Source organism: Panicum hallii, chromosome 4, assembly GCF_002211085.1.
Source record: "Panicum hallii strain FIL2 chromosome 4, PHallii_v3.1, whole genome shotgun sequence".
NCBI lineage: Eukaryota > Viridiplantae > Streptophyta > Magnoliopsida > Poales > Poaceae > Panicum > Panicum hallii.
Window position 1 is genome coordinate 50,924,176 of NC_038045.1, and position 69,824 is coordinate 50,993,999.

At 47.8% G+C, this 69,824-nt stretch overlaps 6 protein-coding genes and 3 pseudogenes across 6 annotated transcripts; 6 read left to right on the forward strand and 3 right to left on the reverse strand.

Annotated features, from left to right (window-relative positions):
- Positions 1-2,412: 2,412 nt before the first annotated feature.
- On the reverse strand, positions 2,413-3,372 carry LOC112890642 (annotated as a pseudogene).
- A 2,082-nt stretch (positions 3,373-5,454) lies between these two features.
- LOC112889694 lies at positions 5,455-9,639 on the reverse strand (annotated as a pseudogene).
- Positions 9,640-9,850: 211 nt separating this feature from the next.
- LOC112890643 (putative wall-associated receptor kinase-like 16) lies at positions 9,851-12,914 on the reverse strand. Its single transcript, XM_025957495.1, has 4 exons — positions 12,900-12,914; positions 12,175-12,459; positions 11,455-12,093; positions 9,851-9,910 (listed from the first exon to the last, which is right to left on the reverse strand). Exons 1-4 carry the CDS (start codon positions 12,912-12,914, stop codon positions 9,851-9,853), a joined length of 999 nt encoding a protein of 332 aa, XP_025813280.1.
- A 2,277-nt stretch (positions 12,915-15,191) lies between these two features.
- LOC112888462 (early nodulin-93-like) lies at positions 15,192-16,043 on the forward strand. The gene is made up of 3 exons (XM_025954682.1): positions 15,192-15,369; positions 15,482-15,543; positions 15,621-16,043. Exons 1-3 carry the CDS (start codon positions 15,306-15,308, stop codon positions 15,840-15,842), a joined length of 348 nt encoding a protein of 115 aa, XP_025810467.1. The 5' UTR covers positions 15,192-15,305; the 3' UTR covers positions 15,843-16,043.
- A 4,055-nt stretch (positions 16,044-20,098) lies between these two features.
- LOC112888459 (early nodulin-93-like) lies at positions 20,099-21,120 on the forward strand. Its single transcript, XM_025954680.1, has 4 exons — positions 20,099-20,256; positions 20,396-20,457; positions 20,566-20,641; positions 20,740-21,120. The coding sequence occupies exons 1-4, from the start codon at positions 20,193-20,195 to the stop codon at positions 20,883-20,885; spliced, it is 348 nt and encodes a 115-aa protein (XP_025810465.1). The 5' UTR covers positions 20,099-20,192; the 3' UTR covers positions 20,886-21,120.
- A 1,879-nt stretch (positions 21,121-22,999) lies between these two features.
- LOC112888460 (early nodulin-93-like) lies at positions 23,000-24,026 on the forward strand. The gene is made up of 4 exons (XM_025954681.1): positions 23,000-23,189; positions 23,319-23,380; positions 23,496-23,571; positions 23,684-24,026. The coding sequence occupies exons 1-4, from the start codon at positions 23,126-23,128 to the stop codon at positions 23,827-23,829; spliced, it is 348 nt and encodes a 115-aa protein (XP_025810466.1). The 5' UTR covers positions 23,000-23,125; the 3' UTR covers positions 23,830-24,026.
- Positions 24,027-26,026: 2,000 nt separating this feature from the next.
- LOC112890131 (early nodulin-93-like) lies at positions 26,027-27,139 on the forward strand. Its single transcript, XM_025956993.1, has 4 exons — positions 26,027-26,355; positions 26,483-26,544; positions 26,659-26,734; positions 26,818-27,139. The coding sequence occupies exons 1-4, from the start codon at positions 26,292-26,294 to the stop codon at positions 26,961-26,963; spliced, it is 348 nt and encodes a 115-aa protein (XP_025812778.1). The 5' UTR covers positions 26,027-26,291; the 3' UTR covers positions 26,964-27,139.
- An 8,171-nt stretch (positions 27,140-35,310) lies between these two features.
- LOC112890736 (early nodulin-93-like) lies at positions 35,311-36,305 on the forward strand. Its single transcript, XM_025957586.1, has 4 exons — positions 35,311-35,466; positions 35,597-35,658; positions 35,742-35,817; positions 35,941-36,305. The coding sequence occupies exons 1-4, from the start codon at positions 35,400-35,402 to the stop codon at positions 36,087-36,089; spliced, it is 354 nt and encodes a 117-aa protein (XP_025813371.1). The 5' UTR covers positions 35,311-35,399; the 3' UTR covers positions 36,090-36,305.
- Positions 36,306-52,342: 16,037 nt separating this feature from the next.
- Positions 52,343-53,225, forward strand: LOC112890121 (annotated as a pseudogene).
- The last annotated feature ends 16,599 nt before the right edge of the window (positions 53,226-69,824 follow it).

The window sequence follows — 69,824 nt, forward strand, 5'->3', positions numbered from 1 at the left end:
TTTTAGTGGGTTGATGTATCGTACTATCGTAACATTTGGATTCTACGTTGCAAAACGTTATCGTTTAACCATCTTCATACAAGTTTTAGATACAGTAATTTTCTTCGTAAAATTAAATTAAAATTTTATATATATATACAAAAGAGTATGGTGAATAAATCTTGTATTTGAAAAAAGTATGAATTTTAAATAGTTTGTAAAATATAAATTCGAACAAAAAATAAAAGAATGGGAACGTCCCGCCCGTTGGGCGGGTGGGATGCCCCTCGGGGGACCTCCCGCCCGTTGGACGGGCGGGATGCCGCCGCGGCCGCGTCAGGGGTCTCTTCGCGAATAAGAAAAATTTCTTATTCGCGAAGAGGCCCTCGAGAGGGGCCTAGAAAAAATTTTGCGACCTCCCGCCCAGTCTCCGGCCCCACGCCTCCCGCCCGTTCAACAGACGGGGGGCACCTATTCTTCGAAAGTTTCCAAAACAGCACGCCTTTTTCGAATTTAATTTTTTTAATCCTTTTTTGAAAAAAATTCCTACATGTGGCCTTTGTGCACCGAAGAAAATGGGCCGCAAGCCCACGTTCTTGTGGAAGTGGAACAAAGTAGCCCAGATTGTGCCGATGCTCCCCAACGCATCTGCGACCCATTTGCCGCATGAACAGCGATGAACTACTGGAGAGATCGGAAGCACTTCATTTGTTTATCTCTCAGTCTTGACTGTTATATTTTTTTTATGACAACTTTGGAGCAATATTATTTTATCATGGGTACTTATTAGGGACTCCTATTGTCTCACTCCAAATAATACATCATGTGGTTGTATTGAGAGGATGTCTAGAGTAAACAGGAATTTCAATGTATTGGTGCCGTGTTCTTTAGTACATTTTCCGTATTAAAGAGATGATGTCTTAAATTAAAACATCCATCTTAATTATTGATGTAAGAAACACAAAAATTGAAACATACAAGGATGATGAAGGTGAAACATCCATCTTCTAAGACAGACTGTAGTTTCTATTGAAATTTATTTTACTAAAAAAAGATAAAATTGTATTAGATATCTTTTGGACATTCGTAAGTGTCCTTCACTTCATATCACTAGACTAGGGAGCATGGGCTAATTATAATTAATATAAACATAAGACTTATAACTACTAATTATAATTATCATCCCCACGCCCTCTTTCATCTATTAAATATTCTAACACATACTCTAAAATATATATTTATTATTATGTAGTTGCAACAGATTTTATTTTGCATCACACCTCCATGTGTGTTTGATATATATTTAATTGAACCATTTGTTTGTGAATTGGTATTCTTATCTCTTCCATCATACGTGAATACATGGTGACACATATTGTGGGTATTATTTTTATATAAATAATAGCATAAATAATATATTAATAATAATATAAATAGTAATTTAGAATTTTATATTGGTGCACTTAATATTTTGTTATAATTATATAATTTAGATTCAGAGTTAGAGGTTACTTTAACTTTAATAATGATATAATTGGATAATTTATATGCAAATTTAGGAGGTTATTTGCATTATTTTTTATAATGGCATAGACAGGTAATTTATATGAAGATTAGAGGGTTACTTTATATTTTTTTATAATGGTAGAGATGGTAATTTAGATACATATTTAGGGGGTTACTTTAGTCTATTTTTATAACGACAGAAGTGGGTAATTTATTACGAAAGATAATAGATCTAATGACTATTGTGATTAGAGTTGTCAGATTGATGGCCCGATGTTTCTTATTTTTGTGAGAATTTTTAGGATTTCTTTATTTTTTTATTTTTTAAGTGTCCACCTAGGATCTTAGGTGGCTTCACGTGGAGGCTTCAAAAAGAGCCTCTAATTAGTACTAGTAGGATTTGTGAGTTTATTACAACAACTATAATTAGGGTTTATAAGCCATATGCAGTAGTAGTCTACTCACATTCGTTAAGAGCTCTTGTTACAAACTATGCTATTTACTTGATTCCAGACTTCTGATATGACCTTCATTAGCTACCAATATACTGTCCTCCACAAACTTCTCAGATGACAGAATGCCTTCAAGTGAACATCCACTTGTCTCATCGTAGGCCGGTCCTCGTCTCTTAATTTTATACTCACTCCATTCCAAATTATATTACGTATCTAGACATAGTGTACATCTAGATACGTAGCAAAATATATGTATCTAGAAAAATCAAAATAAATTATAATTTGGGATGGAGGGAGTACATGCTGCTGCAAGTTGAGCGAGCGCTCGGACTTCATTACCCCCCTCTTCTATAACTTGAGGATCTAGTATTTGGATCAGATTGCCCGCACCATGTAGCTGGCAAAATCGCCAATAAGGCCTTCACCTTCAGAGGAAAGATATGGAAAAAAATTTTCCTGGTTAGCAATTCCACTAGGACAGCACGAAAGCTATAAACATCACTTTTATCATTGAGACGACCTGTGTACTTCAGAAGTACACAGGATCCAAGTATCCTATAGTACCTTGAACCATTGTTGTTAACCTTAATTTCTCAATTGGGATGTACCTTGAAGCTCCAAAGTCTGATACCTTGGATGTGAGATTATCATCAAGAAGTATGTTACTAGGCTTGATATCTCTATGGATTATTGGGATTAAAACTGATGAGTGAAGATAGGAAAGAGCATTTGCAATTTTGGCTGTGATCTTCAACCTATTGCTCCATGATAATGACCTTGGAACATCAACATGAAGACGGTGATAGAGGGTTTCATTGGAAATAAATTCATAAACCAACAACGGGACCTCGGTCTCTAGGCAACATCCAATTAGTTTTACTATGTTCTTATGGTGATTTGCGAGAGGATGGGCAACCTCATTTATGAACTCATTTATTTCCTTTTGGACTGCTATATTTGACTTCTTGATGGCTACAACATGTAAATCTGATAGAATACCTTTATACACAGTACCATGACCTCCTCCTTTTAATATCCAAGCTCACGAGCTTTATCAAAATTGTTTGTTGCCTTATCAAGCTCATCCAATGTTATGATCATCCTTTCTCCAATATCTGCCCTTTGGGATACCAATTGTTTCAGTAGTTGCCCACGATTCAGTTTGGAAAACTTTTGTTTTAACTTTCTTGCCCTCCTACGCTTGAACCTTTTGGTAAGAAATATTACGATGAGAACCAAACTTATAAAGACTGTTGCGCTATCAACTCCTATGCCAATGGTTAAACCTGAAAGTTTATAGATGTTTTTGTTACCACTCTTGTCAATAACAAAAAATTCATGTAAGTACACACAAAATATTTTAAAAAATAATAAATGGGAAAGTTTAATTTTTGCCTACAATATTTTTTTTACTTTTAGAGTTGGAAGACATGTTCCTGAGAGTTATTGCTGGCTAAATATATAAAGTTGTCATAACGAAACAAAAATATGCATTATATTCGATACCTATAAACATTGGTAAAAGTTGGATTGAGTAGTATACCCTAAGATGCCATTTATTTTAACTGAACCACTTTTTATCGACAAAGCTATTTTAACACTTGCATGTCCCTTCCCCTTGAAAATTTTTTTAAAAAAGAAAATTATACACAACTTCTCTGCAAACAAAGATCCAAAAAAACTATAATGTGCAAAAAATATATACCTATGGTTGTAGTGCAGGGTATGTTCTTAGGATGTTTGCTCTGAGTTCCTGATGGGCATGAACAGGTGTAGCTTCCAATCGTGTTACGACAGTGGCCACCTTTGCAAGGATATGCAGCAACCTATCGCCGCACTCATCGATGTCTGTTGTCCATCAAACAAGGTAGGGGAATAGAAATTAAAAGAAGTGATTGGAATTTGTAAATTTTAAGTTGAATTCTCCAAGAGCTGAAATGAGACTAAAAGTGGATGGTAAAAGTTTAGTCCCATAAAACCAAACAGACCCTAAGCTAGGAAACAAAGACTCTCCGGCAGAAACGTGCGTAAAGAGTTAAGACGAAGCATTGGTCGATGACATTCTATTGTTGACCATCGTGCATGCATTATTGTCTCACAGGCGAATTTTTTTCCAGCTGCATCGATCGCCGTATTTGGCGGGGCGAGGTGAGGCGAGTGAGACCGCCTGCGAGACAGTAACGCGCCTTGCTTGACCCTCGAGTGAGTCTGCTTGGTCTCTTGGACTGATGCTAGTCTAACGCGCGGTAGTACTTGTGCTTTCTCGTCACTATCGGTTGCTCGCGTGTCGCGTCGCCCTAAGGCCGGGTGACGTGCGTGGTTGCTCACTTGATTGGACGAGCAACCTATAAACAGCTAGCTGATACGTTGACGCTGGCACTAGGGATGGGGATCGTGGGGAGGGGAAGCGCTAGGGATCCATGGAGCTTAAAGCAACTCCAGCAGACGCTCTAAATAAGTTCCATCTTAAATTTGAAGGGTGGATAAAAAATTCATACTCCAACAGATTCTCTACTAAACTCCCCTATTTTGGAAAGGACTTCAAATCTCTTCCTCCACGCTCTGTTCCTGAAGGGCCTCTAGTGAGCCTCCTATCTACTAAAAAAATGAATTCCACCCTCTAAATTAAAAGAAGAGAGTGACTGCTGGAGCTGAGATTAAAAAACTAGCCTTCAAAAAGTAGAGGGAGCCCTTACTAAAAATGGTAGAGAGTCTGATTTGAGAACCATTGCTGGAGATGCTTTTAGGCAAGAGGAGGTACTAAAATTTTGGCCATGAAAAGGGTTTGCCGCCGCATTTTGCTTGGGTTTAATTTGCTGCCTAATTTTGGTGATGAAGCCGTGAAAGAAAACCCTGATATTTTTGTTTTCTTTTCTCTAGAAGCGCAGAAGAGATATAGATGAAAGCGTTGCAGCCGGAAGCTGCCAGTAGTGCAGCGCGTGTTGGAGAATGATTTTTTTTCAAGGAATACATCGCATTCGATCGAGCTAGGAGCCTATATATGGTACCACCATACCTCAAGTTGCAGTGAACGATGAGTTGTTCGTTTGCATATATATATATATATATACTTATCTTTGTTACCATTTCTCACCATATATAAACTTACCGGCTACCACCTGATCAAGGTGCTTTGTCTTCGATCATGGTGCTGGCCTCGGCGGCGCGTACGTCTCCTGTGGTTTCGCTTGCGAAAATTCAGAGCGAAAAAGTAAAAAAGAAACTCTTCCACTTTAACTAAGAAGAAAAAGCACAGCTACATTATTAAACATCTGAACAACAATATACATTGAGTAATATAATATATAATCTCCGCAGCTTTAACTTACACCACCGATGAGCTACAGAAATTAAACGTGATTTTATATATATATATATATATATATATATATATATATATATATATATGACGCCTGCATGCTAATACTTGGTGCGATGAAAAAAAACATTGTTTGGCAGATTCACTACTACATCTACGGCGACTCTTAATTAACTAGTATATGTACCATGCACATTATCGAGACCAATCATCCAATACGGCTTGTTGCAATAGTACCGGCATGATCTACATGTGGTGTCTCGATATCCACCCCCAGCATTCCTGCCGTCCAGTACATGCTAGGCGATAGGTCACAAACTGAATCCGCGCCCAACCTCTCAGCCAGACGCTGAGACTCTTCGTGCTTCTGCAACAGTATGTCCCTCCAGGTACTCCGTACAGCCTTCAGCTTGTCGGCCACTTGGATCATGGACGGCCTCTCGTCCCCTTTCAAGCACAAGCACCAGCTAGCCAGCTCAACAACTTCTTGGAACAGTTCCTCCATTCCAACGCTCATTATGCTACTGTCCAACATACACATCAACTCTATTACCTTTCATGGCTTCCAAGAAGGAGGATGCAAGATTTTTCCCTTCCTCGGGCCTCTCAAAGTATATTGCTGTCTTCCTTGCGATGAGCTCTAGAAGCACGACTCCGAAGCTGTAAACATCGCTTTTCTCCGTTAGTTTCCGCTCTTGCAAGTACTCAGGGTCTAGGTAGCCTAGAGTCCCCTGTACCATCGTCATGAACTGAACTGCATCCCTGGGAAGCATCCTTGATGCCCCAAAGTCGATCACTTTTGCCTTGTAGTTGTTGTCTAAAAGGATATTAAGAGACTTCACATCTCCATGAACGATTGGCTGGTTGATGGAAAGATGTAGATACTCCAACGCTTCAGCAGATTCTTGAGCAATCCTGAGACGGTCTTCTAATGAGACAGGCGGTCCGCCGTTGTTTTCATGGATCAATTGAAAGAGAGTTCCATTTGGGATGAACTCATACACTAATATGGGTACTTCAACTTCCAGGCAGCAGCCTAGAAGCCTGATTACATTATTCTTGTGGTTGATCTGTGAAAGTATAATAATCTCCTGCACAAATTCTTCGGTTTGGGTCAGATTCATAATTTTTGAACGCTTCACTGCTACTACCTTGTTATCCCCCAGAACACCCTTGTAGACAGTGCCTCGGCCTCCTGTACCTAGTTCTTTGCTTCTATCGAAATTGTCTGTTGCCTTTTTCAAATCTTCTATTGTGAATATTATCACCGTATCGATTTTTCTAGAGAGGATTTTTTGGTATAGTATATGACCACCATTTTGTCTGAAGAACTTCTCCTTCTCTTTCGCCAGTTTCCTTTTCTGATACTCGATCAGCAGAGAAAAGATACAAACAATCAGGAAGAGGAAGCAGATAGAAATACCTGAAAATAGATAGTTATCAGTTCATCAACTCGCTGCATGGCCATTGGACACGTTTTGCAAAATAAATAAATAAATAAATACATAAATAAAGGGACCAGCCATGTAACAATTTCCACATTTTCTTACAAGAAAGAAAGTCCGATGCCGAATTTCAGGTTGTTTATTAGTAGTGACATCAATTTCTATAAGTAGATTATACAGCTACCTTTTCTAGTTTGGAAATATGATAGTCGAAGCCGTCAGCATATCATCTACACCATAGCATGCATGCATGGTAGAAGTGGAGAGTGTGAAAAGATTTAGGAGGTTACATTACACTACTTTTGTAATGTCATGTATGGGTAATTTTTAATGAAAAAACGATACATCTAATAATAATTATTATCGATGATGATCGATTAGAGTCATATGTTTGTGATTTTGTGACATTTTTTAGGATTATCTCTTTTTTTCTAGCGATTATGTGAGGATTAATCATTTAATATGAATGTTCCAAATAAAAGAAGATTCAATTAATAATGGTAAGATATATTATGCAGAATGTACCTATGACCACCTTCACTTGAGGCTGCTTGTTGGTGTCAGGAATTGGAGTGCATGGTGAGCTCTTTGGATCCTTGCTCTGAGTTCCCGCTGGGCAAGTACAATTGTAGCTCCCAATAGTGTTGGTGCAGGTACCATTAGTTCAAGGATACATGGGTGGGTAATCACACTCATTCATGTCTGTCGAAATATAGGTGAGTGGAATCAATAATAATCTTCGGCAAATAATAAAGCGCAAATAAATAGCAAACAAGTGATCGATTATGGAGACGGGTGCATGCTGACCTCTGCATCCTCCGGCCAGGTAGGGATTTCCCTCGTAACCTGTGGAGCAGTTGCAGCGATACCCTGGGCCGCTGGGCACATCGACGCACTCACTGTTTGCATCAGCGCAAGGATACGATGGTCCCGTCTTCCAGCTGGCGGCTTCACAGGATCCGTTCCCAACAACCCAATCGAGAACCAAGGGAGGCCCGAACCCAAACTGATTTTGAAGGTTTTGCGATGTGACATAGGATGGATCAAAACTAAACCAGCCTGTCTCCGCGATGAACGCATAGCTGCAGGGGCTGAAATTCTGAGCTCTAATGAGGCTGTTATTCAAGAACACGGGGAAGAACGATTTCAGGTTTCTTGGAATTGCAGTCTGACAACAGCCTCTGCCAGAACAATCCGTACTAGTACTATCGATGGTGTCCTCTGCGCAGAATGACCCACATGCGCTGATTGTGTAGAAACTAAACCCTCCATTCTCCCCAATGGGTGTCTCGATATCCCCCGCGATGAGTGCAACGGTAGAACAGCCAACTGCTGTGAATATGTTCCTGGTTCTGGACACCATGAAGAATCGTTGAACTGGAACTGGTGCACCCATAAGCATGTCGAGCTTGGTGATGTTGCAGGCCTGTGGTATGTTATTCTGAATGCGAGCCTCGCCAAAGGTCAGGTTGATTTCCAGTAGAGGTGTGCCGGAAGTGTTTAATATAGGGACATTATCTGGGGGGCAGGAAAGCAGTCTTTCCCGATGCCGAATGGGTAGGGGATGCTGACGCTTCCACATTTGTATGGGCAGCCAGGCTTCGCAATGCTGCTGTTCCCAGCTCCAGCCCCATCAGCTGCAGCAGGACTACTGTGCTGCAGTATCAGTGAGGCTGCCATGAGCAGAAGCAATTTCTTCTTACCTGTAAAATATATATATATAGCAGTTATTTCTGTTTTATTTTATTGATACCAGGTCTAATTTAATTGCCGGTACGCGATGACGCTTTACTATTTCCTGTATTCATACTTCATCATCGTATTTTCTTTCTTGTTCAGTTGTTCTTACAAAATAGAAAAATGTCACCAATGTAGCTCTAAGTTCTAACAGCGTGAAACTACCACTATCATATATCCTCTTGCGATCAAACAAAATTGAAATACCTTATATTCCCTGCTCTCCACAACTTACATTACTACTACTACGACTGCTGCTGCTGCTGCTACTCCTACTCCTGCTCCTGCTGCTGCTCCTACTCCTACTGTTCTGTAGCACACTAGCACCAGGGTCGCTTGTCTTTACTTATTAACAGACTTGCTAAAATAATGGCTAAAAGTTAATCTTGACATGCAAATCAAACTTGACCACTTAATTTTTTTGGTAGTTGCAGGGAATGTGATAGCGTGGGTCCCACGTGGTCCAAATTTAGGATTATACTCTTTTATGGGATTTTTTTTCAAATACCAGAATATTACTTTTCATTGGAGGAAGGCAATAGGTGAAAATAATTGTGGTTATTTAGCATCACCTCTCAACTTTCAACTTTATCACTAAACGGCTGTTAGTAGGTGCTATGGAGATTTAAATATTTAATTTGTTAGCACTACTTGTAGCAAATCTTAGAATTAAATTGATACCATGAATTCTTTGTATTGCACCATGCTTAATTACATCCATTGCGATTACTGCTAACGCATCACTCCCGTGGCTTCTCCTTAGCATCAACCAAACTACACAAGCTCCTGATTTTTCTTTATCAGATGGTAAAATTATTAATCCCTCGTTTACACACTTGGGCAAAAGCCTAAATTCAAGTTCTAGGGAACAATGGATTTTTTTTTCTAAAGACACAAATAGAAAACTTCACGCTTGTGGTAATAATTAGATCAATTAAGAAACAAAAAGCAAATACTAATTCAACTTGTGAACTTGTTATTTACTGATGGAGGTTGAGTAGCAAGAAACCTCTTACCAGCACACAACGGTGACGCCATGCTGTATGCGTTGCTTAATTGCTTTACCTACACCTGCGTATTTTGGCTGACGGTATCCACACCTGTGTTCGAGAAGACAGAGAGCTCCTAGCTAGAGTCTCTGGCTCTTCTTCTTCTTTTCTTTTCTTTTTTTTTTGGAAAAACTGAGTCTCTGGTTCTAGCCGTTGTTCGCCTTCGCCTAGGCGAGCCGGCCTTCTACCCATTTATAAAGGCGCAGAGGCACAGAGTGGAGACTTAACCTTAACTTCGAGGCAACGTCAAGTCGTCGGGAGACTCAGAATCCGGATAGTTATGCGACTGGTACAGTATGAGAGTAGTCGTCGGGAGCTACTATTTTCTCGTTGCAAGGGTTTTGCTTCACGGCAAGAGACTCAGTCAAATGCATCAACAGGCTTTTCCTTGTCATTGTCATTATCAAGAGGGGTGTCAGACTGTCCGTTTATGCGAAATAAAACAGCGAGAGATGGAGAAGAGAGTCTCTCAGATGTCGACTTCTTTTTGGACAGATCGACATGGCAAAAGAATGCTTCAAACTTTTGAACAGTACAGGAAAGCAGGTTGAGATTTCAGCCCAAAAAGATTCCAATGCTGTAGACCGGAACAACGGTCGAAATAATGCATGTATGGTTAAAACGTAAGGACGATTGTACACCACTATACTAACTCCAGTCAAAAAAAGACCTGTCTACTCCTAACTCCAGCTGGGAAAAAATACCATGTAAAAATGAAGTTTTTGGCTATTTTTAAACTAGCTTTATTTGCCCCTTAATTATAACCCCCGAGGTAGGTCCGTCCTTTTGCATTCGACGTATACACGTAGTCAAAGCTTTTACGACATAGCTTTGAGTGCACATATATATGCTCCCAAAGCGTTGGAGCTATCGCTGTCGCTAGGAGACACTATATTCCAGAAGCATTCGCATCGTCCTCTTCAGCATGAGCCATGAGCACGTCGGTTCGAGTCGCCGACCTGGCACTGTGGCACAGCGGTCTGGGAAGGGGCTCGACTTCCGGAAGATGCATTCCAGCCCACCAAAGATCCACTGTTCATCTTCTTCCCATCGCCTCTGCCCCGTCCCATCGTGCCGCCTCCGTCGCAGCCACAGGCGCCTCACTGGTGCCGCGGCTGCCCCACCGCGCCCTCCCTTCCTCTTCCTGCACCTGCGGTCGGCGGCTCCTACCATCTTACCGCCCCGCCTAGTCACTACCGCCGCCTCCTGGGTCCGTCCGCCCCGCCGCCACCGCCTCCTGGGTCCGTCCACCTCATCGGCGCCGCGGCTGCCCCGCCGCCGACCCCGCCCATCCGGTTGTCCCCTGCCGCCGTCCCGCCCACCACCACCGCCGGACCAACTGGTCACCCCGGATCTTCTTCTAAGTCGGCGGGCACCGGAGAACCCCCAACCCCGAACCCTAACCCTAGCACCTCAGCGGCGGCGGACGTGCACCTCAGGAGCAGTCGGCGCTCGGCGGAGGAAGGAGCCGGATCGCAGAGCTCGCCCGGCGTGAGCGAGAGGAGAGGAGGAAGTCTCGAATAGTGGAAGATGGATAGAAAAAAAAATTCGGAAGATATATAGGATTCACCGTCTGGGAAAGTTTCGCTGTCGGAGCCGGAAGCCGCAATGCGACACGCAAACCCGGCCCACTCCTCGGGAACCAGGCCGGGAATAGACAGTCAGCCAGGCCCAGCCCAGTCTACAACTACTTCGCACTAACGGGCCCGCAGCCCGGCGCCTTTTGGCATCCGCGCCCTTTGGTATTCCCTTTTTTTTTTCCTTATCTTGTTTCTAGACTTGAAGTTTATCCTATCGATCGTAAAGTCATAAGCACTTAAGCAGAGCATTTCTGGTATCTGTAAACACTTTTGGAACCCTCACTTTAACCCAGAAATAATACACAAGCATGTCTAAACAACAATACAGAGAAAGTAATTACGGTACTCTATATAACGTGATTACAAGCCAAGACATGAAATGACCTGGGTCATGGAAGGCCCGTCCTCCCCTTTGGAACTCAGGCACCAGCTAGCCAGCTCAACAACTTCCTGCAGCGGTGCCTCCAATCCCACGCCCACTATGCTGGTGTCCAACAAGCAATTCACTCTGTTCTCCCTCCGTGCTTGCAGGAAGGAGGATGCGAGACCTTTTTCCTCCTCGGGTCCCTCGAACGATATCGAAGACTTCCTTGTGATCAGCTCCAGAAGCACAACTCCAAAGCTGTACACGTCGCTCTTCTCCGTGAGTTTACGCTCTTGCAGGTACTCAGGGTCAAGGTAGCCCAGAGTCCCTTGCACCATCGTCATGAGCTGAACCGCCTCCTTGGGGAGAATCCTGGATGCCCCGAAGTCAGTAACTTTCGCCATGTAGTCCTCATCTAGGAGAATGTTCAGAGACTTCACGTCCCCATGGACTATGGGGCGGTTGGTTGAGAGGTGCAGATACGACAGTGCTTCAGCAGATTCCTGGGCAATTTTCAGACGGGCCTCCAACGAGATGGGTGCCCTGCTGCCATGGATCAGCTGAAAGAGAGTGCCGTTCGGGATGTACTCGTACACCAAAATCGGCACTTCCACTTGCAAGCAGCAGCCTAAAAGCCTGACCACGTTCCTGTGGTTGATCTGTGAGAGTATGATGATCTCCTGCACGAACTCTTAGGCTCTGTCCACATTGCCAACCCTCGAGCGCTTCACAGCGACTACCCTGTTGTCCTCCAAAATGGCCTTGTACACGGTGCCGTTGCCCCCTACGCCCAGCTCCCTGCTCTTGTCGAAATTGTCCGTCGCCTTCTTGAGGTCTTCTATGCCGAATAGTTCCACTGTTTGGACTTGTCTAGAGAGGATCTGCTGCAACAGTATCTGACCGCCATTCTGCTCGAAGAACCTTTCCTTCTCTTTTGCCAGCTTCCTCTTTTGATCCCGGCCGTTTTCCGCGAAGGCACGGTAGGTGTCTCGGCGCTTGCCGCGAAGGTCCGGCTGCTGCTGGTGCTGATGTGATTGGGACACACGATTTCAGATTTCAGAAATTCAGAGCACGACTGCTCGCCTGGTAGGAAACCCAACCAGGCTCGAGAGTTTTTCTGTTTTGAAGGTCACCGGGAGGGGAGAGAATCCCCCACCTGAATTTCAAAGGAACGTCCATGCCTTGTTCCAAAGACACAGCAGCATGCTACAGCAGAAGAAGGCGCCACGCCACTGCAAACTGCATGCCCATGAGACGCACGCGGCCAGTTCTTCGTTCAATTGTTCTATGCCTATGGCCTATGGCTATGGGCTATGTCCAGTCATGAGATGCAAGTGATCCCATTTTTTTTTCTTAACTAGCGCTCTTTTTGGCACCCTTCTCCAAAAAAAACAAAAAAAACTAGCTCTCTTTTTTGCTCCAATCTTTCTCCTCTCGTTGCTGAACTGATCCGAGGGAACCAAACTTGAGAGGCGGCCATGGCCGGAGCCAAAGCGGCGGCCGTCGCCCCTGTCGCAGCCGCAATCCCCACCGCAAGCTAGCTACCGGGTGACAGTTGCTTCACATATAAGAACATTACCCAAGTTCTGTTCTGTCCTGCTACAGTGCTACATGTGTTTTACGGCCACCGTTGGCGAGCGTGATGATGCTGCATTGGACGGACCAAGGCCAACCTGAACCCACCGGACAAGCCCTCGTCACCTCCACCGGTGTACGCTCTTTCCAGGGGGAAGAAGCAGACTCCAAACAGGAAAGACCGAAAGAGAGAAGTGCTAGTGCCGGCGGCTCTACGCCGCCGCCGCCGCCGCCGTCTTGGGCTCTTGGCTAATGGCCAGGGATCAAACCCGTCGTCACCTCGACGCTGCCTCGCCCGATTGACATTGTCCGGCCCGGCCCGAGAGTATCATCCTCTGACAGTACTGTGGGCCCCACACCTGCAACAGAACCGCAGGACTGAGTGCCCTACTACTGTCCTAGCGACTTCGCTTTCGTCCGTACGTTCCGGTGGACCAGCCAAAAGATGGCTCACGCTCGCGGTATGGAGGAGATAGGTGGAGGAGTGACGTCGGTGACTGTGCCGGTTTCGCCGGAAAACTAGCAGCGCCGGCCAAGCCGGCTGCGCCCGCCAACTTCTCGAGCACAACCCAGGGGCAAGCGCAGGCAAGCAGCCACCACGCGGCACTTGTGGATCGGCCGCCGGGTTCCTTTCCGGGCAAAGCTGAGGCCAGGATTAAACTACGACCTCGTCGGTCCGTCACACTAACTCAGCACGTGACAGATTGGTTGACAAACAGGTTCGTCTTGCCCAATTCAGACCTACTAGCAGTAGCTAGCTGATGGGCAATGGATCTATGAAATGTTCCGAGGCACACTAAAAGCTGTCTGAATTCTGTGCTTGCACTTACAGGGTCGTAAAAAGGTGGTCGCCGGCGCTGAATAACCGGATATTGTGCTGATGCGCCGTACACGCGTCACCCGATTTTGCGTCCGTTCGTTTCCCATCTAAAAGCCAAAAACATCTAAATTTTAGACAGCCAGCACCGAACGCATATCTAACGGGGCGACTGTTTTTCGTTTAGAGGCCTCTATTTTTTAGAGGGAACGACCTCTCTAATGCCACTCGCGGCTCGCGATTCCCCACGCCGCCGCCCCTGCTCCTCCCCCCACCCCCGCGCCGCCGGCCCCCTGCTCCTCCCCGCACCGCCGCCCGCTCTCTCCCCCCACCCCCCGCGCCGCCGGCCCCCTGCTCCTCCCCCCGCCGCGCCGCCGCCCGCTCTCTCCGCCCCACCCCCCGCGCCGCCGCCCCTGCTCCTCCGCCCCACCCCCCGCGCCGCCGGCCCCCTGCTCCTCCCCTCGCCGCGCCGCCGCCCCGCCGTCCCCTCTCTCCCCCCCACCGCGCCGCTGCCCCTGCTCCTCCGCCCCACCCCCCGCGCCGCCGGCCCCCTGCTCCTCCCCTCGCCGCGCCGCCGCCCCGCCGTCCCCTCTCTCCCCCCACCGCGCCGCCGTCCCCTCTCTCCCCCCACCGCGCCGCGCCGCCTCTCTCCCCCCCCCAGCCCCCGCGCCGCCGGCCCCTGCTCCTCCCCGCGCCGCGCCGCTGCCCCCTGGTCCTCCCGTGCGCCGCGGCGGAGGCCGCCGAGGCCGCGGCCGCCGCCCCCTGTCGAGCGCCACCGAGAAGCAGAGGAGTCGGATCAAAGCTTTATTAGAGGGCTGTTCGTAAATATTAGAGCTCTTGATGTTTAGACCTCTAATCTATGGGGCTATTTTTTAGACCCCTCTAAAGGGAAACGAACACACCCTTTGAGGGGAAAAAACCTAATTTTCAGAGATGCTTTCCAACTTACCATTACTTTTTCGGATTCTGGTGACGATGCCACCAAACTCCCTCGATGACAACAGTATCTTCTTCGGTCACCGGTCGAATGGGGAACCACGAATCCTGTGGCTCTCTAACCACAGTTTGCGAGGACAATCCACCAGCGCACCCTTCTCTCCCGGCCTAGCCAGCAGCACGCACACGCCTACCTACACCCCCTGCACGACGCGGGTCCGCCACCAACTTTCACCACCGGAACTCGATCCGGAGGGTAGCGGAGGCGCCCGGCATCAGCCCGCCCGGCGCGTTGGTTCCGACCAAAACCATGGCCGCTCCCTCCGGCGCCCCTTTTCCTCTCTTCTTTGATCCTCTGCTACTACTCCACCGATGCCTGCCTATAAATAGTACACGGCCTCGCTGCAACCACATCTCATCTCACTCGCTCTCACTTTCCACCAGTACAAGCCGAGTAGTCCGACAGGTCCTCACCAGCGATCTGCTGCTGGTCTTTGATTTCTCGCAAGCCTGCACGTCTTAATCCCCAGAAAAGACTCCACAATGTCGACCGTGACCCGTGCCTCCCTGGACCAGAGGCTCGCCATGGCCAAGCGCTGCTCCAGAGGTAAGCGTTTTTCGCAAGCTTCACTCCACCGCCAGTTTGATGAGTTATGTGTAGTAGACAGTAGTACATCGGGTTCCTATTTCTCACTCTGCTGCTGATGGCGAAATTGCAGAGGCGACGCTCGCCGGAGCCAAGGCGGCGGCCGTCGCCACCGTCGCGTCCGCAGTCCCAACGGTGAGTCACCACCTGCATCATCTTTGCTGCAGCTACAGACAGATGAAACTGAACCTACCGTTACCTCTGTCCTTCAGCTGGTGAGCGTGCGGATGCTGCCGTGGGCCAAGGCGAACCTGAACCCGACGGGCCAGGCGCTCATCATCTGCACGGCGGCCGGGATGGCCTACTTCGTCGCCGCCGACAAGAAGATCCTCTCTCTGGCGCAGCGCCACTCGTTCGAGCGGGCGCCCGAGCACCTCAGGAACACGTCCTACCAGGGCGCCGCCCGCCCGCACCCGGCCTTCTTCAGGCCCTGATCGTCGTCGTTCGGTCCAACTTCGAGCAACCTCGTGGTCGCTACTGCTGTGCCCTCGAAGACCAGGCTCAGTGTTCTCAGGGAAACTGTAATAGTGCTTGGGTCACTGTGATGTAACTACCTTGTATCATTGATGCTACCTCCAAATAACAAGCATACTGAACTACTGAAGTATTGCATTTCGTCTGTTCAGAACCCTGAACTTGGCATGTCGGTACCACAGATCTGTAAGCACGCAGCACAAACGCCAGCTTTGGTCAGTCAAAGATTGCAGCAAAAACAGTGTGTGGAGTTGTGGACGATGCTTTGGCACCTTGCCAGCAGTATAGGTATAGATAGCGTATCAATTTTCAGAATTCTTTGAAACGTACGCTCAAATCTAGCTCAACAGGTTCACTAATTCACTCTTCGGAAAATACCCTATGCGCATATGGGCAGATGCCACCCACTTAACGGTGTTAACCTCCGTTTGTCAGAGCACTTATCTTCTTTAGTCTTCTTCTTCCTGGTGCATTAGCTAGTTTCTCCATCCACGCTTACATGTTTCTCATTTCTTTTCTCTCATTCATTCTTATATAAAGCTACTGTGGTTCCACTTCTATTAGTGAAATAGCTCCTGACAACATTGATTTCTAGCATTTGTCTAGAAAAATAGCTCCTAACAACATTGATTTCTATAATGATTTTGGTCCAATCTAGATTTAAAAATCAAGTCTGACACAATCTAAGTCTAAACTCTTGGTGCACATATGAAACCCGAATGATTTCTAGCTTAATTTCTAGCAAAATAACTTCTAACATGAAGGCATGAATGCTCTCTTGTATTTTTCAGACATGGTGGTGGGACCTGAATGATTTCTAGCATCCTTTTTTCCCTAGTAAATGGCTTGTAGGCCGATGAAAAATCTGACATGGAACAAACTGACAGAAAGATGTGGTTTGGGATTTGACTTTTTTTATTAAAGAAATAGATTTGAACTTGGAATATTTTCTTGCTTTTTTAACATGAAAATAGCGACTAGAGATGATCCTAACTCCGGTGCTCTGCTGAATTTTATGAAAATATTGTTCCATATTAACACAGCTTATGGCCTCAGTGGCTGAAAGCATTTTTTTTTCTATAAATTATGTACAGACGAATTTCTTTTTTTCTTTTTTGAAAAATTAGAGACAACGTGTGTGAAAAGCTAGCCACTGATTTTACCATGAATAAGTCTCGGACCATGACTCTTGCAAGTTTGCTTCTCTACAGCCTGAAGGGTATGTGTACGTACACCACTAGATTGGACATGATCAGACCCAGTTCAATCTGTATGGCGTAAAAACCACACAAAGACGAAGTGTCACGTAGGCAATGCACGTTGTAGCACGTCGGTTTGCTTTGACCTCGAATTCAATCAGAAGTAGAACCAACGAGCACATACTACCGTTGAAATACAGTGGAAGCATAAAATGAATTAGTAGGGACCACGAATTCAGAAGCAGCGAAACCAAAGTTGAAAAAAGTTTAATTAGGTTTAGCTATGCTGTCAATCAGAGTCAGTTGTCTCGATGAAGGCTTGAATGTATAGCACAAGTACATGAGCAGGTGTTATTGCTAAGATTGGATCGGAAAAATGACAGCAGACAGCCGCAGGAGATAAGCCATCCTTTCCTACTCTGAGTGTGGGGCAAACGCACGGAGGCAGCAGGATACCCCACGGACCGAGACGCCATGACGTCCGGCGTCGCCGCTGCAGGACAGAGCCAAGCCGAAAACTGGGAGCGCCACAAAAAACTGAGGGCACAGCCGCTCCATGCCAGGCCGCAATCATCAGAAAAGCAAAAGCCATCGTGTCGGCTACTACTTGCTTGCCTCTCTTTTGTGCACACGCCACACCTGTGTCCAGTTTACAGTTTCACCGCGTACTAGTTGCCTTGGTGGATTACTGGTTTTATTCAGTGTGGCCTGCAGCTGCAGTCAGCCAGCAGTGACATTGCAACTCTGTGAACTGGCGGCTGCTGACACGTTCGTCAAACTCTCACTGGTTGGTGAGACTCTTTTGACCCTCCAGTAGCACTAGCACACAGAGACGAGAGATGCCCGAGCCAGCCTACAGCACGATTCCACGCATGGTTTTCTCCGGGTTGGGTTCCTGCAGTAAACAACAGCACACGTGACAGATTACCCTTGTAAGGCTATCTCCAGCGATGTCCTCTAAATTCCATCCTCTATTTTCATCCTCCATATCAACTTTCTTCTCTAAACCAATTTTTACTCCAACAACATCCTCTATCAACATCCTCTATACCCCACAATCTCAATTTTCTATCAATTCTTCCAACCAACTGCTCTTTCCCCAACCCCCAACCGCCGTCCCTCCCGCGCCCCTCCGCCCCGCCCTCCGCGCCCCCCCCTCCGCCGCCCGCCGCCCCCTCCCCCTCCGCGCCCCTCCTCCTCCGCGCCTCCCCTGCCGCCCCTCCCCCTCCGCCGCCCGGCGCCCCCTCCCCCTCCGCGCCTCCCCTGCCGCCCCTCCCCCTCCGCGCCTCCCCTGCCCGCCGCCGCGCGCCTCCCCTGCCCGCCGCCGCGCGCCTCCCCTGCCGCCCCTCCCCCTCCGCGCCCGCCGCCCCTCCCCCTCCGCCGCCCGGCGGCCCCTCCCCCTCCGCGCCCCGCGCCTCCCCTGCCGCCCCCCTTCTCCTCCGCCCGCGCCGCCTCCTCCTCCGCCCGCCCGCGCCCCTCCTCCTCCTCCTCCGCCCGGCCCCCCTTCTCCTCCGCCCGCGCCGCCTCCTCCTCCGCCCGCCCGCGCCCCTCCTCCTCCTCCGCCCGGCCCCCCTTCTCCTCCGCCCGCGCCTCCTCCTCCGCGCCGCCCGCGCCCCTCCTCCTCCACCGCCCGCCCTCCACGCCCCCGCCTCCACTGCCCGCCCGCCGCCGCGCGCCTCCCCTGCCCCCCGCCGCCGCGCGCCTCCCCCGCCCCCCGCCGCCGCGCGTCCGCCTCCACCGCCCGCCCGCCGCCGCCCCGCGCCTCGCCCGCCCGCCGCGCGCCTCCTCCCGCCCGCCACCGCCCCGCGCCTCCTCCCCGGCCCGCCGCGCCTCCCCCGCCCCCCGCCGCCGCGCGTCCTCCTCCACCGCCCGCCCTCCGCGCCCCCGCCTCCACCGCCCGCCCGCCGCCGCCCCGCGCCTCCTCCCGCCCGCCGCCCCTTCGCGTCCGCCCGCGCCGCCGTCCCGCCCGCGCCGCCGTCCCGCGCCGCCGCCCCGAGCAGCTCCGCCCCGCCGCCCCGAGCAGCCCCGCCCCGCGGCCCGCCGCCCCGCGCGCCGCCGTCCCGAGCCGTCCCGAGCCGCCCCGAGCCGCCGTCCCTGCTCCGCCCCTCCGCTCCGCTCCGCCCCGCCGCGCTGCTCCCCACCGCGCCGCCCCGCCCCTCCGCTCCGCCGCCCCGCCGCGCTCCTCCGCTCCGCTCCGCCGTCCCTGCTCCCGCCGCCCGTCCGCCCCTCCCGCGCGGAAACCGGTGAAGATGCGGGCGTCAACTAACGGGATGGAGGAGGCTTCATCTGTGCGGGACGGAGAGGTGGCGCTCCATTTTACCGGACGGTATAGGGGATACCGATGGAGCCCTACCGGATGCTACAGTGTCCGCTAAAATAGGGAACAGGCCGTTTTAGCGCATGCCGCTGGAGTCAGCCTAATTGGGCACCTAACATCCTACCAGTAATATAGCTAGTTTGGTGAGGACCGGCAGCACTTCACCAATTAAAAATTGAATTAGAGTTAATTCCTTCCGTACCAAAAAAAACTCTAGCGTATTCCTTCACTACTATAAGATTTTAGAAATTTCCCTCGGTGCTATAAAAATTTTGGTTTATACCTTCAGTGCCATTCCATCCTCTTTCCATGCATATGCTGTTAACATCGTACCAGTAATCTAGCTAGTTTGGTGAGGATCGGCAGTCACCAATCAAATTACTGTCTCTGCCTCGTGCATGGGTTTCTTTGTTAACTTTTTTTTCACTCCTCTTGGCCGGTGCCAAGTGCTCGTACTGGTAGTAGTAAAGTAGTAGCCGGATCGGGACGCGGAGTCCCATCTTGTCCCATGCCATGCCATGCCATGATGCAGGCGCACCAGGCTCTGTCTTTCTGCAAGCCGCGCGAGTGGATAGGAAACAGGCACACCGCACACACGGTTTCGCCCAAAACCAGGTCCCCCCGCGCCCGCCGATCCTCTGATGCTCCGCCCTATAAATTCCCGGCCTCCCCTGCATCTCCTTGCAACAGCAACCCTTCATCCTCGCTACTAGCTAGCTACCCAGTGCCACTCGCTACTCGCGCATCATCGATCAGCTTCCTTCTTCTTCCCTAGCGAAAGAACGAGATCGAACATGTCGACTGTGAGCCGTGCATCCCTCGACCAGAAGCTTGCCCTCGCCAAGCGGTGCTCGCGAGGTACACGTTCATGCACCTGCACTGCCTCACAGTCTTAATTCTGATGTTGTTCTCTGAGCTGCTCTTATGAATTCAGAACTCACTATTGATTCTTTCTAAGCTGACGCTTGTACTCATCATCATGGGTGTTTGTGCGCAGAGGCGACACTCGCAGGGGCTAAGGCTGCAGCTGTAGCGACCATCGCCTCTGCAATTCCCACGGTGGGTTCCATTCCGTCTCCCTCTTTGATCTGATCATCGTGCCATCCTGATAGCATAACGACCCTGTATCTTACCAAATACCAACCAATTCGCTATCCTCTCCTTCAGCTGGCGAGCGTGCGGATGCTGCCATGGGCGAAGGCCAACATCAACCCCACCGGCCAGGCCCTCATCATCTCCACAGGTCTGTTCTGCTGATCCATACATAAATCCAGCACGCCTGTCTTCAACCGAGCACGTTTTACTGAACATGTTCTGCTCACCAACGATGGAACCTTGCAGTCGCCGGGATGGCCTACTTCATCGCCGCCGACAAGAAGATCCTCTCGCTGGCGCGGCGGCACTCGTTCGAGGACGCACCGGAGCACCTCAAGAACACCTCCTTCCAGGGCGCCGGCAGGCCGCACCCCGCTTTCTTCAGGCCATGATCGAGCTGCACCGCTACTGTGGGAGTTGATGAATAAACTACTTACTAGTCAACAACGGCAAATCAATCGACGATGTGCTCAGAGACTCGGAGGAGCAAGCTTGGGCCATTTAGTTTGTATTAGCTGCACTCCAAAAATATTACTGCACAAGCAGTATATTGTAAAAAGTATTGTACTTTGTGTTTCTTGATCCTGAACTTCGTTTATCCGTATAACAGATTTGCGTCTTCACAAATCTATGGATACGATTATAAAAATAGCTACCCGCAAGAAAAAGATTATAAAAATAGCTTGCAAGGTTGGATAATTGATAAATAGTTTGGAAGGGTGACCAATTGACGCGGAGGGACCCGGGAGTTGAAAAGTGAAGGTACCTCTCCCATGAACTCGAGTTTTTCGGTTGAACCAGTTGTGCATACAACCTAAATATTTATAGATGCGATTAGATAAAATAAGTATAGTCCATTCCTAATTTTATGTTCAAGGTTTGAGAGAGGCTGCGCTTAAAAATTATTCTCTTTGTGAACAAAGACTTAATGTATACGATGATTCCTGATTTATGCTCCCCCCCCCCTATATATACCTGCTAGATACGTATCTGATCATCAACCCCATTTGGTCATTTCACGTATAGCACCATGCTGTACATATTTGCAATATTAGTCCAACTAAAGACATGCTAGTTCTATTAAGTAGCACTATCACAGGGAGAAAATGTGCTTGGGCTATGGGACGTGCCGCGGTCTTGAGCTGTCTCATTAAACATTCCCTAAATAATGTGTCTTTTTAGAAAAAAAATATAGTATCCAAATCGAGCATTCAAATTAAATTCTGATTATACAATATTGCTTCGTGCAACAGAATATCTAAAACAGGGTCCTATGTAAAACGAATATTGTCAGATGACATTTTGTCTAAAGACCATTTTCTACAAAGCTAGAATATTAATTTGATTGTGTGGAACATTATTTTCTTATAGTTTGAAATATTCAAACACAGTTGATATTCCGGATGAGAAAAGAGAGATTAGAGGAAGTCTATGTACTGATAGTATTGTTATAAAAAGATTATATTTTGAGCGATACAAAGTACTTCTGGCGTATCCTTTTTTTTTAAAAAAACTTCTGGCGTAGGAAGACAATATCTGAAAATCAGAGCAGAGATAAGCTGCCCCGTATTTCTGTTTGTGGGGGCTGCACGGCGCTGCAGATCTGCAGCCCACGGAGCCAGTGCAAGGCGCCGCGACGTCCGCGGTTTGTGTGGTGTGGCTGACTAGCCGAAAACTGGGAGCGCCACCTTGGGATTCCATTCCGCCCCCAAAACTGAAAAGCGCCTTTTCGTGCTGGGAAACGCTTGCTTGCTTGGTTGCTTCGCTCCTTCTCTTTTGCGCGTACTACCTCTCCGTGCATGCTCTGAACGTGTCCAATTTACCGCGTAGTAACCGCTCTGCCAAATTTACAGTCACCTTGCGTCCGTGCCAAACATTTTACCTAGCTACTCCAGTGACTTGAGTGTCGGTCTGCACATGCAGCAGTGGTCGTGGTTGGTACTCGTTTGACTCCTGAGTAGCACACAGATGCTGCCGGAACCTGGCACCCGCAGGCCACGCCACAGTCACAGCCATGGTCACCGATCTCTGGGTTCCTGTAAACTGACCTGCACATGAGCGCATCATCACACGCAGGGTTAGGCTTAACCAAGAGCCACCACTAATCCAGTTTCTCGAGGATCGGATCGAACACTCCCAAGTCCAAGGCCGTTCATCTGAGTCGACAAGGACCAGTACCCGTGAAGCTAGCGAGGTGATCGAGTACCCTGCGCCCCGTGCACATGCTGGCAGGCACCGTCGTCTGTCTCTTTCTCCAAAGCTACGGGTGGATATAGGATAGGAACATCTCGATGCAATGCAACGAGGAGGTGAGGTGAACTGCATCTGCCCGGAGGAATCATCTGCGCCGGCCACACCGACTCAGACTGATACGGGGTTCCGTTGCGCCCAAAACCATGTCCGCCCCCGCCCGCCGCTTCTCCCCGTCCGCCGACCGTTTCGCGTCGCCGGAGCTGCCTATAAAGTCCCGGCCTCCGTCCCCTGCGTCTCTGCAACCCATCCATCGTCCTCACCTCGCTCCTTCTAGTTTCGGTGCCACTCGTCACCAGCACCAGAGCTGCTTCGTTTCCTAGCGCTTTTATTACTAGCCAATCTTGCCCTTCTCTGCTGCTCCTACTACACAAGATCAACGATGTCGACTGTGAGCCGTGCGTCCCTTGACCAGAAGCTCGCCCTCGCCAAACGCTGCTCGCGAGGTACCTACTGGCTGCATGCACTACTGCACTGCACTGTGTCCAGGCACATACACTTCAGAAATGGATCTTAAACACAAGCCTGTCTCTAGTTGAGCTGTGTGCACTGACGCTTTGCATCTCTGCGCGCAGAGGCGACCCTTGCAGGAGCTAAGGCGGCAGCCGTGGCCACCATCGCCTCCGGGATCCCCACCGTGAGTTTCCATCAACACCTCGATCTGTTCTCCTCAAGATGGAACCGTAGGCAACAGCATCATATCATAGCCTCATCCCTAACCTACCATTTTGTTCTGGTTATCAATTGTTCAGCTTGCGAGCGTGCGGATGCTGCCGTGGGCGAAGGCCAACATCAACCCCACCGGCCAGGCACTCATCATCTCCACCGGTGTGTGATCTGCATCTTTCTCGCCAGCTCGCTTCTTGACATGGCCGGCTTGGCCATCAGCGTGTGCAGAATCTGATGACCGATTCGTTTGTTGCTGATGGCTGCTTTTCAGTTGCTGGGATGGCCTACTTCATCGCCGCCGACAAGAAGATCCTGTCGCTGGCGAGAAGGCACTCGTTCGAGGAAGCCCCCGACCACCTCAAGAACACCTCCTACCAGGGCGTCGGTCGCCCACACCCGGCTTTCTTCAGGCCATGATGAGGCATCTGGCCCTCTTGGAAGTTGCTGTACTCTGTGCCGTCGATGTCCGAATAAGATACTACTATTAGTATTAGGTCGCCAATATCATCGATGTAATGGTATAGTACTTCAACGGGTCCATGTAATTAGTTTGTACTGCTGCTCCAATTGAAAAGGAATGCAAGTTGGTCTTACAGTACTGATCAACACTGAAATTCTGTTTTCTTTTATTACATTATTAGTAATTTTTTGTTCGTTAAAAAGAGGCGTAATACGAATGCCCCATCTCTTCATGCACCAACCGTGGAGAAGATAACGAAGTCATATTTTTTCAATTTTTTTTTTTACAAAATGCTTTCCAAGAATACGGAAATGTTTCTCAAACCATTTAGGAAAAATTTCATAAAAAGTTTTTGAACCTAAAGTGCTAATGAATCATACGGAAATGCTTTTCGGGTACTATCAATATGTATTAGAACCTCTTACTTTTGTTAGACAACATTATCGATATCCTAAATTCTTAAGAAAGGTTTGAAATTTGCCTTACAACCTCTCTTCACATTTGATGTTGCCATCTTCCAACACATGTGTGGCTTGCTATGAGGGACACATAGACTCATGTCATTCGGTCATTCCTCCAAAATCTCCCACTTTTACTTTGTTTCGGAGCGAAACACATGCTATTGCCACTACATGTACCACACAATTAACAGGACGCTTGCCTATCATGTGGAGTCTTCTTCAGCTACAAGATATGCGTGTTTGTAACAAGCCTAGCAAAATCTCCATACTCATAGCTAGCTAGGTACCTTCACCGAGCTTTAAAAACACAAAGTCCTTTATCCGCGCAACCGAATCGTGCATAGCTTTACCCCTAGCAGGGGTGTGCAAATTTAAAAATGAAGGGGAACAGATAAATAAATCACATACCATATCGTTCTCTGTCACTGTCATTGCAGTAATGGATATCTTTATTTGTAAACCTTACGACGGGCCTTTTTACAGTCTATCAAAAGCAAGAAGAGATACCATAGTATGGAACTCCAGATTTTGATAACTAAAGTACCATTTTTCAAAAACATCGGCATCTATCGAAATCCAAGTTATAATATACTTATCTTGCTAGCTACCTTTTGATGAACCGTAAAAAACACGTATTTAGAAACAGTGGATGAAGCCCACACTTCTGGTGGTACTACGTAGGAAAACCAGATCTGAAAAACCAGAAAACCACAGCAGAGAAAAGCTACTGGTACAGCTTTTCTGGGGGCCATACCGACGTCTGCGGTTTCTGTTGCTGCCTAGCCGAAAACTGGGAGCGCCACCCACCCCCAAAACTGAGGGCACGCCCACCCCAGACCGCCATCTTCGGAGAGATCACTTTTGGTGTTTCTACCTGCTTGCTTCCTTCTCTTTCGCAGCGTAGTTACACCACTGTTAAAACTTAAAAAGTACAGCTTCACACTAGTTACATCACGTCACAAAACTTAAAACTGCAGGCGCTTGCCATATGTTCAACTGGAGACCAGTGACTTAGCGTTGGTACGCACATGCATGGCAGCGGCCGGCAGTAGAGCCAAAGGCTGGACCCTGCTGCTGCTCGTTGACAGTTGACACGCGTTCATGGCTGCCTCAAACTCACCGTGCTTGTTGTGGCTGTCAGGTTGGTAATCCTTTCTACTGCAGTTTGGTACTAGCACGTAATCCCTCTATTTCTATTTACATATCGTATTAAGTGTTCTAAATTAAACTTAGCTAACTTTGATCAAATTTATAAAATAAATAATAGCATTTACAATAGCTAACTTAGCTGTATTTTTTCTATAGACTTGATCAAAGTTAGCTAACTTTAAATTAGAACAAATCTAATACGATATGTAAATAAAAACGGAGAGAGTAGCATAGGACTAACCTACCCACGTCACTCCATGATTATCGTCTATGGGTTTCTCTAAACCGACCTGTGTTGCACACATGGTATTGACAATGTTTTAGGCTTAAAAGGGCAATAACTAACCTTGTTTCGTGAGGATCGAGCTCCATCCAAAGGAAAGGCCGGTTGCTTGACAAGCAACCGTACCACCCACATGCTGGCAAGCACTGTCTGTCTCCAGGCTAGTATGCTGTGGATAGCAGTAAGCCTAGATAGCAGCCGATCGGTGTGTGTGTCTGCGAGCTAGCCAAGGTCACGCGCACACATGGGTTCCGATCCCTTCCGCCCAAAACCACGTCCGCCGCGCCCGCCGCTTCTCCCCGCCGTCCGCCGATCCTCTGGCGTCCTTGGCCGGCGCGGCGCTCCCTATAAATCCACGGCCTCCCCAGCCTCTTCTCGCATCCCATCTCGACCTCCCATCCACCGCCACTCACTACAAGCCGATCTCGATCCGCTTCATTACCTATAGCGCTTTAGCCTTCAGCCAGCCGATCTCTCAGAGTTGATCTCACAGTACGTGCAAGCACGAGAGCAGGAGCAGAGCAAGATGTCGACTGTGAGCCGTGCCTCCCTCGATCAGAAGCTTGCCATGGCCAAGCGCTGCTCGCGAGGTACACACTGATCGATGCACTGTTGAAACACATGCAGTCAGTCGAATTCGTTTTTTTTTTTTGGTTTGCGAGCCTGTCTTGAAGCTATGTACACGGACTGACGCTTCAATTCCATACATGTCTGCAGAGGCAACCCTTGCAGGAACTAAGGCGGCAGCTGTGGCAACCATCGCCTCTGCCATTCCAACAGTGAGTTCATTTCCATGCCAACAATTCTCTCCTCCTCGTCAGATGCAACCGTAGGTAAAATAGCATCATAGTCCTGTATGTAACAACACATCTTTATGCTGTCCTCTCCTTCAGCTGGCGAGCGTGCGGATGCTGCCATGGGCGAAGGCCAACATCAACCCCACGGGCCAGGCACTCATCATCTCCACAGGTACAGTACTGCTGATCTGTAAATCCAACACGCTCGTCTTCAACTGAACACGAGTTGCTCAACGACAACTGGACTGTGTGCAGTTGCCGGGATGGCCTATTTCATCGCTGCGGATAAGAAGATCCTCTCGCTGGCGAGGCGGCACTCGTACGAGGATGCGCCGGAGCACCTCAAGAACACCTCCTTCCAAGGAGCCGGCCGCCCGCACCCAGCGTTCTTCAGGCCATGAGACTACATTTGTTGAGCTACCTCTCTTCGTCACTACTAGTAGTATATGCCGTCGATGGTGTCTGAATAAACTACCAGTCCCAGCTATTAGCCCACTAATCCTAGATGGGCCCCTGCAATTAGTTTGTACTGTTGGCGATCCAATTCAAAAGGAATGAGACTTGCTGTTGCTGATCATCACTGAAATTGCAAAAACATCCGTATAACAAACTTTGCAAGCATCATGCGAATCAAGCGCAAACTAAACCTCAATCTCCGGTTCTCCACCAATCAAACAACAAGTGATAAAAATGGAACAATTAAAAAGAGCTTGAAACAGACAGAAATGTGCTACGCTCCTTCTCCTTTAGTACATGTGCATAGGCCCAAGCAACCTTATCCTTTATTTCCCTTTAACGCAACGTGTCTCCATCGTCGTCACATTAATTTTAATTTTTTGGACCGCTGGATACTCACATTTAGATGGCCTCTTCTAGTATGCAAAATGGATCTTCTATATAGATCTCTGTTGGAGGCTGCAATAGCTACTCCGTTACTGTGGCAGAACCAACCTGAATTATACCGGCTCAAGTACGTGAGTCCATTCCTGAGGGCTCCAACGTGCTTCAAACGGTATAATCCCTTGGCCTGTCGGGTAACGTCCCGATAAACCACCGAACACAGGATCAAATAAGGTTACCTCACACGAAGGTGAGTCCAGAGATACAGTCACCCTCATATTTTACATCACAGGAAGGTTATTTTACAAAAATTTCCACAAGTAGTACAACGTTCCACACTTAGCAGAGTTATTACAAAGTTTACAGAAACATCAAAGATTCAAACTAGGAGTCATTATTACAAACCAGTTGTAAAGTTCAAGTTCTAGCAGCGGAATTTAAAGTACGATAACTATACTCGTCGCCAATAAGGATATCATGCTAAGCCATGGCATAACATCACTCGTTATGATCAGGGTTGACCGGGGACGGTTCCCACTCCACGGACCAACCATCAGGCAAAGCATAAGGCCAAGGCATGGGGTAAGTAGGGTCTTCAGAGATATTACCTGAAATAACACATATAGCAAGGCTGAGTACTCTAATACTCAGCAAGACTTACCCGGTATTGGGTATACTTAGCCCATAACTAGACCATGCAGGCTTTGCAAAAGGTTCAAGGTTTAGCTTTTGCTGAAAAGCAACAAAGAGTAGGTCCTTAATTTATATTTTAGCTTTCAGATTCTAGTTCTTTTAACCATTCTAGGTAAGCACCTATAACTATTTCAATCATGGTACAATTCTTTAACCAAACATCAATTGTGATAATCATAACGTTGCTCTTATTACTCTATGTGGTAAAAGAGATAAGCAGTCTCAATCTTCGTGAGAGGCGGACGATTCTGAATCGAATTTTAACCCTTGCAAGGTAAACCTAACTCACATGCTTGGAACACCAACAGGTCGTTCCGAAGCAACCGTTTGCCTTTCATTCCGGGTCGTGGAACAAAGCCACCACAAGCGACTGCTGGACTATACGCACATCCAATGTGCAGGACATACGTCTGTAGCGCGACTACATGACCGTATTCCTGTCTGCTCTGCAGAACGTACTCTCACAGTCGGTGCGTGTAAACATAAAATAAAAGTCGAGTGTTGGGGGACGAGTCCACTTGCCGGGCCGATTGGTTACTAGGCTTACCGCTTACCATATTTCGCGGCATGTGGCTAGTACTTTCAAACGCTTAACTGCCACTACCACACCCTGCGACCTTAACCAAATTCATCAACACGGACGGGGTACCACTTTTTTTCCATGAAACTGCACATAACCCCGTCCGTCATCCTTATAGTGATTGCAGGAATGAAGGTAATCAATTCCTATATCGCGCGAGTGACAGGAAATCACTCGACTTCTACCGGTCCTATTAGCATAGCACTAGTCGGACTCAGGTTCTAATGTTCAGTACATTGGTTCCTAGAAATATGCATCTAGGGTTCCATTACAACTCCTAGACTTAATGCATAAATATAGATAAATAAACATAGGTTGCAATGTAAAGAAAATAATGGGATATGTCCGGGGCTTGCCTTCACTGGCAGGGTTGGGATCAGAGGTATTAATAAATTCTTCCGAACTCGGGTTCGGAGCTTCCGTTAATTCTTCAGTGATGTTCCCGGCGTCTTCAGAGACTTCCACTTCGGGCTCTGGGAGGATCTGATAGTCACCGTCGGCGAGAAACGTCGAGTCTACATGTGACCAAAAGGATGCAGCTTAGGAAACGCATAAATCTAGATTCTACTTCACAATAAAGTTGCAATCCAATACATTCAATATTACACACCAGCAAACAACGCAATTCCCTCACTGGCAGCCATTTATCGAGTATTGATGAAATTATTTATCTACATTAAGCAACATGGTTAATTACCCCAAACCTTTATCTAACTCTCTGAACTAGTATGGTTGATTATTTTAAATAGACACACTAATCCCACTTAAAAGTTCTATTGAACTTAGGGGTTTTACACATGATCTTGAGTTGATAACTGGTGGTTATGCTATACTATTCAAGAACAAAGCTTCCAATTATTTTCATAATTTTTCATGAAATAAAAGCTGGTATAATTAATTATCTTTAGAAACAACCAAAAATTCATAACTTGGGTTATGACCTTTTATTAATCCTAATATTTTTAGCAGATATTACACATTCAAAAAAGGAAGCTATGATAAAATTTCGGATACAAACATCAACAGAAACACCCTTAATTAACAATTTAAGTATTTCATCAACATATAACAAAAAGAACTCGAAATCTAAGCAAATGAATAGTAAAGTACTCGAGCTTTTTACACAGAGCTATACATAGCACATACAATCTAAGTTCCAAATTTCAGCTATAACACATGCCTACAACATGAGATACAATTAAAACACTTATTTTCTAATATTTAATCTACATCAGAAAATATACACCTACAGCTCAAACTTCCTAAATAAAAGTAGTCGAATTTTACTTAAGGATTCCAAAAAAATTGGTTTGGCATTTTTCTGAATTTTCTGTGATTTACTACGATTTTTCAAAGTTTCAGCCAAAGATTTCAAAAAGGTCCAGCGCGATACTGTTCATCTGAGCCAGGGTCTGTGCAGATAGGTCCCTGGAACTATTCCTATTGTTGCATGGGGTCCCTGGTCGCAATTTTTGGAACAGAGAAAGCTCAGGGAGTTCGATTCCGGCGATGGGGTGCTTCCCGGAGGCGAGGGATAGGTGGGGGAGCATGAGGGACACGAGGGCTACCTTTGGATGCGCTCGGTTGACGCCGGGGTGGCTGGAGGAGGGCCGACGACGGTGACAGTAACTTGCTAATGGTTGCAGTGGTGCTCCGGCGAGCTCCGGCGAGTGGGGTTGATGGGGAACAGGGGGAGGAGCTTCAAGGGGCTAGGGGCAAGCGATTTTGGGGGTCAGCTCAAGGGAAGAGAGGCCGGAGGGGCGAGCTCGGCGTGTGATGGTTGAGCAGCAACAATGGAGGACAACGGTGGTTTCTGGTAGTGCGACCGTGAGCTAGAACCGGCCTTTTATAGGTTGTAGAGATAGAGGAGAGTGGAAAGGGCGCAATGCCACGGCCCTGGGTGGCTGCGTTGATGCGATGGGCGGCGAACAGAAGTGCCGACGAGACCGGGCGGCACTAGCAGCATCACAGGCAACGTGGTACTCGGCGAGGGGGCCAGCAAGAAGAGCTAGGGCGGTAGCTGGGCTAAGGAGCGACACGTGGAGTGGCTAGAAGCTGGAGGTGGCGCCGGGGAGCGGCCGAGGCTCAGCACATGGCCGAGGAAGCGGCGCTGACACCGACGGCAGAGGAGCAGTGGGCGAAGCAGAGGAGGTGCCAGAGGAGGAAGAAGAGAGGAGGGGGTCCGAGGGGCTTCGTTGGAAAAAGCAAAAACCTCAGACTTCACTGTAAATGGAAATTTCCCACTGATCCAAGCTCAAATGAAGAAATGGTCAAAATAGAAGTTGTAGAACTTTTCAAAACCTATAACTTTGTCTTAGGGCTCGAGTTCAGAAACCTAAATCACACTATGTTATTTTACCATTTTGCTCTCAACTTAAAAAATTACATAAGTTTTGTCCTAATTGTATAAATCTTATGAACTTTTGGCTTATTTGCAAGCATTTAAGACTGGTAATGATTACTTTTACCTTTTTCACTTTGATCCTTGGTAATTTTAGATATTACTTTTCTACTTCAACTAATTTACATAAAAGGACTTGTATTTTCATAAATTATATAAACATCCTTATTTTGAAATTACCTCCCATCCAAAAATATTTTGCAAAAACAACCCTAGGTTTCCTGTAATTATAAAAAATACCCTTTTATGTGCATTTAAATTTTTAAAAGCTTTACTTAAACACACATAAGCTTTATACTAACAAGCACATACTTCACACTAACAAACAATGTGCCTAATTTACAAGGACTAGAACTGTCACAACAAAATGCGGGGGTATTGCTATACCCTTTTACCGCATCCGATGCGGTAAAAGGGTGCTGAAAGCCACTGTTCATGCACCCAGCAGACAACCGATCCAGCTTCCGAAAATCCGGACAGCCTCCGACGCACCCAAACTGGCGCTGCTCTCTCCTGTATCGGATCGGTGGGGAGGGCCTCTTGCAGCGACACGTGGTGGAGGGACCAGGGAGAGGGGTGAGCAGCAGTGAAGAGTTTGACGTGGGGACCACAGACCACTCATTTCCGCAACGTTATACGAGAAACTGCTGGAGAGCATCTTTCCTATCCATGCGGGGTCCACGCTGGAGCGGTCTTTCAATGGGTATCCGCTGCCGCACTCTGCTGGGAACAGCCTAGACTGAAACATTGCTGTCTTGGTACTCATTTTGAGTTTGGATAGCTTTATAGATTATCTGTGGGAGACAGTCTGAGGGCGTCACCACGCCTTTCCACCTTTTTCATTCACCAATATCTCCAATCGTGTCCTTTCCTCAGTGGGGAGCACGTCTGCAGGCAGGCAGCAGCCCACGGAGGAGAGAGACGCCATGACCATGACATGACGTCGATGGGACCTGGCGGTACGGTCTCTGCTGCTTGCTGCCCGGCCGTGCCCATCTGAAAACCGGGAGCGCAACACCGGTACAGTCCCAAAACTGAGGGCACAGCCAGCCAAGAACACACCGTCCGTCCTGGTCACCGAAACAAGTCTCTCTCTTTTACCCTTTCCATGAAGAACTGATGAGCAACGCCAGGCTTGAGTATCGCTCACGTCTGTCTTGCAGTTCCAACGACATGCGGTTAGAACGATGATTACTCTAGCTACTACATGCTCGAAACCAGTGACCTGTGTGTGCAAACCGGCACGCGCATCGAGCAGCGATCGGTAGAGGCTTGACCTGTTATTTGTTGACGTGTGTCCGGGGATCCATGCGCCGTGTCGAACTCACAGTGGTGGCTTATGATTTGACCAAATTTATAGGCCCAAAGATGCCAAACCTGACTAGCAGTAATATACCTGTCCTGCCAAAGAGAGGATTTTAGAACGGTTCTATATATAAAATGGTCCATGAAGCTGAAACGGTTCCGGTTCCTACTGTGGAGACGATGAAGCCACGAATTATGATTCCACCGGCTTTATGAACAGCTTCCACTTTGATGGGGCAAAATCGGAATTGAAGAAACTATTTTGTCAAATATTTTTCAAAATACGTTCAGCTCCACCGTAGAAGCTGAAGCCGAAACTAATTTTTGGAGAAGCAGTAACTGTGCCAAACGGAGCCTTAGAAACGTGCCCACATGGAACGGTAGTACGGGCAACCGATAGAGAAATCATCAAGTAATTTCGCGAGATTCTCTAGCTAGAGCGGCAAGATCGAGGGGTCTTGTAGGTAGGTAGAGCCCCGGGCATAGCATGCAGTCACCGTTTGTCTACAAGCTGCGATGGGCCGGGCATCTATCATATAGCGTGAAGAGAAGCGGACGTATCACCTGCGCTGCCCATGCCCGCCACCGCGCGCTCCGGCCGGCCAGTCGCCGCTTTCGCCTCGCCCCCAACAAATGCCTGGCTGTAGTTGCCGGTATGGCCTACTTCGCCATTGCCGCCGACAAGAAGATCCTCCGATCCGCTGGCGAGGCGGTACTCGTGCGAGCACGCGCCTGAGCACCTCAAGGATACCTCCTTCCAGGGCACCGGTCGTCCACACTGCATCTTAAACTAGATAATTTGTATAAAATGGAGAATGGGACAGACAAAGATTGAAAGACAAAAGATAATGAGGGTGTACAGAAGTTCATGCAACTCCTCATGCACTTTGTCACTACACTTTGTTGGCTGGGATCTCACAGCTTAATTAGAATATTTCTTGAAGTAAGTTTTTTCATAAATCTTGAAATTAAATAAGTTTTTTCAAAAAATTAAAGAATTTATTCAAATAAACTATTTGGATAACTTCTTCAAAGAAGGTTTATGGAAATCACGGATAGGCATAAAACAAAGAATGAAAATAGAATATGAGAGAGAGAGAGAGAGAGAGGGAGAGTAAAATTCTCCTCCTACTCACATGCACTCCATAGCTCCACCCAAGTGGGTCTGGCCGCGTGCTCAGAAAACTTCTTCAAATAAGATTGTTAAATGCTTCCTCTAAAAAGTTTCAGAAAAACATCTTTGAATAAATTATGTGAAAAAAAATCACATTTGATTTTTTACTAAATTTACCCTTGTTAATTTATTTTCGCTTTTAAATTTTCAAATTTACCCTTGCTATTTTTTGTAGTAAATTTACCCTTGTTAATTTTACCATTTTTTCTGTTTTATAAGAAAATCTTTTTGGTGATAACTTTTGTGAAATACACACATACTTTTTCTGAATTTTACTGACATAATTTTTTGGTTCAACCTTAGTGAGTTGCAGCAAAAGCGAGTTCGCAAGACGGAATTGTCCAAAAATGGAAACCAACTAATAGAATCATCCAAAAAGGAACTAATAGAATCGTCCAAAAAGAAACTAATTATAGAAAAAAATTCGGATAATGGAGTCATCCAAATAAACAAAAGCAATAACTCCATTGTCGTAATCGTACATGACTTGGCTCTACGAACATGTGTGAATCAGCATGTTCCAATAAAAAATGGAACATACCTTGGTAAGAAACCGACAATTTTGAGGCACCTTGAGTGAGTTGCAGCTAAAGCGAGGTTGCCTGATGGAGTCATCCAAAAAGATCAACAAAAGAAAGCTCGCATCGTAGAATCGTCCAAAAAAAGAACTAATGGAAGAAACTTGAAACTTGAATAACGGAGTCATCCGAATAAAAAAAGAAAGAAAGAAAGAAAGACAATATTGTCGTAATCATAGGTGACTTGGCCTCCACGCATATGTTTGAATTAGCGCGTTCCAATAAAAGTGGAACATATTTAGTTTTGTTCTTATTAGACCCAAAGGCTCGGCCATGCTTTTGAAAAAAAAAAAACAGTAACACTGTATATATATTACCACTAACAAGGTTCAGAGATCAACTACTAGGTCGCAAAGTTTTTGACACAGAACCTTTTCTCTCTAGGCACCTCTAACTAACAAACTCTACACCAATTACCAACTAGCAAAAGAGGAGTTACAGCAAACGGAGAAGGTACTATATTTAGTTTAATTTTGTTCTCTTATGTTAGTTTTGCAATATCTCTAGCTAGAGTGAATAATCTGATTATTATCTGCATTCTCAGTAGGAAAAGCGCCATCTTGGATAAGCTACCCCAACATCATATGCACGCAGCAGCAGCCCGTAGACAGACAGATATGCCATGACGTCCAAGGGCGGCACAAAACTGGGAGCGCCAAACCTAATTCAATCCAGAAACTAAGGGCACCGCCACCCTAGATACAGTCATTAGCAGGAAAGCTCTATCTTTAATTTTCCCTCTAAAAAAACTAAGAAAAAACGTCTCTTTTAATTAACTTTCCGTTAACACCCAGTTGCAGTACTGCTTTTTTTTAGTACTGCTAGTACAGTTTCGTGAGGATCTGGAAACAAAGCTAGGCAGCAGGCCGAGACCAAGGAACCGTTTGTCCGCAAGCCGCGCGCGAGAGGCAGGAAAGTGTGAAGCCGGCGTGGCCGGCGACGGCGAGTGGCCGCCTGCGCTATCACCACCTGACCTGCTCACGCCCCTCGCGCGCCGGCCGGCCAGCCGGCGCAGACGTGCGTTTCGACTTCGCCCCAAAACCACGTCCCGTCCGCCCCGGCGACGCGCCCACCGGCTCCCCTCGCCCGCCGGTCATTTGCCGGCCCTGGCGCCGCCTATAAATCCAGGGCTCCTCCAGCGCCCTGCATCTCATCTCATCTCATCTCATCTCCCTCGGCGCCGGTGATCACTACCGAGCAGCTTCTCGATCATCCACTTCGAAACTTAGCTAGCTAGGTTCTTGTTGCGTTCAGGATAGGATCACCATGCCGTCCACTGTGACCCGCGCATCCCTTGACCAGCAGCTTTCCCTCGCCAAGCAATGCTCGCGAGGTAGATCGAGATTCTCATACAGATTCACTGTGGACACAAACACTGAATTTTTTTTGTTTGCTTGAAAATCCGGTCTGATAATCGATTGCTCTATTTGTCCACTGATTCTTGAGAACATGTCTACATGCAGAGGCCGCCATTGCAGGAGCTAAGGCAGCAGCCATAGCGACCGTCGCCTCTGCAATTCCCACCGTGAGTTCATCTACCTCTCTTCCCCCAGCGTGCAGTCTGTACTATCTACTGACCATTTTGGTGTGTCCAATCCTCTCCTTCAGCTGGCGAGCGTGAGGGTCCTGCCATGGGCGAAGGCCAACATCAATCCCACCGGCCAGGCACTCATCATCTCCACAGGTAGTACAGCGCTCCTCTACTTGCTAGATGCATCGATCTCCATGGATTGTTCCTTGCCTTCAACTGAAGAAGATTATAACTGGTGCATGATTTTTGCTGAACTGAAAAAACTGAACGGTGCAGTTGCTGGCATGGCCTATTTCATCGCGGCCGACAAGAAGATCCTCTCGCTGGCGAGGCAGCACTCGTACGAGAACGCACCTGAGCACCTCAAGAACACCTCCTTCGAGGGCACTGGCCGTGTGCACCCAGCCTTCTTCAGGCCATTATGATCCAACAAAGCTACCTCGTGAGCACTGGTTCTCAGCCGTCGATGTGTCCAAATAACCTAAGACTTGTCAACCAGTACTAGCCTATACTACTAGCTAGTACACATGCATCGATCATCGATGTGCTCGAAGAAACTATATAATGTATAGAGTGTAGTGCTCAAGTTTATACTGTAACTATTAGCTTCCATCATATATTGGTTCCCCGGTTTAAGAGTACTGCAACTTTGTGCTACATAGCCATGAAAAACGTAACTTGCTTTAATTCCAGAAAACTTTCCCTCTTCAGATCGGTGATGGATGTGCAATCCACTCCCTCCAACATAAGACTGTGTTACTCAATGTACGGTGGTTTTTATTTGTACTCCATCATACTCTTGAGACATGCATTCTTAGACCACGCACGTGGCTGATTCTCTCTACCTACACACACACAGAAGAAGCTTAAATTCTTTCCAAAAGCTCAACTTCAGAGCGAAGTAGCAGGGGCGAAGCCAGCCGATCACGCCACCGGGGTCAGTTTCATTGGCACATCGGGATCAGCTGTAGAGGTAAACTGTGATATACGTGGAATTTGATGGATTTTTATCGGGGTCCGGCGACCCCGACGAGCAGCTCGACCTAACGAGACCATGACTTTCTTTGATCGACGTTCTACAATGCGTCACTCACACCAATAAAGTCTGCATATACACTACTAGAAAACGGTCTATCGGTACCAGCACGTTAGTGCCGGTCAAAAACGAGCCGGCACTAACGTGCCTCAACAGTGTCAGGCGGGCACGTTAGTGCCGGCTAGAAATACCAGCCGGCACTAACGCGCCATCCCCCCAACTGTCAAACGGCTGCCACAACGGTCGAAACGCACGTTAGTGCCGGTCGGCATATCTAGCCGGCACTAACTTGGTCAATTACAAATTAGTGCCGGCTGTCGGCTCTAGCCGGCACTAAACGTAGACTGTTAGTGCCGGCTAAAGCCATCAGCCGGCACTAACTTGCCCCGTATATACCGGCCACCACATCCCAGCCCTCCCTCCATTTCATTTGCCACTCTTCTTCTTCCCGAGCCCTCCTTCGCTCTCATGGCGTGTTACAGGGGAGGTGCTGCCCATTTTTCCCCAAATTTGTGAGAGTTTCACCCATTCAAGTGCACCAAAGGTTAGTAGCTTCTTCCACTCTTCTTTCACGGTGTTTATTCTTTGTTTCATGCTTTCTAGATAAAGAAAATAGTGATTTTAAGGTTGAGGAAAAATGAGCATAATTTTCCGATTCGTTCATTAATTTGAGCAAAATAGAATCGATTTGTTACTTTTAGAGAAGGTTTTCTAGATAGTTTGACCATCACACATTTATAATAATTTTTTTGAATTATTTCACGGGACATGTGTATATGTTAATGTGCAAAATTTTAGGAATTTTAAGGATGAGGGACTTTTAATGTTATGAAAAAGAAACAAAACCATGTATACCATCTCATATCAAGTATGAAGAAATACCTTTTCCTTTAATTCATGAAAACATGATAAATAGACTTGGTGTTGTGGGGTTCATGGCCACAATACGAAACAAATCAGGGCACCCACTAGTTATTACATGCACAAGCCCAACAAACTGAAATCAATCCCGACAAAGCAAATGCACCATAGCAAGATGTACAAAAGGGGGTCGTGATCTATTGGACAACCCGCACACAATAAATGCACAAGCCATATAATAATCTCTAGAAAAATTTCTGCAAATTATAAATATCCTGATGTATGTATAATTCAAAGCTTTGCAAATAAATCTTGAGTAAAACTACAGAGGAAATTCACTGTAGAACTTTTCGAACTGTACGGCTACTATTGAATGCAAGTTGATAAAGATTTCGTATATTTCCAATCAATATACATGTCCTAGATGTATTTCTTCCTATCCAACAAAAGGAATGATGCCATATCTCATTGGGTTTGATATTGCTCCCAAGTCCCAATCAATTCGAACTCGAATCAAAGCAATGGTATGGCATATATTATGAAAAATTGCACAATAACCTTAGATGTCACTGCACTGAATAAATCCAAATGGCTGCAAATAAAACTTTCTCAAAACGATATATATGGATATTATTGTCATAATGCAAGGAGATTTATGTACTTAATACATAAGAATGGGAGGGTGTGAAGTGGGCACATGATTGTATTATAAATTTTTTAAGAATCATCAAAATCCTTCCCAAAACCATATTTAGAGGTTTCGAAAATGACATCCAAAAACGCAAGTCGTCACGAGAAAGCAACAGGGTAGTTGTAAAATAACAGAAACGACCCGGAACAACCGCGACCACGAACAAAAACCACCAACAAACTCGCAAAAACACAAGTCATCAACAAAGCAACAGGGCACTTGTAAAATCACATAAAATGACCCAGAACAACCGCAAATTAGAACTCGCAGTACTCGCCACGATTTAGGGTGTGTTCGTTTTTCTGGGGCATAAAGTTTAGAGGGGTGACATGTGTATATGTTACTATGCATAATTTTAGGGATTTTAAGGATGAGGGACAATGAGCATGATTCACTAATTTGTTCATTAATTTGAGCAAGGTAGAATTGATTAGTTGCTTTTCAGAGAATGATTATTATATAGTTTGAACATCACACATTTAGAATGATTTTTTTGAATTATTTTATGGTGACATGTGTATATGTTATTGTGCCAATTTATTTTGCTATTTAGTTTAAATTTACTAGATAGGTGGCCTATGACACATTTACATTTTTTTGAATTACTTCATAGTAACCTGTTTTTAGAGATAATGAGCATGATTTTTTTTTAATTTGTACAGATGGACCGGCAATGGATGCACGGAAGCCGGAGCACCTCGGCGTGGATTCAGGGTTTAGATTCTTTTCTCAAGGCAGCAGTGGCAAATAGGTCGCCAAAGGGTTTAATGTGTTGTCCATGCAGTCTTTGCGAAAATAAAAAGGAATTTCGGAAAAGAGAAACTCTATGGAATCACCTGGCCTTGAATGGTTTTATGAGTAACTATAGCCTTTGGACTAAGCACGGCGAAGTTGGAGTTATGATGGAAGATAATGAAGAAGATGACGATGGTGATAACAATCTTCCAGATTGGGCATGGGTTCATGAAACAGGTAGCTTTCAAGATGAACCAATGGACGAGGGTGAAGCAAATGTTGAACAAGAGGAGCCACCTGACGAGCTAGGTCAGGCGTTGCTTGATGCACGGAAAGACAGTGACACTGTGAAGGAGGCATTAAGTTTGAGAAGATGTTGGAGGATCACAAAAGGCCGTTGTTCCCTAATTGCAAACCGGAGCAGAAGAAGTTGGGTACCACGCTAGAGATGCTGAAATGGAAGGCAAGTAATGGTGTCACCGATAAGGGATTTGGTGAGCTATTAAAGATTGTAAAGAACATGCTTCCTGAGGGTAATGAACTGCCGTCAACAACATACGAAGCTAAAAAGATGGTTTGCCCTCTTGGATTGGACGTGCAGAAGATTCACGCATGTCTTAACGACTGCATCCTGTATCGCGGCGAATACGAGAACTTGGAAGCTTGTCCTGTTTGTAGCGCATTGCGGTATAAGATCAGGCGAGATGATCCAGGTGATGTTGATGGGGAGCCGGTAAAGAAGAGAGTTCCCGCAAAGTTGGTGTGGTACTTCCCTATAATACCACGTCTGAAGCGCTTTTTCAAAAACAAGGACAACGCTAAGTTGATACGGTGGCACAAAGAAGACCGTAAGGAGGATCACATGATCAGACACCCAGCAGATGGGTCCCAGTGGAGAAACCTTAACCGAGAGTATCCTCAATTTGACAACGACCCAAGGAATATAAGATTTGCTCTAAGTGCGGATGGAATGAATCCGTACGGTGAGTTTGGCAGCGCTCATAGTACATGGCCCGTGACCCTATGTATGTTCAACCTTCCTCCTTGGTTATGCCTGAAGCGTAAGTTCATCATGATGCCGGTGCTTATAGAAGGGCCAAAAGAACCTGGCAACGATATTGATGTGTTCCTGCAACCCTTGATGGATGATCTCTTACTGCTCTGGAAAGAAGAAGGTGTACATGTGTGGGATGAGTATAAACAGGAGTCTTTCAACCTCCGAGCTTTGCTTTTTGTATGCATCAATGATTGGCCTGCACTTGCAAAACTTTCGGGACAGTCGAATATGGGATACATGGCCTGCACCCACTGTTATGATGAAACCGATAGCATTTATTTGAAACACTGTAAGAAGTGCGTATACATGGGCCATCGCCGATTCCTTCCTACCGATCACCCCCTAAGAACCGAAGGGAAGCATTTCAAAGGAGAGTCCGAAACTCGTCGTAAGCCTCTGTTCCGTAATGGAAAGCGTGTGTTCTCGATGATCAAGGATGTGAAGGTAGTATTTGGAAAGGGTCCCGGTAGCCAACCTGTTCCGAAGGATGACCAGGGACATGTTCCAATGTGGAAGAAGAAATCTATATTGTGGAACCTACCTTATTGGCAAGTCTTACAGGTTCGCAACGCAATTGATGTGATGCATCTATCAAAGAATCTTTGCGTCAACCTACTAGGCTTTCTGGGAGTGTATGGTAAGTCAAAAGACACATTGGAAGCAAGGCGCGACATGTGGATGCTAGCCGGGCGACAAGGCTTGCAACCCGAGAAGAGAGACAAAGGACGCCACTATTTAAAACCTGCCAGCTATAATCTGAGTAAAGAGGAGAAGGAAATCATGTTCGATTGCTTGAACAGTATCAAGGTCCCGTCTGGGTACTCCTCAAATATACAGGGCATAATAAATGTGAAAGAGAAGAAAATTCAAAACTTGAAGTCCCATGACTGCCACGTTCTGATGACACAATTACTTCCGGTTATACTGAGGGGTGTTCTACCGGAAAATGTGAGATTGGCAGTTGTAAAGCTTTGTGCATTCATGAATGAAATTTCACAGAAAGCAATTAATCCAAATAATCTAATAAAGCTGCAGAAAGACATTGTCGAATGTCTTGTCAGCTTTGAGATGGTCTTCTCACCTTCCTTCTTCAATATTATGACACACCTTCTAGTTCATATTGTGACAGAAATAACTATTCTGGGTCCTGTTTTTCTACACAATATGTTCCCTTTCGAGAGATTCATGGCAGTATTGAAGAAGTACGTGCGTAAACGTTCTCGCCCAGAAGGATGCATTGCTAAGGGCTATGGAACCGAGGAGGTCATTGAGTTTTGCGTTGACTATCTTCCCGATCTCAATTCGATTGGGCTCCCCGTGTCACACCATGAGGGGCGATTAAAGGGAAAAGGCACACTAGGAAAGAAATGTAATGTGCACATCCCTTGTAGTGAATTCAGCCAAGCAAACTTCACGGTTCTTCAGAATTCATCCAAGGTGGCTCCATATATTGATGAGCACATGAATATTATACAGTCTGAAAATCCACAAAAGAATCTTTCTTGGATTACACGCCAACATATAAAAACTTTTGACGGCTGGTTTAGACGAAAATTATTGGGCAACAACACAGTTGATCAAGAACTTCAATGGCTGGCTAGGGGACCATCAATCACTGTCCAGCAATACCAAGGGTACGAAATCAATGGGTATACATTTTATACGAGAGCTCAAGACAAAAAAAGCACCAACCAAAACAGTGGTGTCCGTATGTGTATAGTAAACAGTAATGGAGAAAAGAACAACTACTATGGTGTCATAGAGGAGATATGGGAACTTGAATATGGACCCATAGTTGTCCCTTTATTTCGTTGCGAATGGGTGGCTGGAGGAGGCGTAACGAAGGACCGGTATGGGATGACCATAGTTGACTTTAAAAAGATTGGATATAAAGATGAACCATTTGTTCTAGCCAAGGATGTGACACAAGTGTTCTATGTGAAGGACATGTCGAGCAAACCGAAGAAGAAGTCAGATAAGACGTCTGAAGCAGACAAGGCTGGAAATGAGCCGAAACGGCACATAGTTCTTCCAGGAAAAAGAAAAGTTGTTGGAGTTGAGGATATTTCGGACAATTCGGAAGATTATGACCAGATTGATGACCTTCCTCCATTCTCAGTTGACGTTGACCCTAGCATCCTCTTATCCAAAGAGGACACACCTTACTTACGCTGTGATCACGCTCAAGGCACTTTCGTCAAAAGGAAGATTATCAATGTTCCAGTACATAATGATAATGAGTAGTAGTTTTTTTTAAATTATGTATTGAATTCTCTCAATCAGTGATGTAATGTAACGCACCGCATCGTACTTATCTCAATTCTTGATACTATTTCTCCAATTATGACATAATATCATCTTCAGATAATATTATATTTTGCATGGTATAAATATTATTTACATTCACAAATTTTGTATTACTAGAAGCATTGAAACATTAAATTACAAACAAATAATCAAGTAATATGAGAATTGATTACATCATTGTATAGGGTACTATTGAAAAGTTTTTTGAAGAATTTTGCATGGATCAAAATGAAGTGTTTTCGATTTATTATCAATAACAGAAACATATACACATATAAACCCTTTACGCTACACATAATTGATAATGGTTGCATATTCGTTAATTTACTTCAATTACTATTATTATTGTGTACATATAATTACTATAATTATTGTGTAGCTAAAAATAAGATATAAATTTTTGTTATATTATTCTAATTATTGAGCCTATGTTGAATAAATTTATGAATACTGCAAATTTAGTGAAAATGGGAACTGGCGTGGCCAGTTCCCGCGCGCCAATTCCCGCGCGGATGACACATTAGTGCCGGCTGGTAACCCTAGCCGGCACTAAGCGCGGACACGTTAGTGCCGGCTGGTAACCCTAGCCGGCACTAACTTGCCCACGTGACGTCAGGTGGGCAACTTAGTGCCGGCTGGTAATATCAGCCGGCACTAAGTTGACCACGTTAGTGCCGGCTGGTGTTACCAGCCGGCACTAAGTTGCCCACCTGACGTCACGTGGGCAAGTTAATGCCGGCTGGTAACACCAGCCGGCACTAACCGCGCCATCCCCCAACAAGTTAGCCCCTTCGCCCAGTTTTCAGATCGACGTCGCCCCAACACTTACCCGCCGCCCCCGCGTCCTCGCGCCCCTGCTGCCGCCGCCCGAAGCTCCGGCCGCCGCGCACGTCGTCGTCCTCGCGCGCGGCCCCTTCCCCGCAGCCTGGCCGCCCGTCTTCCTCTGCCGCCGGGTCCTCGCGCCACTGCTCCTGTCCTCGCGCCCAGTTGCTGCCGCCGCCGGAAGCTCCGGCCGCGGCGCACCTCGTCGTCGTCCTCGCGCGCGGCCCGTCCTGCGCAGCCCGGCCGCCCGGCTGCCCGTGCCGCCTCGAGGTCCTCGCGCCACTGACCCATCTCCTCGCGCCATTGCTGCGGCGCCCGAAGCTCCGGCCCCAGCCACCGTCGACCCCTCCCTCCGGACCTCCTCCTCGCTCGCCCTCTTCGGTAATTATGTATGCTTTCTATATATTCAGATGTCTAATGCAGGATCAAGATTAAGGTCGGTAACTTATTTTGGCATAGTATAGTACCATGGTAGCCTCAAATTAATTAGTAAACAGTTCTTTAACCAGTGCTCAAAGCAACACCTAATCAAAAATTTTGAAGTTAAGAAATCTGATAATCACAAAGGCACTGTAGGGCAAGCATTCATCAATTTTATGCAGGAAGTTACACACTACCTTTCCATCATTAATTCGATCTCCACTCGTGATGTGGCCTCACCAAATAATAATACAACGATCCTGTCCAGGGAGACTACTATCTTAAGATGATTAGTCAGGAAGTTAGCATTTGGTCCCTTTGTGCCAAAATGATTATTCATACTCTATGGCTCTAACCTAGTATAATTTCTAGCTCTGTCTCAGCTGGTCCAATCCAGTTTCATTAGGGGTGTACAAATAACTATATTTGCAGGTGAAAATGAGTTCTCAAATAAATATAATCTCTCGTTCATTGAATGGCCATGTGTTTCATGAGATTATAGAAATACAGGAATTGGATGCACAGGTATGGTTTTGAATCAACTAAAAAATTGTTGCAAGTAATGTACAGAAAACATTTGATCAGGTATCTATATGTTTTACTTTTAGTAGGCTCAAAGTCTAAAAGATTACCCAACTGCTTGGTTGCATGTCATCTGCTACGTTGCAATCAGGTGACAAGGTTATCAACAATAATGCTATGTCACATATATGTGCAGCCTTCCATTGTAAGAAAACCTAATACAATGGATCATGCATGTACATGAACAGAAGGTATAAATTCTAAGTGTCAGTCCTACGGTAAATATTCACTTCTGGGCCTGCAGAATATGGTTCTAAAGTTGTGGATAGATCTTCCTTGACTGAGACATACAAAAGGCTCATACAATAGTGAATAGTAAAAACTGGTGAAGTTAAAATCCTTTAATTGCCAGAAATTTACATGCTAAAAGGACAACATATGTATCAACTAATTCATTTATTAACTCAGAGAAAACAATACGGATTTTCACAGTTACTATGGTAGGGGCATGACGCATGCAGATTATAACTGAATAAAGATTGTGGTCTTCAGAAAGAAAGAGTGACCTGGATGCAGTTACATATATTTTGATGTCCAAATGTTATATCCTAAAACATTTTCTCGCAGCCTTGGCGGGTAGGGGGAACAATCACCTCTAATAACCATCCATGCTATTGACTGGTTTGCTTGAGTAGCTAATACATATCTGACTTGTGAAATGAAAAACTTATAGCTTCAAAGTCAAAAAAAAACAATCTGTCCATATTTCCAGAATTGTGAAAGTCACAATGTTTGTACTATCTTACAAATATTTCTTTGATCTCATCATGTGAGTTTTTCTAATTTGTATCTAGGCATCACCTAACTGCACATTATTCATTAATTTGATCTCAATGTGTTTATAACAATTTCAGATTACTTGTGGTGGTGAACTTGCTGTCCTCCACGCCCTCCGAAGAATCTGCTGAAGAAGGTTTACATCTGCATTTGCTTGATCTTCTCAACTTTGATCATTAGTAGATGAGTTATATTCTTCGGTAATTGGAATACTGATAAAAGTCGAACAAACTCGAAGGTCGATGGAGGAGGTATATGAGTTATATTCTTCGGTAATTGGTGATCTAAATGTTGTATGACATATTGTGTGTGGTCAATGCTTGATGTACGTGTAATGCTCAATGTTAATCCATGTTAGAACACCATTTCTATAATTCAAATGTCAATATGGGTACGTGGGGTTTAATGTGTTGGTTTCAGTTGATATCATCAAGCATCATGCTGCTGGAAGATCTGTTGATTTTTTATTTTTTTTTTGCTTTTTTCATTTCAATATGATTACATCGGCTATTCTTTCATTTATGTGATATTGTGTCTAATTGTATTATGTGTTCCCTGTACTCTGTGTATTACTGTAATTTGTTTTCATCGCCCGTAGCAATGCACGGGTACGAACCTTGCAAATATATACATTTTAAACCTTGCAAATACATACATTTTATTAGTACTAGAAAATACTTAATGTTTTTTTATTGTTTCGGGTAGTGGAAATGGATCCTACGGACAACCAAGACGAGTTAATGCACGAGCTCATTTGTGGTAGTACTGGGCAAATAGCTCCAGAGTTTCATGAGGACGAGAACGATGGCAGCCAATTTTTAAACTTGCATTATCCTGGCGACCAGGAGCAAGATATTAGTGGGGAGGAAGAAGAAAATGTCGAGGAAGCCGAGGTATGAAATTTAGTGATTCTTCCAGGCATCAGGATAAACGTTTTGTCAGTACCTACCGTGACGTACACTAGTTGCTAGCAACCCGCTTGATAAATTTGCGATTCTTTCAGGCATCAGGATCGACGAGGCCTAAACGGAAACGTGGCTCCAAGAGGAAGATGGTAGGATGTACGACCATCACGGAGATCAACGAAGCAACCGGCGAGCCACTAGCCCCTGGTCAAATTAAGACGACCTTTGTAAATCAATTGGGATATCTTGTTAGGGAGAACGTCCCCATAAAGTACAAGCTTTGGAAGAGAAATAAAGTCTCTGATCGACCTGAAGATATCGTGCCAGATTCAGAGAAAGATTTGTTATGGAAAGAGGTGTCGTTGCACTTCAACTTTCCCCCAGGCAAAGCTGACAAAGTAAAGGGATGGGCATTTAAGAAGATGGCAATTCAGTTCGCCTCGTTCAAGAAAAAATTGGTGGCAAACTTTGTGAACAAGGGCCTCACACCAGATTTTGATAAAGTCTGGAAGAAGCAACGAGAGTGGTGGAATGAATTCGTGAATTACAAGCGCAGTGCTGACAGCATGGCAGCCTCGATTCAAGGCAAAATGAATGCTAGCAAAAAGACAAACTTCCATAGACTTGGGCCTGGAGGTTATAAGGTTGCTGTTCCGAAATGGGAAAAGATGGAAAATAATTTAATTGCAAAAGGAATCGTACCGCAGACCTTGAGTTGGCCCAAACGAGCAAGGTATTACTTCTATGCTCATGGAGGCACACTGGACCCCGACACTGGAATGTTTGTGACTAGCGACGTACTAAGAGAGGCTGCCCAAAGACTTGACGAGGCAATGAGGCGTACGGAAGAAGGAACCTTCCAGCCCAACAGAGAGAATGACGAGCTGACTTACGCTCTTGGGAATGCGGAACACACTGGACGGACCCGAGGCATGGGCGTAGTTCCGTGGAAATATGGCTTTTCCGGAGATCTCGAAACCTACCGAAGCCGATGCAGAAGCAAGGCAGTAGTGGCAGAGAAGATCTGTAGCCTAGAAAACCGGATAATGTCACTTGAGGCAGCAGTTGGGCAACGCTCGGATCAACCAGCTGCCAATGTGGAGTTCAGCACCCCTTCCCAGCGTCGTAGCAGTGTTGCTTCCACAGAGCACCCTGCTTTGGGTGCCGACAGGACGAGGGACCCCATCGACGACATTACCGTTAGGACCCAGTGTGAGCTTCTGGTTCTTTATGGGAAAAAGCTCAAAGTTTGTGCTGAGGGTTATGCGGAAGTCCAAGAAGAAGGCAGTACAATACATTGCCAGCCAATTCCTGAAGGATTCGCCAGAGTCTTTGTTGACCGAATTACTGAAGAACGCTGGGAAGACTTGGACCTCCCGATCCCTATAAGTCCTGAAGAAACAGAACTACAACATGCCGTACACACATGGATTGCGTGGCCAAAGCGCGACATAAGATTGGTGCAAGCAACCACAGATTCCGCTCGGTGCTCAAGGCAAAGATCACCAACGCCACCTGATGACAGGAATCCTAGTGTTGGCCCACCTTCTCCACCGCCTGCACGGGACCCCAGCATGGATCCGCCATCACCAGCCGCACAAAGCGAGCCAATTTCGGCATCATCACCAGCCGCACAACAGAATCAGAGTCAGCGACAAAAGGCATACACGGTACCTTCGGTCCAGCCATCTCATAAGCAGCAAAGAAAGAAGAAAGCGAAGGCTCCAGAAGAGAAAGAGGCAGAAGAATCGTTTCAAACCTTCTTGCTGAAGCGCAAGCTACTGAGGGAGGCTGCGAACAAGAAGCCAGAAATAGATCCGGCTGCGAAGGCACACTTCGTTAAACACTTCATTAAAGATCCCACCAAGGAGAAAGAAAGGGAGTCGGATTATGATCGGCAGATCAGAAAGTGCTATAACAATCCCAAGAATCGACGGATCAATGCAAAGACTGTTCCCCAGCTCGGAGAGCAGTCCAAACAATCGATCGCTTCGTTGATAGTGCCGCGTGAAGAATGTCCTGATGAATCAAGAGATCCGTTGACCATGGCTGGGATGATATTGCAAACTGATCTAACAAGGGCTCAATTGCTTGGGGAGGCCCTACAGGATGCCCGCGGCAGGAAAAAGTTTGTACTTGGTGAACCTTTGATATGGCCAGAGTTATTACCATTCCTACCAACGAGAATGGCCGAGTTACACAAATGGTATGCCGTGCAATCTAAAGCTAATCAATTAGAGATGTTCCCAGCCCGGATTAAAGATGAGCATTTCTGGCGGGGGGCAGGTGAAGTATATATCGAGTTTGAAGCACTTTACGATTTATACCATCAAGATGCCCTTGACAAGTCCCTCCTGAGTGTATGGTGCATGTGAGTATTGTCTCTCGTTTCATTATTTTTAGCCTTGTGTGTTGACTGATCCCCGTTTTTCTTGTGTCCCGTAGGTCAAAAATTCAAATTTGCCGAAAAAAGAACTTCCATAACGTCGGGTTCTTCGACCCCGATATTATACACGAGAAAACGGTAGAGCAAAGCCCTGAAGAAATAGTCAATATTATATACAGGGGGTTGCGTAAGAATAGCATGTGTCCCTTCATTCTCTTGCCATACAACCATCAGTGAGTCATTCTTTGTTAGCCTCTTGTTTTCAATCCCTTCTTATTAATAATACTATTTAATAACTATTTTAATCAACATTAATTGGTTATGCGTATGTATATGCACAGCTTTCATTGGATATTGCTTTGTATTCGGATTGAGGAGCACAAGGTCTTGGTGTACGACTCGTTAAGGCAAGATAAATCAAAGTACCAAGATCTCATCGAGGTGGTAAATACTGCATGGCATCGCTACCTCCGCAAACACATAGGCTTGCCCATAGGTGAAATCGAGCCTCTTTGTTGGGTGACTGATTTTCCGGTATGAATATACTCTCGCTACTAATGTCATTCGTAATAAACATCAGAAAAATTCTATATCTTAACCCACATTTGTCCATAGTGTTGGAGACAGGGACAAGGAAACAACTTATGTGGATACTACGTATGCGAGTGGATCAACACTTTTGCAAGTGAAAAAGGGCAAATGACAGTGGAGGCATTCAATGTACGTGAGCACAATCACATCTGCTCATCATTTTAATTCATTATCTTTTATTCTCATGTTTTTTCGAAAAATGTGACAGCATTGGCGGATGAAAGAAGAACTCATTGAAATGGCTCGGATTAGGGCAATTCAAGAAGCAATATGCGGATTCCTGCTCGATGAAGTCATAAATCCTAAGGGCGAATTTTATGGCGATGTCCGTACAAGCGTCGCCGAAAAAGATCCGACGACGGGGAATTTGATAAATTACTATAGTTGATGTTCTTACTAATTTGTAATATCTCAAGTACTTTTAAACTCCTAAGTGTTCCATACATGATGAATATATATATATAATATTAGTGTAATATGCTGTCCTAATATTACTGTGCAATGCAAAAAGTACGATTATGTAGTCGCATACGGTACAAATATGCATAGCCATACGTATAATGGAACGAAAAACGAAAAACAAAAGGTAAGAACATCAACCCTAAACCCTAAACCCTATACGTATAAAAACGAAAAACAAAAGGAAAATAAAAAAAGATTTAGTGCCGGCCAGTTATACCAGCCGGCACTAACCTTGCTGCCAGGAGCCGGGCAGGGTCGGGCAAGTTAGTGCCGGCTGGAGTAACAGACCGGCACTAACACGCTCCAGTTAGTGCCGGTCAATAAAGCCGGCACTAACGGCTGTCACGTTAGTGCCGGCCGTTTAGTGCCGGTCACAGGGACCGGCACTAAATCTCCCTGTGACCGGCACTGATGTGCCTTTCTCCGGCAGTGATACAGCCAACACGTCAAGAAGGCAGGGGCAAACCTCACTCTCCCCGCAGCGCAAAGGAAAAAAAATGATTCAATTTTTAACATAAAACAGACACACGGGAGTACTTCATGTGTGCCTATCAAAAATTTTAGATAAATAAAATAACAAAATTGTTCAACTGTTGCATCAACAAAGTATATATATATGCACAAAGCAAGCCATTATTATAACTTTTGAACAAAAGGAACACACATCATAGCATAAAACGCCTCGTAAACACCAAGATATGGCACAAGTTGTAAGACGTGGATCCTATTACTGAACCCTCCACCTATACTTGACGAAGATGTCTGTCACGTACGATGGCTTTCAAATGTTGTCACACCATCTTTATGTAGTGTCGCTTCTCATTCTTTTGCAGCATGGACCAAAAATGAATCACTGAAAATGACCTGCATAGGGGATGTTACTTGAGCTTTGGCAGATATCACATCATTACGCTTATTATCCAAGTCACCCAACATAAAAGAAGTAGTTCCAACATGAATCTTATGCTTCAACTTTTTATTGACCCTATTAAGCCAATCACCAAACATATTTGAAAAGGATTTTGGTGGTTTAAGATCAAAGGAAACGTGTATAGTTCTTAAGAGGAATCTAGCAAAACGGCAACAAGTTATCATTACGGTTATGTCGGTGTTTTACCGCCACAACCACCGAGGGATACCCCCAAGGTGGTGAGTTTGTAGGTAGGGTGTCGCCGAGATCAGGAACTCGAAGGTGCAAAGGAACATATGGTTTTAGAGAGGTTCGGACCGCCGAGAGCGTAATACCCTACGTCCTGTGTGGTTTGCATTGCCTTTGATGGTGATTGTCCCCAAGAGGGTCCCTGTCCACCCTTATATAGTCTGGGGGGATAGGTTTACATGGGAGTCCTAGTCGGGTGCAAACACAGGAGTCCTACCCGTATCCGACTAGTTTAACTAACTGCATTACGAGTTGTTACAACAGATGTAGGGCGTGAGCCATGTCCCATCTTGTATCCTAGGAGAAATGTGTCACGCGGATAGTTCCGTGTACTCGGATCTGACAGGTTACGACTATCGATTATGATTACAGTTACGACGGTTATAATAACAAAGGTCCAAGCGCTAAATTTTTTTCGCTTTCGTCGTTTCTCCACCACAACATTCTATTTTTGGAAACTTTCTGATGAACTTTTACAGAAAACTTTTAAACTAAATTTTACATGGAAACTTGAATGCTTACTCAAAACTTCTACAAATAATATTTCTAGAAAAGTTTTTCCAGAAAACTTCTTCAAATAAGTTAGTTTGTTGCCATTAGGTTATTGTTGGTAAGATCTACACAGTGGATAACATGATGGACACAGCTGGACCCCCCCTTATTATCTGAAAAATAATCCCAGCAGAAAATAATATTTCTAGAGTATGCAGGCAGCAGCAGCCCATCATAGCCAGGGCGGATGGTCTTTGTCGCAGCCCATCTGAAAACTGGGAGCGCCACGCCGCCACACCGACTCAGTCCCAAGACTGAAGGCACAGCCACCAGATTTTCATCATCAGAAAAAGGTCTCTCTCTCTTTTTCCTTAGAAAACAAAAGAAGAAGGTCTCTTTTCCCTTTTACCTTTCCATGAACTCTCATGCGAATACAGCTCGCGTTTGTGTACATTACAAAGTCTGCAGTTACAACGCTGATAATTTGGAGGCTTTTGCATACTGTTATCAGTATAGCACACAGGTGCCGTCTGGCACCCTACAAGGTTCTTCCTCTTGTTTTCTAAACAAAACCACATGCAAACATGGTTCGGTTTGCTCGTACAACCAAGAAGCAAGTGACTTCGAAGATTCTCCATGCCAGCAAAGTCAGTAAAGTGTCGAGCAACCAAGTGTAAATCATCTAGTAGCTTAGGCAGAGCCCCGGCCATTCGATGCAGGCACCATTTGTCTGCAAGCCGGACGCGAGTGGTTAGAAAAGCGTATACCCACAGATCGAGACACGCCGTGACGTCCATGGAGTCTCTGCTGTTCTGCCAGATGCCCTGCTGAAAACTGGGAGCGACACCCTCTGATTGAGCCCCAAAACTGAGAGCAGATGGCCAGATCGCTGCCACCAGGAAAAAAACAAAAAGCTTCTCCTTTTTACTACCTTTCCATGAAAGAAACGGATTCCGTTTCTATAGCTGCTCACATCTTTTTTTTACAGTTCAGGTAATGCAGTGGCTCCGTAAGTTTCCGTGCGTATGCCGTTTGGTTTTCCGGCTGGTGAGACAGCGCCGAGGCAGGATAATCCGTAGAGCGGCAAAGAGTGGGCAGAGAGGCGCAGAGACCCATGCAGGTTCAGGTAGCGCCGATCTCCAGGAGCCCCTATAGTGGTAGTGGATAGGAACGCGTGATGTATCGAGGACGTGGCGTCACGCGAGGCGCCCAGCTCGGCTCTCACGCTCACCTCTCCGGCGCCTGCTCTCCGCGCCGGGCACACACGGGTTTCGGCCTCGCCCTAAATGCAAAACCACGTCCGGCCCGCCGGTTCGTTCACCTCTCCCCGCCGCTCGTTTGGCCTCTCTGCCGCTGCTATAAGTTCGCGGCCTCCCCCGGCCTCTCCTCGCATCGCAACCCATCATCCTAGCTCCCACATTCCTCAGTCCTCACTCCCAGCGCCGCTCACTCGCCGATCGGCTTCCATTCCTGTTCCCTTGCTTGAGCTTCTTCAACAGCAAGCAGATCGTCATCAGCATGTCGACGGTGTCCCTTGACCAGAAGCTTGCCCTTGCCAAGCGCTGCTCGAGAGGTAGATGCGCGCGCACATGCATCGATCCGGCTGGTCTGTACCCGTTTTCCTAATGCTTTGTGCACTGACTGATGAGTACATGTACGCCTGCAATGTGCAGAAGCCACCCTCGCAGGGGCCAAGGCAGCAGCTGTAGCGACCGTCGCCTCTGCGATCCCCACCGTGAGTCCATCTCGTTCTCTGATGACCCCTCTACAAGTACTGTGTAAGATTGTGATATCATCAGTCTGCTGATCTGACATCCTCTCGCACGCACGTTCAGCTGGCGAGCGTGCGGATGCTGCCGTGGGCGAAGGCCAACATCAACCCCACCGGCCAGGCCCTCATCATCTCCACAGGTCTGTTCTGCTGATCCATGCATAAATCCAGCACGCCTGTCTTCAACCGAACACGAATTGCTCAACGACAACTGAACTGTGTGCAGTCGCCGGAATGGCCTACTTCATCGCGGCCGACAAGAAGATCCTGTCGCTGGCGAGGCGGCACTCGTTCGAGAACGCGCCCGATCGAGCACCTCAAGAACACCTCCTACCAGGGCACCGGCCGTCCCCACCCGGCCTTCTTCAGGCCATGATCGGCTCGCAAGCACGCAAGACGCGTGCTGCCCTGCGCTCTAGCCTGATCTATATATGTATACCGTGTATGCTTGATGCAATAATAACCAGGCCCCTGCAGAGCAGACCGGCAGGTAGCTTCTGCAGAGTGGCGTAGTCTTTGCCGTGTACTATTACTCCCTCTCAGTAACATCTATCGCGGTAATGAAATACTACTAGTTCTTGTCATGGATCTATCCTTGGCTGAAGCTTCATCATACATGACTGTTCGCTTGGAAAAAAAATGCAGAAAAAGTTCCATTCCTGGACAAATAAAAAAAAATCCCCATTTCTACAGAGATGATTTGGTCTAAGGACTTCATGGAACAGCGAACTGATCATCAGTATCTTACCTTGAGCTAACAGGGGAAAAAAATCTCGGTCATCAGTGAAGGTATCATGTAGACCTGCACTTCGTAATTGAGAGAAAAAGTTGGCATGAGGTTTTGGAATGTTGAGCATGATCTTGGTATTCAGTAGTCGATCTCCCAGTCATTTTTAACTCCCTAAAGGCTAAAGGGCAGTAGCTATGGTGGTTCCACGCAGGCCGGTCCTCAAAGTCCCAAAGCGAAGGTGCAGAAAGGTGGCGGTTTTAGCCTGTCACCGCTGACGGTTTTCAGCGCAATCAAACGGTCGATCGGTTCCGTTCTTTTATCTCCTTTTTTTATTTTTTTTATTTATCACTCCATCAATCATGCACACGCATGACTTGATCACAGACAGATACAGGTTGACAGTGACCACTGACTGAATCCACATAGGGCTGCTCGAATTGCGGCGAACAGTAGCCGTATAGGAGACGTATGTTCGAGTTCATGATGATTGATGATAAAGAACTGAATGTCTGAATGTTGTCTACCATTGGTCCACGCTTGACACTGAAAGGCCAGCAGAAGCTGGTTCCACATTCCACTGAAAAAACTGCAGCCTGCCGTTCCAGTCATCACCGGCTGCGGTATTTTTGTACAGCGGCAAGTGGAGTCCATGTTTGGTTCAAAAACTAAAAGGGGGCATGTGGAGTCCACGCATTTGGCTAGATGCCGCGTCAGATGGTTTTGCTTGCCAAGCACAGTTTATCTGAATATGTTACTTTCTTCTCGTTGTCTTGTCATTCACTCATTTGGTTTGAACTCCGGTTTGGTATCTGGCAAGAGAGGATCAGAGGATGATCATGAGTTAGGCTCTGTTCGTTTCCTACCCCCTGAACTTTAGACCCATCACATCAAAGAGAATTTTGCTATTTAGAAGTATTAAATAAAATCTATTTATAAATTTTTTTCACAGCTGGGTGCTAATTCGCGAGACAAATTTAATGAGCCTAATTAATCCATAATTTGCCACAGTGATGCTACAGTAATAATCCGCTAATCATGGACTAATATACCTCATTAGATTCGTCTCGCGAATTAGCACTAGGGTTCTGCAATTAGTTTTGTAATTAGACTTTATTTAATACTTCTAAATGACAAGATTCTTTTTGATGTGATCTCTCTAAACTTTAGGACCCAGGAAATGAACGCACCCTTGGGGTGAGCTGATCTGATCCAATGGTCGGTGAACTGATCCAGCATCGGGAGACGAACATTTAATATTTCTCTGAAAATGTTACTTGCTGATTCTGCTTGGAGACAGATCCGGGTGGGGTTTACTGACAGATTGTCTTCTGCCGCGAAGCCCGCGCTCTCTGCCTGCCCCCAACGATGCGACGCCATGTGTTGTGTAAGCCGTGCACACGCATGTGGATCACGCTGGTCGGTGCTTGCTCGATGCATCCTGCTTTCTTCTCCTCTGATTAGCAGGTCGCTCGTTCTGATCATCACTGTCAGGGACGCGCGGGGAGATGAACTGAATGCGCACGCGTCTCTGTCAGTTAGTTCTTTAATCAGACTCCACCGCGTGCCCGGATCCGGCCTTTCCTTGCCATTTTTTATGATGCAACGTCGTGAAAAACTCCTCTCTTGCCGGCCGGCTAGTCGAATTGCAGACCGCCGGTGGTTTTCCGGCGGGCGGCGATGGCAGAGGCAGAAGAAGAGCAGACAGATCTGGGAAAACGCAGCCCTTCAGCGAATCTAGCCCAGCAGTCTCATCAGCCAATCTTAAGCTAAGGCCCAATCGTTTCTTTGAGTGAAGATAAGGCCCATCGAGTTGCTCCTCCGCGTAAAAGGGGGCCTAGCCCACTGGCTGATAAGTTCTACATGGCCCATCGATGGCCCAACAGATTTCGCCACCGCCCCAAGGCCAACCCGAGATCGCGAGACCGCGTCGCCACGCAGCTGCGTGCGGCCGTGGGGACCATGCGGCGAACGGCTACGGCTCCGGCTCCGGCCGACGGTTGCCGCAGCGCGGTGTGCGGCAGTCCAGGAGGGGCCCCGCGTCCCGTTTACCGACCTCGGCAGGGGTCCTGCGGCCTCGCCGGGGCGCGCGCCGAGTTCTAGCCGTGCCCTGGATTCCCCAGCCACAGCCAGCGGCGGCGGTTGCCCCGTCGGGCCACGCCTTGCGGGAACATATCAGGCCGTCCCGTAGCAGCGGCGCTGGAGGCGCTGCGACAAGTCGAGGAGATTTGATTGGGTGTCACGCAATGATAGGACTGGTAGTATTCTTCCAAATAAGGGAGTCATCGGAGCAGAATCGATGATAAGAGAGATGATTGGACAACTTCAGCTAACGGCGTCGATGTGCCATTCAACTATCATCATTCAATAAAGAAGCTATTTAGCACCTAAGTCATATTATCGGGTATTAAATAGTATGTTAAGCTGGTCCTGTAACTTAATCGTTTTGGCCATTGCGCTACAGGCGTTGGACCGAGTATGGTTAGGTTATTTAGATCTTGATCTCACCAAAGACCTAGCTAGCGAGTAGTTTAGCTATAGTTGGCCATCTCGTTGTTGGTCGAGAAGATCGAACTGTATCTCAATCTCAGTTTATCCCTCATAATATAGCTATATGTTCCCTGCTCGTTTCTTTCCTTTTTGCCTTAAGCTTGTTCTGTTCCTCGCAATTGGTACTTAGAGCAAGGTTTTTTTTTCCTCGGAATACCTTCAATCTAGAGCCAAACTCCTAGGTTCAGTTCGATCGGTGTGGTGGTTGCAGCTCACGTGCGTGAAATTTCACCCACCCACCCGGATCTGTGGGAGAACACCCTTTTTCCCCAAAATTAGCGGAGGAGTCAGCAGCGGCTAGGGTTGCAAGGCAGTGTTCTTGCGTAAAATTCCAGCAACCAAAGCTGATTCGGATCCGTAGTGGTGCAGGAGGAAGTTTACTATTTGGTTAGGGTTGCAAAGGAAGTCCTCGTGTGAAATTCCAAGACCAAATCCGTGAAATTGGTGGCGGTAGATAGGTTGTGGATTTGTTGGGGAGGGTTTTCCCAAACCGAATTCACAAACAGAAGGATGGTGAATATTGATGATGAATCGGGAGAAGAGATTCAGTATACAACAGCTGTCGAAGTGGATGGAACTGGAAGAACACTGGATTCTTTTATGAAGCAGCAAGACGAGAAAAATGATCAGTTGGCCACAAGTTTGGACCAGATTATGACCTATATGACTAAGGTTGGAAGTCGAGTGGGAGTTGCTCCAATAGAAGACCAGGGCTCCAATGTTAAAGGTAAAAACATTCCCATCGAGACACCTCCTTTACATAAGCATGACATTCCTGGCAGGATTTATAAATTAGTTCATGGAGGTCCTAGTTCTTACATGGCAAACAATCAGTTTTACACACCTCCACCAGTAGGTAGAGTATACCATAATCATCAGAATCCCATGAATTGGAGTAGAGAAGCTCATTTTTCTCACAGTCACATGCCTAAATATTATTTCAATAAGGATGATTGGGCTGGATGCCCTTGGGATTTCAATGCTCATGATTACTATGTTGAGCCACCACAGTTGGAGCAAAGAGAAGATAAAAAATTTAGAAGACATGATACTTCCACGGAACAATCCAAACAATGGCAATAAGTGAGAGGCCACAATGCCCAAGAAATATGGGTCCATCACTCAGGGATCAGCAGCCTCATTTCAGTAACCATATTCACTCTCATCACAGAGCTGTAGCTAAATGCCCTAAATTAAGCTTTCCTGAGTTCAATGGAAATGATCCAGATAGCTGGATTAGGAGGGCAGAGAAATACTTTGAAATGGTGGGAGTTCCTAATGAGGAGAGAGCGAAAGTTTATGTGTTATACATCAGTGGAAGGGCTGAAAATTGGTGGAGAAGTAGTGGCTGCAATGCAAATACACTACCTTGGCATCAGCTTTGTAGATTGTTGGGGGACAGATTCAATGAAGTGTCCACTTCTGAGGTGATCGGCCAATTTCATAATCTGAAATAGACAGGCACTGTTCAAGATTATATTGATAAATATGAAGAGTTGATGGGATTAGTCAGGAGGCCGAATTCTTCCTTGCCTGATGATTATTTTACTTTCAGTTTTGTCTCTGGTTTGAAGGACCCTATACAACATCATCTCTAGTGTCATAAGCCTGCTACTCTAACTGAAACTTTTTGGTTTGCAAAAAGACTGGAACAAGCTCATCCAACAGCTAGAAAATTTATTCCTTTCAGTCCAGCAGCAAGAGTAGCAAAACCTTGGTATAAAGACACTAAAGAGCTGCACCAGTACCATCTGATATTGCAGAACTAAGAGCTGTAGGGGAGTGCTTTAAATGTAGGGAACCCTAGGTTCCTGGTCATACTAAGGTTTGCAAGGGCAAACAGGTGTAATCGGTGATATTGATGCCCAATGCTAAAGGAAAAGAAGAAATGACTATGGTGGAAGATGGAGAAAATTCTGAGGAGGCAGAATTTCAAGATGCTGTACTATACCAACTCTCCACATATCTATTCATACTTTATGCGGTACTACTCCAACAACAAGTACTTTTACACTGAAACTCCACATTGGCTCTCATGTGTTTACAGCGTCGGTAGATACTGGAAGTGATATGTTCTTTATTAATGCCAAATTTGCAACTAAAGCCAACTGCAAAATTTCTATTGTCCAATCCATTCAAGTAGCAGCTACAAATGGCTCCAACATGAAGAGTGAATCTGCCTATTTATCTTGTGACTATACTATTCAAGGTCATCAATTTCGGTTAGATTTCAGACTGCTTGAAGTACAAGGATATGATGTAGTTCTGGGTACTGATTGGATCTTTACTCATAGTCTAGTGGGTCTGAATTTGAAGTCCAAAGAATTTTTAATCACCAAAGATGGCAAAATTGTCATCACATTTGCATATGAGACACTATTTGATCATAAAGCACTGATCAGTCCTAAAAAATTGTGCAAGTTACCGAAGAAGAAAGCTCTAGGAGCTGTGGTGGTTCTCAATAACAATAAGACAGAACACCAAACTAATGAGCAAGTGCAGGTACTACCTCTAGAAATTCAAAAGTTGTTGCAAGAATTTCAAGATGTATTTCAGGAGCCTAATAATTTACCACCAGAAAGAGCAGCAGATCATACCATCCAGTTAGTGGATCCTACCAAAGCTGTGAATCAAAGACCATACAAACTACCATTTTATCAGAAGAATGCTATGAAGGAGTTAATCAAACACATGTTACACACTCAAATGATAAGACCTGGTACCAGTCCATACTCCTCTCCAGTAATTTTGGTGAAGAAAAAGGATGGTACTTGGAGGATGTGTGTAACATTCCGTGTTAATAATGATAGGGTTTGAATAACGAAATTTGTGGATTTCAAAAAAATTTTGTGAATGGACTTGATTTGAATAGCTATTGCATCTTACTTGAATTGGATTTTCGAAATTGTTTGATTCTCTTGAGTGAGATTTGAATTTGAAAGAGCCATTCAAATTCAAATCTATTTACTAACCCTAACATCCCTAGTGGGCCGCAAGCCCACCAGCCAAACGAACCCGAGCCCAGCTGCCCTTCCTCCCTTCTTTTCTTCGCCCCGCACGCGAACCAGCCCAACGTCACCGGCCCAGCCCACCATCGCGATGCTTCTCGGCGCCGCGTCTTCCTTCGCCCGGGGCAGCTGACGGGCGGGACCCACCCGTCAGCTTTCCCCTTCCTCTCGCCCGCGCTCTCTCCCGGCTCACCTCGCCCCACGTCGTCGCTCGCCGCCGCTCCGCGACAGGAGCCTCCAACCGCCCGCTCTCCTTTTCTCTTTTCTCCCCGGCCGCGGCCCCGCTCTCTCCTGCGTCACCTGCCATGCGCGCCCCTCTGTCCCCGCTCCGCGACAGCCCGCCGCAACCGCCCGCGCGCGCCCCCTTTTCCCCGAGCCCTAGGGCCGTCCCATAAAACCCCACGGCCGCTTCGCCCTAAACCCTAACCGCCCGAGCCCCCGTTTCCCCTTCCGCCGTCGCACCCGAGGAGAAGTGAAGGGAGAGGAGGAGAAGGAGGAGAGGAGCCCGGAGGACGACGCCGCCCGGAGCTGCGCGAGGAGGAGGACACCGCCGCACCGGAGCTTCACCGAGCCGGCGCCCCGAACGTCTTCACCAGCGCTGCGGCTCTTCCTGCACCGCACCGACCCGCCGGCTTCGACCCGCCACCGCACCAGCCTCGTTCCCCCTTCGGCCCCTCCGGTGAGAACCACGGCCGCCACCCTTTTCCTTCCCCTGTGCTGCCGGCGAGTGCCTTGGGGCCGCCGATGAACCCCCAGTAGTAGGCCGTAGGACTCCCCTTCCCTCCGGCCGCCGTGCCGCTTTTTCCTTGCAGGAGCCCGACGCGCCGCCCTCTGTCCCGCTACCGCCGTCGCCCCCTCGCCGCCGCGTCGTGCCGCGGGCCCGGGTCGCCGGTGCTCCGCGCACGGCACGGCCACGCCGCGGCCCTGGGCAGCCAGGCTCCGCGCGCGTGCGCGCGCACCCCCGACCGAGCCCGAGCCATCCCGTGCTGCTGCCTTGGCCCCAGCTTCGCCACGCCCGCGCCACGGCCTCGCCGTGCGCGCCCACCCCGCGACGCGACCGCGACGTCGCGTTCGCGTCGCGGCCGGGTCTTTGGGGCCTTTCCCCGAGCACCCCTTGGGCGCCCACACCGCACGCGCCTTCGGGCACGACCCACCCACACGCACGCACACTTTCTGTCGCACCGGATCCGGGCCACCACACCGGATCCCGCAGGGGCTGACCAGTGGGACCAAGCCGTCAGAGAGAGGAGAAGAGGACACAGGCGGGAGCAGCCAGCGTGGAGAAAGAGGAGAAGAAGAGGAGAAGGCGGAGCGCCGGCCCAGCCAGAGGAGAAGAAGGAAAGAAAGAGGGCCCAGCCCAGGAAGGAAAGGAAGCCGGCCCACGGAAGGAGCAAGCCGAGCCGTTTCTCACGCGTAGCTGGCCCGCTGCCCGAGCCGGCCTGCTGAGCCGCAGGCCGGGCTGAACCCCGAGCTGCACCGCGAGCCGAGCCGAGCTTAACCGGGCCTCGAGCCGGCCCAACTTCCTTTGAGCCCAATAGAAAACCGAACCCCTTTTACCTTTTTGCTTTACCCGGTCTGACCCGTGGGGCCCGTCTGTCAGCCTCGTGCTGAGGCTGACCAGTGGGCCCCTTGACCGCTGACCCTGCCCTGACCGTTGACCGTTGACCGGTCAACGCTGACCGGTCAACGCTGACGTCAGCAGGGCCCACTGCTGACGTCATCATTCCGGGACCCCCTCTGCTGACGTCATGCTGACGTCAGCATGCCACGTGGCCCACCCTGGTGCTGCCACGTGTCCCTGTTCAGGCTTTTCTTTTCTGAAACCCTTTTATTAATTTCAGAAAATAGGTTTTTCCTTAGAAAATTCATAATAAATTATCCGGACCTCCGAAAATTATGAAACCAGTTTCATAATTCTTCTAAAATCATGAACCACCTGTTAGAGTAGGTTTTGTGATGATTTGGATCTTATTTGCAACCTTTTGTGCACTTTTGCACTTTGGACCCTACTCTTACTCGTATTTACGAATAGGACCCGTCCGCGAGGAGCTGACCGACGACCAGGACTACCCGGAGACTCAGGAGGACTTCGAGGAGACGCCAGGTTCACGCCCATCTACGAATTGAACTCCTATTAGACATTTGCTTGTAGACATGCTATTGCTGTATGTGTGTATATATATATATATATCGAGATAAACCTGCATGGCCTCTTTACGACCCATACTCCTTGTCTACCCATCTTGAATTGTTTATTATATGATATGCCTTGTAAACCCTTGAAAGTGTATGTGTGGGATATGGATGGATAGTCTTGGCGTGTGTGGAGAGGTCCCTATCAGGAGTTGGTGATTAGGGCTTAGCCGGGAGTGGGCGACCTAACTCGATCGTGGATCGAGGGCTTGGGGTGTGTATCTTGGCACACCCTACGGAGTACCTGTGGCGGGTACAGTTTGGTTACGTGTTGAGGTGTTTGGGGCACCCGTTAAGGGTGCAGTTGCGGACCACCGTGGTGGATTCGCCTTTGACGAAGATGCCCGCTCCGGCAAATAAGGACCGGGTGAGAGTAACCATGACTTGTGGGACTTTGTAAGCGTGCACACCACTTACCCATTATGAGGGTGGGCCCGGTCCGGACTTAGCAAGCGCGGTACCAAGCCGGTAGGAGGATCGAGTATCGGTGCAGGGGAAGGAGGTGCTGACCTCACGTTCCCCGAGACGCATGGGAGGCTTCACAGTCCCGGGGCGACCTCTCGCGGGAGGATGCGCCCAAGACCCGGGAAAGCCGGATGGTGCCGTGGCTCCTATTTCCGTTTCGTAGACCGGTGTTTCGTATACTAGTCGGCTGATCTCCGGCTAGTGTCGATTCGAGTGGGTCCGGGTGTACAACCCCTGCAGGGTGAAAACTATACGTATAGCCGCGTCCTCGGTTATGGACATCCCTACTCCTCTGTTGCTCTTATTAGTTAGTGTTACTCATGATTTCTACCTCCCTCTAGAATATTGTCCTGCCAGGGGGCAGTTGAGATGCGAGGAGAGGGAGTCCTCGCATCGACTTGGTGGTTTTGGGAAGGTGTGTGTGACCGGGAGTCCGGAATGCCGGAAGAGCCCGAGTCGGAGCTGAAGAGAGATGTGTATTCTTATATATATTAAATTGCATGCATAGGGAAACCCCCAGCTTTACCCTTGAACTCTGTTATATCCGTAGTATAGACCATATAAAGCTTGCATACGGATGGTGACGTGAACCTATCCCATTCCTTGGGGATAGCCTGGTACGATGCAGGATCCGACCCAGAATTCGACCCCAACGACGACGGATGGTACGACTGAGGCCCGAGCTACGCTCAAGTCGCCTGTGGAGGTGGAACCCGAAGACGGAGGACGGCCGAAGACCTAGCTACCGCTATGCGTTTCCTGCTTGTTCGATTTAGCCGAAAGGCTTGTAATAAATTCCGTACTACAGATCCGCTGGATTTATGTAATAACTAAACCCGTGATTGACCTCTTAATGGGTATGACTGTGATATTATGCCTGAAATGAGTTCTGTATGTGATAGCGCTTGATCCAGGGACTATCACGACGATACAGGGAGTCGGATTCCTCGATACGGGAATCCGGTACGTTTCAGTTGGTATCAGAGCCATGCTTGACCGTAGCACGAGCCTTAGACATGGTCGGTAGACCTAGGGAAATCTATACGATTCCATCCACTTATTATAATACCTTGGACTATTTTCCGTCGACACCTTGACTCAGTTTTCCTCCACTCTTGAGTTACTCTCTTACCTACGCTGACTCAATTCTCGCGTTCCTACGCAGGGTAGCAACCGCGATGGCAACCACGATGGAGAGCGTGACCCACGACCTCGCGCTGTACGAGGAGTACCACCAGCGAGGCGTCTTCAAGTGGTTCGAGCGGGTGGTGGAGCACATCGGCATCGACCTAGCCTACATTAAGCTCGCCCTGAAGTCGACCACCGCTCCCCCATACTACTCCAAGATGGCCACGCTCGTCGTCTTGCCCGACCCTGCAGTGCCCGCCTTCGGGGGCAAGATGATCCACAGCTTCGGCGTACTCACCGAGACCGCTGTCCAGTCAGCCGCTCGGAAGATGACGATGGAGCTGCTCGCCCAGTTCTGGCAGACCAAGTTCGCCGACTCCTCTTTCCGCCTGCTACCCTCGGTCCGTCCTGCCCAATGAGGATCCCGAGGCCGTCTACCTGGAGATGTACTCTGCCCCGGTTCAGGAGACCGGAGGGGACCAGCCCATGATCCACACCACCGGCTCTTACCTCTACGACCTGGACCACCTGGCTGTGAACCTCTCCTCGGAGAGCGATCAGCTACACCTGGGTTTCTACGACAGTGTGAGGCACATCCACGTCCTGCAGCACGAGATTCAGGGGTGGAACCAGCTCTACACCACGGCCAGAGGAGGCCCGTCGCAACCAAAGGAACTACATGGAGGCGCAATTGATGCGTCAGACGGAGACCCAGCTGAGGACGGCCGCCGAAGCCAAGCTACTCCAGACCGAGACCGAGCTCCAGAAGCTCCGGGAGGAAAGGCCGAGTGGAAGCTCAAGGAGAAGGACTACCTCGACACCATCAGCAAGCTCAAAGGACCGAGCCACCGACAGTGAGGCCGAGTGCCGCCAGCTGCAGACTCAGGTGGACGACCAGCAGGACTTCATGACCCTGCACGGTTACTTCGAGGCCAAGACCGAGGACCGGGTGAAGGAGCTGGAGACCCGGCTGGAGAGGAACAAGAAGAACATCGCCTTGCTGACCCGCACCGCCGTGTACCTCCGCGACAAGGCCGCACGCGCCTTGCAAATGTGGGAGATTTCCGACTCCATCCGCGTCGACGAGATCCACGAGCTGAGGAATCAGCTACCCGAGGAGAGACAGCCCCTGGTGAGGAAGGAGGATTTCAAGCTTCATCCCCACAGAGCTTCGCCTACACCTGTGCCCCCACGAGGAGATGCCGCCCGCGATCGAGACCGAGGAGGTGGTGGAGGCCGTCGCCGCCATCGACGCCATCTTCCCGGAGGACTACCCAGAAGCGTACAAGCGCGTGTTGTCCTACAAGAAGCCACGCGTCACCTTCTATTAGGGTGTGAGTTGGTGTCTTAGGTAGGAGTAGATGTAGGGTAAGTAGCCGCCGATGGTCCATTCCGGCGGAGATCTCATGAGTCGTGTTTTGAGCCGATGACATGTTTCCGGCTAGCGTCCTATGATGTCGCGAGTCTAGGTAGACACGATAGGAGTCACCACTCTTTTGTAAACATTCACGATGTATTCTTAGAGTGTGAGTTGGGGGTGTTATCTTGAAGGCTTTCGTGTTGACCTCGAGATAACACCGGTGATTCCTTGTACTGCCTGTTTGATGTCTGAATGGATGGATGTTATGACTCTTCATTCTCGCATTATTTTGTTCGATCATTATTCTCATTTTAAAAACATTATTGCCTTTACTCTTGCATTTTTCTCGGATAATTGGCATATTTGCCTATGTGTATTCCCGGCGTTTACGCAAGAGAACTTCCCCCTTCACCCTATACAGGAAATGTCGATCCGGAGGTCTGATCGCTTGATGGCTCGTTTCGAGCAAGCCGCCCAGGAGGAAGCCGCAGCCGAAGCACGCGGACGAGGTCGCCCGTTTGGCCGTGGGCGCGGACGTGCTGCCCCAGCACGTGCCCCGGCAGGGCGTGGAAGAGGCAGAGGACCTGCCGCGGGTGCCGCACCCCGCGCCTTTGGGGAGGCACGCCGTGGAGACGAAGCTGATGAGGAGGAGGTCGATGAGGAGATCGACGCTGAACCAGCTCAGCAGCCACCGCCACCACCGCCGACACTCGCAGAGATCATGGACAGGCAGACGCAGCTCTTCAGCGTCTGGCCGAGTCAGTCGACCAGAGGAACCACGGAGCCAACCGTCACGGCCGCCTGAAGAGGACCTCCAGCGCAAGATCGAGAGGTTCATCCGCCTGAAGGCCCCGACTTTCAGCTACGCCGAGGACCCCTTGGAAGCCGATGACTGGCTAAGGGTGATCGAGACCAAGTTGGACCTCACCAACTGCACCGACGAGGAGTGCGTCGCACTCGCCGTCCACCAGCTTGAGGGTACCGCCAATCGTGGTGGGACAGCTACTGTGACTCCCACCATGACCCAGCACACATCTCGTGGGAGGAGTTTGCCAGGGCATTCCGTGAGCAGCACGTGCCCCGGCAAGTGATGATCCAGAAGGCTCAGGAGTTTCGTACCATGACCCAGGGTACGATGAGGGTGGAGGAGTACGAGCGACACTTCACCAAGATGATGAGGTACGCTGCAGACGACACCAACACCGAGGAGAAGAAGCAGTTCTGGTTCCTTCGAGGACTACACCACGGCATCCGTCAGATCGTGACGGGATGCGAGTACCCGTCCTCGCAGCTTGGTCAACCGTGCCATTGCTGTGGAGAGGGAGAGACTAGGATGGGAAGACCGTCAGCGCAACAAGAAGCCGCCAGACCGACCACCAGGTTCGAGACCGACCCTTCCAGAAGGCACGGAACGCGCCACCTCTGCCACCGAGGAGCGGTTTCCGATCCGGCTCCAGTCAGCCGAGCAGGAACTTCGGTGGAGGAGGCAACCACTACTCCGGCAACAGGGCCCACGGAGGACAGAACCAGGGAGGAGGCAACTACCACCGCCAGCAGCCGGCACAGAGGACCAACAGTGGCTCGACGCCGTTTGTTTGCTTCACCTGCAACAACCGGGCCACAAGTCCTATGAGTGCCCCGAGAAGAAGACCTCGACCCAGCTCGCGCGCCTGGCTCCACCGGCAGGCCCGCTCAAGCTCCGCGCTCCGCAGACCGTGGCCGCCTCACCCACCTGACAGAGGAGGAAGCCCGGGATGCCCCCGACGTCGTGACAGGTGAGTATCTTATCAATGGCTCTAAAGCCTTGGTGTTGTTTGACTCTGGAGCCACTTGCTCCTACATCTCTTCAAAGTGTGTTGCACAGAAATCCCTACCAATGACCCCGAGAAGCCATCCTATCATCACTAGCTCCCCGCTGGGGATCATAGGTGCACATTAGCATGTAAAGGAGTGAAGATCATGATTCAGGGACTGCCATTCACAGCTGATCTGACTGTACTGCCGTCTGAAGGGATAGATGTTATTTTGGGAATGGATTGGTTGACAGCACATAAGGGTGTCATCTCTTGCTCACCCAGATTAGTAACCTGGAACACCCTAGTGGGAAGAAGGTCGAAGTGGAACCGTTGAAGTCCCGAGATGTACCTCAGGTGTACAATTTGAACAGCTTGGAGAAGCGGACACTCGAAGATGTACCGGTAATTTGCGAGTATCCTGATGTGTTTCCCGAGGAGCTGCCAGGCCTACCACCGGACAGGGATGTCGAGTTCGTGATTGACCTCGTGCCAGGGACGGCACCGATCGCGAAGCGACCCTACCGCATGTCCGCGGAAGAACTCACCGAGTTGAAGAATCAGTTGAAGGATCTGCTGGATAAACAATACATCAGGCCCAGTGCATCGCCATGGGGATCACCCGTGTTGTTCGTAAGGAAGAAGGACGGAACCATGAGGCTATGCATCGACTACCGATCGCTGAACGCCGTGACCATCAAGAACAAGTACCCGTTGCCCAGAATCGATGATCTGCTCGACCAGTTGAGAAAGGCCAAATTCTTCAGCAAGATCGATCTGAGATCCGAATACCATCAGATGAAAATCCGGGAAAGCGATATTCCGAAGACAGCGTTCGTGACCAGATATGGCCAGTATGAGTTCACCGTAGTATCTTTCGGACTGACCAACGCACCCGCCTACTTCATGAATATGATGAACAAGGTGTTCATGGAAGAACTGGACAAGTTCGTCGTAGTCTTCATCGACGACATCTTGGTCTACTCCGAGACAGCCGAAGAACATGCTGAGCACCTGAGGGTAGTACTCGAGAGGTTAAGACAGAACCAGCTGTATGCTAAGTTCAGCAAGTGCGAGTTTTGGCTAGAGAAGGTTGCCTTCCTAGGCCACGTGTTGACTGCTGAAGGGGTTGCCGTAGATCCCGAGAAGATCGAAGCAGTGTCCGAGTGGCAACAGCCGAAGAGCGTGACCGACATCCGAAGCTTCCTGGGTTTGGCAGGTTACTACCGGCGATTCATCGAGAACTTTTCCAAGATTGCCAAGCCTATGACCGAGCTACTCAAGAACAACGTGCCGTTCGTATGGTCATCCAAATGCGAAGCCAGCTTTCAAGAGCTCAAGTCCCGACTTACTACCACTCCAGTCCTCACTCTTCCGGACATCCGAAAGGACTTCGTCGTCTATTGTGACGCTTCTCGTCAAGGCCTGGGTTGTGTGCTGATGCAAGATGGCAAAGTAGTGGCGTATGCCTCCCGGTAGTTGAGGAAACACGAAGAGAACTACCCTACCCATGACCTTGAACTCGCAGCTGTAGTGCACGCCTTGAAGATTTGGAGGCACTACCTCATTGGCAACAAGTGCGATATCTATACCGACCACAAGAGCCTAAAGTATTTCTTTACTCAGGCAGAGCTGAATATGAGACAGAGGAGATGGTTAGAGCTGATCAAGGACTACGACCTGAATATTCAGTATCACCCTGGCAAGGCTAACGTCGTAGCGGACGCCTTGAGTAGGAAACACTATTGCAGCAATCTGCTAGTTCGAGAGGAACAGCCTGCTCTGTGTGACGAACTTGAGAGACTGAAGTTAGAAATAGTAGAACAAGGGCACCTGAACACAATGACAGTCAAGTACGATCTGGAAGATCGAATCAGGCAAGCACAGCGATGATGCCCGGGACTTCAGAAGCTCAAGCGAGCAATGCGAGACGGGAAAGCGACCGACTACCGGGTCGACGACCAAGGAACCATATGGCTGAAAGATCGCATATGCGTACCCCAGGATCAAGGGATCCGTGCCGAGATTCTGGATGAAGCGCATAACTCCAAGTACGCCATACACCCAGGATGTACGAAGATGTACCAAGACCTGAAGGACCGTTTCTGGTGGAACGACATGAGAACGGACATAGCCGAGTTCGTGGCTAAGTGTGACATTTGTAGAAGAATCAAGGCAGAACATCAGCGCCCTGCCGGTCTGCTGAAACCACTTGACATTCCCGTATGGAAGTGGGACGATATCTGCATGGACTTCATAACAGGGTTACCCCGGACTCTGAAGGGCAATGACTCCATTTGGGTAATCGTCGACCGCCTAACCAAAGTGGCACATTTTATCCCCGTCAAGACCACGTACCCCGTGAGCCGATTATCCGAATTGTACATAGAGAACATTCTGAAACTCCACGGGGCACCGCGAAGCATAGTATCAGATCGAGGCCCTCAGTTCACCGCAAAGTTTTGGCAGAGTTTGCACAAATCCTAGGGACTCAGCTAGATTACAGCACCGCCTTTCATCCCTAAACCGATGGGCAGACCGAGAGAGTGAACCAGATACTCGAGGACTTGCTTAGAGCATGTGTGCTAGCCTACGGCAGTGATTGGGAGAAGAGTTTGTCCTATGCTGAGTTCACGTACAACAACAGCCATCAGGCCAGTTTGCGAATGTCACCTTTCGAGGCTCTTTACGGCAGAAAATGCAGAACCCCGCTGATGTGGTCAGAAACCGGAGAGAGATCGTATTTTGGTCCAGACTCGATATTAGAGGCTGAGGAGAATGTCGCCAAGATCAGGGAGAACTTGAAGGTAGCGCAGAGCAGACAGAAGAGCTACGCCGACAAGAGGAGAAGAGACCTCTCGTTCGAGGTCGGAGACCACGTATACCTGAAGGTGTCGCCACTCCGAGGCACCAAGAGGTTTCACGTCAACGGGAAGCTAGCCCCGAGGTTCGTTGGACCGTATCCGATCATTCAAAGGATCGGAGGACTGGCGTACAAACTAAAGTTACCAGAAGAACTTGCTGGGGTACACCCGGTTTTCCACGTGTCCCAGTTACGCAAATGCTTACGGGTACCGGATGAGACAATACTCCCAGAGGCAGTGGACTTGCAGGAAACGCTTGAGTATGTTGAGTACCCCGTGAAGATTCTAGCCCGGGCAGAAAAAGGGACTAGAAGGACCTCCATTCCCTATTGCAAGGTTCTCTGGAATAATCACACTGAACGGGAAGCCACTTGGGAGAAGGAGTCCGATCTGAAAGAGAAATACCCACACCTTTTCGAGGACCAGGTAAACCTTTAATCTCGGGGACGAGATTCTTGTGAGGGGGGGAGTCTGTAACATTCCGTGTTAATAATGATAGGGTTTGAATAACGAAATTTGTGGATTTCAAAAAATTTTTGTGAATGGACTTGATTTGAATAGCTATTGCATCTTACTTGAATTGGATTTTCGAAATTGTTTGATTCTCTTGAGTGAGATTTGAATTTGAAAGAGCCATTCAAATTCAAATCTATTTACTAACCCTAACATCCCTAGTGGGCCGCAAGCCCACCAGCCAAACGAACCCGAGCCCAGCTGCCCTTCCTCCCTTCTTTTCTTCGCCCCGCACGCGAACCAGCCCAACGTCACCGGCCCAGCCCACCATCGCGATGCTTCTCGGCGCCGCGTCTTCCTTCGCCCGGGGCAGCTGACGGGCGGGACCCACCCGTCAGCTTTCCCCTTCCTCTCGCCCGCGCTCTCTCCCGGCTCACCTCGCCCCGCGTCGTCGCTCGCCGCCGCTCCGCGACAGGAGCCTCCAACCGCCCGCTCTCCTTTTCTCTTTTCTCCCCGGCCGCGGCCCCGCTCTCTCCTGCGTCACCTGCCATGCGCGCCCCTCTGT

Coding starts and splice junctions, on each gene's coding strand:
- LOC112890643 (XM_025957495.1), bottom strand. Junction 12,094..12,174: donor CCATTTTGGAGGACAACAGG/GTAGTCGCTGTG, acceptor ATACTCTCACAG/ATCAACCACAGGAACGTGGT. Junction 9,911..11,454: donor ACGGGCCTTCCATGACCCAG/GTCATTTCATGT, acceptor ATAAACGGACAG/TCTGACACCCCTCTTGATAA.
- LOC112888462 (XM_025954682.1), top strand. CDS start 15,306: ATGTCGACCGTGACCCGTGCCTCCCTGGACCAGAGGCTCGCCATGGCC. Junction 15,370..15,481: donor GGCCAAGCGCTGCTCCAGAG/GTAAGCGTTTTT, acceptor GCGAAATTGCAG/AGGCGACGCTCGCCGGAGCC. Junction 15,544..15,620: donor TCGCGTCCGCAGTCCCAACG/GTGAGTCACCAC, acceptor TCTGTCCTTCAG/CTGGTGAGCGTGCGGATGCT.
- LOC112888459 (XM_025954680.1), top strand. CDS start 20,193: ATGTCGACTGTGAGCCGTGCATCCCTCGACCAGAAGCTTGCCCTCGCC. Junction 20,458..20,565: donor TCGCCTCTGCAATTCCCACG/GTGGGTTCCATT, acceptor CCTCTCCTTCAG/CTGGCGAGCGTGCGGATGCT. Junction 20,642..20,739: donor GGCCCTCATCATCTCCACAG/GTCTGTTCTGCT, acceptor GGAACCTTGCAG/TCGCCGGGATGGCCTACTTC.
- LOC112888460 (XM_025954681.1), top strand. CDS start 23,126: ATGTCGACTGTGAGCCGTGCGTCCCTTGACCAGAAGCTCGCCCTCGCC. Junction 23,190..23,318: donor CGCCAAACGCTGCTCGCGAG/GTACCTACTGGC, acceptor CTCTGCGCGCAG/AGGCGACCCTTGCAGGAGCT. Junction 23,572..23,683: donor GGCACTCATCATCTCCACCG/GTGTGTGATCTG, acceptor GCTGCTTTTCAG/TTGCTGGGATGGCCTACTTC.
- LOC112890131 (XM_025956993.1), top strand. CDS start 26,292: ATGTCGACTGTGAGCCGTGCCTCCCTCGATCAGAAGCTTGCCATGGCC. Junction 26,545..26,658: donor TCGCCTCTGCCATTCCAACA/GTGAGTTCATTT, acceptor CCTCTCCTTCAG/CTGGCGAGCGTGCGGATGCT. Junction 26,735..26,817: donor GGCACTCATCATCTCCACAG/GTACAGTACTGC, acceptor GACTGTGTGCAG/TTGCCGGGATGGCCTATTTC.
- LOC112890736 (XM_025957586.1), top strand. CDS start 35,400: ATGCCGTCCACTGTGACCCGCGCATCCCTTGACCAGCAGCTTTCCCTC. Junction 35,467..35,596: donor CGCCAAGCAATGCTCGCGAG/GTAGATCGAGAT, acceptor GTCTACATGCAG/AGGCCGCCATTGCAGGAGCT. Junction 35,818..35,940: donor GGCACTCATCATCTCCACAG/GTAGTACAGCGC, acceptor TGAACGGTGCAG/TTGCTGGCATGGCCTATTTC.